This window comes from Toxorhynchites rutilus, chromosome 2 (assembly GCF_029784135.1).
Source record: "Toxorhynchites rutilus septentrionalis strain SRP chromosome 2, ASM2978413v1, whole genome shotgun sequence".
Taxonomy (NCBI): Eukaryota; Metazoa; Arthropoda; class Insecta; order Diptera; family Culicidae; genus Toxorhynchites; species Toxorhynchites rutilus.
Window position 1 is genome coordinate 291,089,085 of NC_073745.1, and position 72,089 is coordinate 291,161,173.

Below are 72,089 nucleotides of genomic sequence, written 5' to 3' on the forward strand. Positions count from 1 at the left end.
TTGAGATTTGATATATATTACATGTAGTTTAACTATTCCTAACCTACAAATATGAGAATACGCGTTCGTAGTCTGCTTTTTAGTTTGTCGAACTTCATAAAGATTGAACACGAAAAAACGGACGCATGAAAAACGCTAACATTCAGGCATTGATATGAGTTTATATATGAAATAATTTTTTTTTTCAAAATTTCGCTGAATCAAACTAGGAATATATAGACTCATGAAGCGAAAGTAGAGGGTCGCCGAGGGAAGCAGAAAAAAAGCCAAATGTTTTGCAATCATGCGTCAAAAACCGAAAATAGCAGAATTTCGAGGCGAAGTACCGTAATGCTTTTGAAACCGGACACTTTTTCATTATATTCAATATCTTACCGAAACCATGACAGTTTTGACGTAGGACTACGTCTTTCATTTCTATAGTGGGGTGTAATTTCAAAGTCTCGAAAACGAAATTAGTTTTCGTTAGGCGTTAATAGCTCCTAATCAACTGAACAAAATGGTATGATAAACACTTCATTCGAAAAATAAAATGTCTACGCGTTATATGCTTGTTACTTTTTGATCTAAGAACTTGTTTCAATACCCCTAAAATTGCTTTCAAAACAGGCTATTGAAATCACACCAATCGGTATATAAGCGAGCGCCGCTCGGAAATCCGGAATGTGTTTTCCCAATACAGATTCCAAAACCAAGAAGTTGGGAAAATCGGCATTGCAGATACATTCAAGTCGGTAATACTTTTATACCCCCAAGCATTTGTACAGTCCGGAATTCGTTTTGCTATCACGGTCTACGCACGGTGTAACGCTTTGGCTCGATTATTCAAGACTGCATTGGAAGATATCGCTTCATGTTGTCAACTCACTGAACTTCTACGCATACCGTTTGATGATTAGGCGAAATGTTGATAACTATTTGCTGCGATAACCATAATGCATGAATTGACTTAAATTGGGATTTGTTTGAAATTGAATTCGTAAATAGTTTCATTCATTCACTAGTTTAATCAATCATTTATTCAATACACATAAAAGATAGCTCTGCGCAGCGGCGATATCGCACCCAATAAGGAACATCCGAGGTGCGATTATTGCTAATTGAAGAAATACAATTGTTTACTAAGCCAATGGCAGTCCTACGTCAACCTTGCGGTTATATCATAGGTATTACCCCCTCATAGTTTTTGCTTGTTGGATTGATATAACTGATAGTTATGATTGTATCAATTTGATGTAGTGTCAAGCATTGTACCTAAATGTTGACAAAAAAAATGTAAAAAATTAAAACGAATATTTACGGGCAAACATAATAAATATTTATTAGCGGCATTTGAAAGAGCATATTTGATTCTACATAATGTGTGATTTTCAAAACTATGTTATTTTTTTTGTATTTCAGTAAACTTAAATTAGAATCATGAGTTTTTGAATGAAAATTGTCAAGTCATGGAAAATGATGCTATCCAGTTGACGGTTGTGAAAGAACGCATACTTTCGATTCTGCATAAATTGATTGACAAGGACAATACCGTGCACGACGAGGACGTGGAGTTTGAGGCTCTGAACGACGATGACATAGTCAACATTATTTTTATCAAAACACATATTTCTGAAATGATGAAAATTCGATTTCAAGTGTCGAGGGTGTGAATGCGTCATCAGTTTTGGAACTACATCAGGTTGACGAAGATGAAGAATCCGAAAATTGGGTTTCAAATGAAACAGCCTTATGTGGAATCGAAAAAGTTATTACTTGGACTAAGGAAAACTGATTGCCATTGGAAAGACAATTCCTGCTGCGGAAATTACCAAAAAATATTTTTGAGATAACTGTTGATATTTTCTTTGTTGCATATTAGGCACATTAGAGTGCCAATGAATGTATGTGACCTTCAAATTTTCGAAAGAGACTTCCTGCAAAATGTTTTTTGTCGGCCTTTTTTCGTCAATTCAGTGCCAATCACCGACATCCACCTGTTCCTACCTATCATACTCAACAACTCATAAGCCGGGGCAACATTATTTTACTTCCCTTCCGAAGAAAAACGTAACAAGAGATTATTTGCCTCAGAAAATCCCAAAGGCGCCAGCTGGGATTGAACCCACGCCGGTCGGGTTGTGAGGCTGTTACGCTAACCACAGAAACAACTGGCGCCATCCCTGAAAAATCCTGATTCCCGCGAAAAAGTACTCTATGCAAAAGGTTTATAACTTATTTTGTATTCTTTGCAACAATCTGAACACTCCTACTCCAACTTTTTCTTTTCCTTACTACATCCATCATTATTCGAATGATCATATTATATATGATACACTGTTGATAACCGGATTTAAACATACTTAACGGACACTGCTCATCTTAGCTAAATCCATGTTTCATTAAATTATGATATTAAGTATGTTCAAATATTAAATCAATGTATTAATTTTAATTTGGAATTTCTAACGTATATAAATCTGCTGCGAATAATCGAAACTAGTTGTATGGAACAACCCCTATTCCAGCCCCCTCCTCTAACAAACAACGTTTAATACGTTAAATACGTTTTTGTTCAAATAATCATTTTTATAAAGTATATTAACAAATTATTCAAAATTTCTGATCAAAAAACTTTAAAAAATGTATAACTAAAATACTCCGGATAATCGAATTCCGGATAATCGAGTCCGACCTGTATTATTAAATATTATATTTATTACCAGCTGACCCGGCAAACTTCGTCCCGCCCAAAATTTGTTTTTTGTTCATTGACGTTTTCTTACTATAAGCAAGTTCATGGGTCCAATCGCAGAACTGTTCATTGATTGATCTTCTATTCGACCCCGTTGAGTTTACCTTTGACTATAAAATTACTAGTATTTCTAACAAAACTCATTATTATAATATCAGATTATTTTCAGACAGAATTCTCGTTCAAGATTTTTCAACCACTTGCAAATAACATGTTTCTCCGTTATATAGAATAAATGTTTCATACAGAAAATATGATAAAATAAAGACAGCCCTAAATCGGACAATTCCTTCCTCGTGTTCTGCTCTTATCAACACATCCGGCGATCCTTGTTTTTGGTATAGTTAGAAGAAGATATAGGAGTGCGTTTCAGCACATTAAAATCCATTTCCAGTTTTGAACAAAGATCAATTTCGCTAGCGCAAACATCAAATAGACTAACAGCACTTGTCACTATGTAATTGTAGAACATATGGGAATTAAATTTTTGAATTTTCCCTTCTTCTTTTATAGCTTTCCGAAAATTTTCAATTTTCCTGTTTGGTTGGAATATTTTTGGTTGAAATATGTGTAATATTTTTATGGGACCCCCTCTCCATTCCATAGGAGGGAGGGATGTCATACCATCATAGAAACATTTCTCATACCCAAAAACCCTCACATTCCAAATTGCGCTTGATTAGTTCTCGAGTTATGCAGAAGTTTGTGTTTCGTTTGTATGGCAGCCCCCCTTAGAGAGGGGGGAGGAGTGTATTCCCCATAGAAACGTTTTCGAGTTATGCATAAATTTGTGTTTTATTTGTATGACAGCCCACCTTTAGAGAGCGGGAGGAGTGTCTAACCACCATAGAAATATTTCTTGCATCCTAAAACCTCCACATGCCGAAATTGGTTTCGTTTGCTTGATTAATTCTTGATTAATTCAGAAATTTGTGTTTCATTTTTATTGCAGCCCCCTTTATAGAAGAGGGAGGAGTATCGAACCACCATAAAAACATTTATTAAACCTTAAAACCTCCACATGCCAAATTTGGTTTCATTTACTTGATTAAATCTCGAGTAATGCAGAAATTTGTGTTTCATTTTTATGGCAGTCCCACCTAAGAGAGGGGGAGGAGTATCTAACCACCATAGAATCATTTATTGCACCCTAAAACGTACACATGCTAAATTTGGTTCCATTTGCTTGATTAATTCTCTAGTAATGGAGAAATTTGAGTTTCATTCATATGGCAACACCCCCCCCCCCTTAGAGAGGGGGATGGAGAGTTTAACCACTATAGAAATATTTATTGCACCCTAAAACCTCCATATACCTAATTTGGTTTCATTTGCTTGAATAATTCTCGAGTAATGCAGAAATTTGTGTTTAATTTGTTTGGCAGCCCCCTCTAAGAGAGGGGGAGAGGAGTATCTAACCACCGTAAAAACATTTATTGCATCCTAAAACCTCCACATGCCAAATTTGGTTTCATTTGCTTGATTAATTCTCGATTTATGCAGAAATTTGTGTTTCATTTTTATGGCAGCCCCACCTAAGAGCGAGGGAAGAGTATCTAACCACCAAAGAATCATTAATTGCACAAAATTTGGTTCCATTTGCTTGATTAATTCTCGAGTAATACAGAAATTTGAGTATCATTAATATGGCAGCCCCCCTTAGAGAGGGGGGGGGGTGAGTCTAACCACCATAGAAGCATTTATTGCACCCTAAAACCTCAATATGCCTAATTTGGTTTCATTTGCTTGATTAATTTCCGAGTAATGTAGAAATTTGTGTTTAATTTGTATGGCAGCCCCCTTAGAGAGGGGGGAGGGATCTCAAACTATCACGAAAACCTTCCCCGGCCCCTACCCCTACATACCAATTTTCATGTTGATCGGTTCAGTAGTTTCCGAGTCCACAAGAATCAGACAGACAGACAGATAGAAATCCATTTTTATATATATAGATAATATTATAAATATATAAAGTTAGAGCAAAAAAAGCCGTTTTTTCATAGTCATCCTAATATAAAAAAAAAGTGGTAAATCGATTATATTAGTAAAAGATAGAAAAAATGGTTCTACAAAGTATAATAAAATAACATGATTTCACCTAAAATTTTGGTCACCCTATTTTTGGCAACATTGAAATGATCGCTCCATCATATGTAATAACTTTGTCAAAGACAGTTTTTGTCTAGAGAATAAATATTTTCCGCAAAATTGTTTTTAGCGCTTTCTATCTAAGTTGAATTAAGGTAGCCTTAACAATATCCTAATCCTACTCGAAGTTATTGATGTTTTTATTCAAAAACTCTTGATTTCAAAATTAGTTTACTCAAATACAAAAAATAACATAGTTTTGAAAATTTCACGTTATATAGAATCAAATATTCCCTTTCAAATGCCGCCAGTAAACATTTATTATGTTTGCTCTAGAAAGAATGACGAACCAATTGAGAGAGCGTATTTTTGCAGATGAAATATCAATAACTTGAGTAGAGTTGAGATATTGACAAGCTTGCATCGCAATTTCTTTTCTTGTAAGCTTTAGTGAGTAAGCCTTATTAAGACAGATTGCATGTAGAATTTAAAATATAAAAAAAACATGGATGGGTTATACTTATGATATAATCGCAAAGTTGACGTAGCACTGCCGTTGGCTTAGTAATCAATTGTATTTCTTCAATTAGCAATAATCCCACCTCGGATGTTCCTCATTGGTTACGATATCGCCGCTGCGTAGAACTATCTTTTGTGTGTATTGATTCAATTATTCATTAAACTAGTGAATGAATGAAAATATTAACGAATTCAATTGCAAACAAATCCCAATTTAAGTCAATTCATGAATTATGGTAGTAGTTACGACAGCAAACAGTTATCAACATTTTGCCTAATCATCAAATGGTATACGTAGAAGTTCAGTGAGCTGACTTTATGAAGAAATATCTTCATTTTTGAAAAAGACCTATTTACATTGATCGATTCAGGGGGGTCTTCGTAGCCACTTGGTTACGCGTTCGCTTACTAAGCGATCGATCGTGAGTTCAAACTCAGGGCTCTCAATTGACCATCTTTGTGTTGGTATAGAATAACTACGTCCACGCAACCATTATCAGCTATGGGGATCGATCCACGGTGGAACAAAGATCGATTCATCCATACAACTGCTCTGCTCTGCAAGAAACATCGGGCTGCTGTTCTATAAATAACCCAACAATGATCAATATCAACTGTCTCCGCTGTCCGGTCTGCTGAACAATGGAAGAACAGATAGAATACCCTTACTTATACCCTAAATGGCTACTACAGTGTAATTTACCATAAAGTAATGGAACATAAAACCTAACGCCTAAATGGCTACTTCTACTGCAATGTAGTTTACAATTTATAGAAACATAAACATATGTACATGTACACGATAAAAAAAACGGCTCTGTTACAGATAAAATGCTAATGAGCCTGATAAATAAATAAATGGGATGAAAAAAATATAGGAGGTTGTGTCCAAGATACGACCGCATTGTTGACGTAGAACTACGCTGTTATTTTATATAAGTCGCTTGTTTATACCTTCGGATTTTAGAAACAACTGCTTAGTAGAATAATCTATGAAATGATTTTTTCATTGTAGAATTAGTTGACGATAATTGATTGATGATTCATTCTTGCCTTCGCAAAACAATCGTATGTCGCAATTTATTTCATGTCAATGCAATGAAAATTTACCTGGAAGGCTATTCCGGTGGCCTTTTTCGAAATTGACATAGACTCGGCTACAGTCGATTATATACATGTTGCACCAGCACCATTATTCCATATCTCATAACTACATCAATATATCTTTGGCACCGCATGTAAACAACAACAATGACAACACTTGCAAGTATAAAATATCATGCTACATGTTATTTAGTATTGTCTCAAAGGAATCGCAGCTCTAGATATCGTTCGTACAAACTAAGCGTAAACCAAGCGCCAAACAAGCGTTCACCATAGCATGCATACAGAGCCACATATTGGTGGCTTGAAACTACTAGCAATATAAACATTTCTCATCATTTTGCGCTATTCTCAAAAGAAACGCTTCTGTTAATATTACTGGCCTCGAAAAGAGTTGCATTACTTTCTCATGCTCGAGAGAAGCGCATTCAAGATGCTTGGTATTCCCAAATAATTTTTTGGTGCACAACCTTAACGTCTGCTTCGCCATAACGTCAGTTTAATGCATAGATGCATTCTCAAAGGCACCAATGAAGCCTTTATGAAGACGGAAAATAAACAATGTTAACTGCTTGGAAAAAGACTGAATTATGCCACACAGCTTGTACTCTGCTGTAACACCCATCGATGCGAATTCGCTGATGAGTTTGTCAAAAGTTTGCCTCAGCGAGATCCACTGTTTATACTCGCGGCAAGTATTCCCCTTCATTCTTCTTCTTTTCCTTCGTTCACGGAGACTTTAAATCCTACGATTTCCCCTGCATTGCTCGTCGATAAGTTGCTCGTTATTGATAGCTCTGTTCGGCACTCAAATGGACAGAACAAATGTATGGGAATATAGAAACACTTAAAGTTTTCATGAATTTTAATCATTTACTAACCAGGGGATTCTATTGTATGGCATATTAAACAAATCTTACGGAATTTCCGATTCGTTTAGTATGTAAATCGCCAAAATCCGTTCGCGGCAAAAATAGTTATTAACGTTAACTTTATTTCATAAAAACGTGACCTGTTTTCTGATTTGAATGACGTAGTTCTACGTCAAAAATTGATCGATTCTCTTCATTGACTTTCTCTTTCGATAACCGCGGCCTTCAGACAGATTTGGCGCCGGTTTTGCCACATAGTTTGATAAACGAGATTTTCTCCTACACTCATGATCTTCGAACACATCAGGAAATGTTTTTATCAATGTGTCATTAACGAAAGAGAATGTCGCCGAAGAGAATGGATCAATGTAGATAAGTCCTTTTCTAAAGTTACGCGAGAAATACTTTTTCGGAAGACTAACGCCAATGATGTTTTAGTTTTGTGGTGATATTGAATATAATGAATGATTATGTGTTCGTAACCTGAGGCATTACGATATTTTTTTAAATGAAATCGCAGGGAAAATAAAAAAAGATATTCTACCAGTACGCTGGTTCGATATTGAATAATTTGAACGCCCAAATTTTACAATCAGCTTAACCCAACCAAAGTTTGTAGAATCAAACATTTTCTTCAAGATTGTAATACAAGAAGAGAAACCTCTTGCGCTCGCTAGACATCAATTGTCTGGCTTGTATCACTATTCATCCTTCGAAGCGATATTCTCAAGGCGCCACAAGCAGCAACCGCACAAATAGTGATATAAACAGTGTTTACTGTTATACATTTCCCGCAGATCAGAAAAGTCCATTAATCACATAAAGTGTGGTTTGATTAAATCGCTCTCAAATAATCACTAATGCATCTTCCAAATCAACCGAACAACAGTTGCGTGACGTAACTGTCCGCACCGGTAATAACGTGTGCACACCGAACAGAGGCGATGTGTGCTCATCCAGCATAAAATCCTGTCCTGGCAATAAAGTTTAGATTATTCCTGACTTTATCGTGATTCAGCCAATTGAGATTGGGAAGAGCAATCGTTGTCTTCTTTTTCTGCTGCTGTTGCTTTCAAGAACGGTCGGCGTTTGCCGTAAAGGACGAAGATAGCGTCGCTCCATCCAGTGGCGTTGATGATGCTGGTTGGATCCTTTCAGAATGAACTTTTCTCCCACTCTAGGTATGATGGAGAGGGGAAGAAGTTGGGGGAACTGGTTGGTTGGCGGGGGGAAAGGATACGTGAACGGTGACGAGCCAGAAAATCCGAAAGGTATAAAAGGCCGGAAAATTCTGCCGAGGTTCAACAGTTGATTTCCACTTGTTGTGCGTGTCGGATTCGAGAATTGTTTGTGAGAACTTAGACCACCGGGTTGGTGTCTTGCTTTCTGACGGTGACTGTTACTCTGGAAGTGTGTCGATTGAAAGCAGTTGTGTTTTGAAGTGTTTTGAACGATGAGTGGATCTGGAAAAGGATTTCTTGGATTATGGCTGTATCATAGCGGTGATCAGGAATGGGCCGTCAAGGAAGGCAGCCCACTGCACAAACGAAAGGAATTTACTGTAAATATTACAAAGGATGTAGGTTTAGACAACACAAAACTGAATGATGATAAACATTCGTACGTGATACTAGACTCAATGGTTGTAAAACGAAGACAATCCTAATACATTGGTTTATGGATACTTTAGGAAATCGATTTTTTCGATAGTGAAAATTTAAGAAAAATCAGTGAAACCGGTTTAATTTCAAATCAAATACAATATAAAAAAATGACACCAGATAAAGTGTCAAATTAATCTTGGTGATTAACAAAATACAGAACGAAAAGAATAAAGTGTACCGTCAACATTGCTCCCAAAATATTCGTATATCGAAAAAAAAAATCGCTCGGATGCAACTATTATTAAAATAGGCGTCAGTATACTGGAAGATTCATCTCAAAATTCGGTCGAAAAATTCTTCAAAAAGTTAACATTAAAGACGAGGTGAACCGACAGTACACCACAATAAATCAAACTACTGGTCGCAGTGGTTCAATGCTCCTACAGAAGAAGAAGGATCCATAAGTGTCTATTGAACTTTTCTAATCCGCTTATGAACTTCGACACATCAGCATATTCGATTCGAAATTATTTTCGATTTCGGAACAGTATCGTGGTAGTGGAATTTCGACGACTTGTCCAGAAAAAACCGCTATTCCCAACTTTAGTTTATGACAACCTGTAGTGGAGCACGATATTTGTGATACACAATTGACAAAGATATAGAGGAATGAAGCGTGACACTAAATTTTTAAGGCAAATTTTTAAACGGTATAACATCGTTATAAATTATTTATATATTTGGATACATTAGACTATTAGTAAATTGAATTATTGATAATGTAATGAAAATTAGTTTCCCTGCTAACACGAGTACTTGTTGAAATATTTTCAACATTTTCTAAAAAAACTACCAAAATTGATGCAAAAAATGTTTTTTATTTTGCCAAAGCAAAAAAAAATTAACTCAAAATATATAAGAATTTTTCAAAAAATAAATACCCTAAAAAATTATTTCAAAAATTTTAACGCATTTTTATCAAAATGTATTTTCTCAAAATTTATAAAAAGTTGATGAGTCTGGGCCTAGGGGCACGGACGGGAACTTGACATAGGACTGTGATTGTGTTCAAATGCAATTCGAATTGAGTTTTTTTGTTGTTGAAAATCTGTATTTTTTTCTTTTTTGATACATGGAAGCCCTAAAAATATGAATGATACCGGCTGCTGATATAGAAGTTCGAAAGGGTATGAACTTATAAATCAGCAGCCAGTTAAATTTATTAATTGCATTTTTTACATAACCAAACAACATGCTCAATATAAATACATTCTGGACCATAATTCCATAAATTCATAGTAGCAAGACCTACACGAGTACGAATTGATTGGACAACAACCTGAACTTCAATCTAATAAAATCTCTATCAACGTTCAACCTTTTGAGTCAGGCTCTCGTCAAATCTTTGGGGAGTATAGAGTGAAATCATCCAATATCATTTTCAAGATCATCCCTGGATCATCCAACCATTGATTCTAACAACTGATAATTGCCTATTATCGACAAATTGACAATAATTCATAAAACGCATCTTTTTGTGAGTTAACGCCGAATTGTAGGCAAAAAGATTGCTCGTTGAGTTGTGGGGGAAAACGAGGCTAGAAAAATCGAAAAAAAAAACACCCATTTTAATTGTCAAATTGTTAACTTTTTTACCATATTCGCTGTTCATGCATTAAGCAAAAAAAAAAATCTGGATAAATTTCTTTTCTAATGGTATACAATACAACAAATGTCGCGATAACTATTTTAGGTATCCATACATCGAAATGGGTACTTCAACAGGGAAAAAGTTTTTCTAACAACACCTTTCTCATGTTTTCAACGGTTTTTTTTTCATTACAACTAATCCAAATTTTGTTTAAAGTCAAGATAGCAATATACTGTACTCGGCAAAGTTTTAGATAATTTCTAAATATGCAATTTTGTCAGAGACGCCAATTTTCTATCAGACTCTAGGAGACTCTCACTCACATGTTTCAGTGTATAACATTTTTGTGTGTAAATTCTAGCGATTAACGTGTTCTTGTGATGTTTTCAGGTATAAAAATGTTAGCAGAACATATCTGTTCGTGCCGAAATAATTCTGAGCATCTCGAGGGAACGTGTCTGTGTCACGTTGAGCAATAACTCACAATTTTACATTTCTCTGGAGAACACTTTTTTTTCATTATTGCTATCATCGAGTATTCGCTATCACAGCTCAGGAACAGCGGATTGTCAGCAGATTAGATGAACAGGTGACAGAAGTCGGAAATATACCGACAGTATTTGTACGATAACTCTTTATAAGGCCGTGGCAACTATACTGCACCCCAAAAAATGTTTTTCTCGCTGCACCAAAGACTTTTAAAGGTATTTGGCAATACTCCAACGTTTTTAGGGCTGTCAAAAATGTACGATATTAATTTGGCAATAATTTTTATGTTTTGTTTTATGTATTTTTATGTAGAAAACCCGCGATTTTAGAGCGCCGATGGGAAATTCTGTTTAAATTCGTTGAAAATGCAGTCGATAAGTTTTTCGTTGTAATAGTTCTATTTTGGTTCTACTGTGTTAGATTATGCAGCTTTTTCAGTAAAATCAATGGTGTGTTTGATGAAAAATTCAAATTTTCTTTTTTCTTTGTTTTTTCCCGTATTGGGTGTGAACCACTGCGTTTGAACTATTGTGGTATACCACTTTATTAAGCTACACTTCAAGCTTATCTACTGCTTATTGATGAAGGAGTAGACTGAAAGTTAAAGCGAGATAGGTGCCAGTCAGAAATACTCCTTTGTTGGTCTATTCGAAAAAACTTTTTTTTAGATGCACTACAAATATCGTTTTGATTTGTGCATAACCAAAGGCGCAATAAAGTGATTTTACAAGGCAGCGGCAAACAGTGTTTTTGGGGTTAACCTTTTCAAGACCGTGGCAGCTATATTGCCACTCACGAAAAATATTTTAACGTAGGATTACGTCTTTCGGAAACATATTGGGGTACAAATTGAAAATCGAAAATCGAGCACATCGTGAAAATTGTCCAATTTCAAATGCTTATTGCTCAGTCATTTCATGATGGATTGATGAAATTTTTGCGATTTCGGCACTTCATAACATAATTTTTTATATTGAAGAAAATAATATATGTCATGAAAATAACTATCGAACAACTGAAAAATTTCAACCCCTATCCTAACGGAAGTACCCACTTCTGATTGGTCGAAATTAACGACACATGCGGCGGATCCCTAACAGATATATCAAAACCAAGCTGCCTGGGGGAAATCGGCATTGCAAATACATGAAAGTAGGGGGAACTTTTACTCCCACCGGAATGTGTTCTCTAAAAGAGACATCGAAATCAAACTGTCTGGGGGAAATCGGTATTGTAATTACATAAAAGTAGGAGTAGTGATCCCCGATTTTTCAAATTAATCGTTCATCAGCTCATCGAATAGTATTCAGCAGTTTGTTATTCGATACGATTAATCGCCCCAAATAATCGATTAATCGATTAATCGTCACACTGAGAGAAATAATTAGTTAGACTAATATTTCTCATTTGCTAGGAAGCCATATGGAACCAAAAGAGTGTTCATTCCGCCTGAAAATCAATTATTATCTTTTACGCTCCCCTAAAGTCGTAAACGAAGCTTAATTCGCGTTGACGCCATTGAGCATCGTTTACGAACTTAGGGGAGCATCAAAGATAATGATTGATTTTCAGGATAAAACTGCAGCGGCCGTACGTTTTTTTTCTCTCCGGGTTTGGATCGATTAATCGACGTAAATTATTCGTTCGCTTCGATTATTGGTTGCGCAGTATTTGTTCGATTAATAGTCTAGGAAGTATTCGATTAATCGAATGATCGAACGATTATCGGGGATCACTAAGTAGGAGGAACTTTTGCTCCCACCGAAATGTGTTTCCTAACAGAGACATTAAAACCAAAACATTATCAAAGAGTTTAACGATGTAATTCTTCAAACATATTCTAAATCAACAGATAGCCTAACGGAATCCTACGTCAACTATGCGGTCGTGTCTCGGACATAACCCTCCTGTGACTTTTTTTTTTGCTGTACTTGAAATATTATTTTAATATTTTACATAATCAAAAACTTCTTAGGGTATCTGGCAATACCACAATTTTTTTTTGGCTTCTTAAAATGTACGATATTAATTTGGGAGTCATTTTTATGTAAAAAAGGCACGATTTTAGAGCGCCGTCAGACAATTCTTTTTAAATTCGTTGAAAATACAACAAGTTTCAATTTTTTCACTGTAAAAGAACTATTTAGGATGTAATGATCATGCAGTTTTTTCAATAAAATAAGTGGTATATTTGATGAAAAATTCAAATTCTATTTTTTTTTCTTTGTAACTCTGTATAAAAAACTTTTTTTTTTGCTGCACTAAAAATATTGTCTTGTTCTTGCATAACTGAAGGCGCAATAAAGTGAATTTACAAGGAAGCGGCAAACAGTGTTTTTGGGGTTAACGGGCAGCCGCAGTTATATTGCCACCAATTTTTTTCAACTATTTCAACCCTTTAACGGGTACTGGCAACTATATTGCAACCAACAAAAAATATTCTTTTCGCTGCACTCGGAATATTATTTTAATATTTTATTTAGCCAAAATCTTTCGGGAACATATTGGGGTACAAATTGAAAATCGAAGCATATCGTGAAAATTGTCCAATTTCAAACGCTTATCGCTCAGTCAGTTCATGATGGATTGATCAAATTTTTGCATCAATCGATTTCGACACTCCATAACAATTTTTTATATTGAATATAATAATATATATCATGAAACTTACTATCGAACAATTGAAAAAATTCAACTTCTATCCTAACACATGTGGTTCCCTAACAGAGACATCAAAACCAAGCTGCCTGGGGGAAATCGACATTGCAAATACATGAAAGTAGGGGGAGCTTTTGTTCCTACCGAAATGTGCTCCCTAACAGAGACATCAAAACCAAGGTGCCCGGGGGAAATCGGCATTGCAAATATATTCAAGTCGGGGGCATTTTCATATTGCGAGTGAGGTGAGTGATACAATTAATTGTAGCAAATAAAATTTAAACTTCAAAGGTTGGTTGCTTCCTGATATTTCATATCGATGGCCGACCGTGTATTGTGAAAAATTTTGCAGGAGTGTAAGTGTAAAATTGTATATGGTTGCAGTTGTGTTGAAATGACTTGATATGACACGATTTATTTCAATTTTCATAAATAAAAACCAAGGTGTGTTCCCGCTCGAGAACGGATCGTTCAGTTTAAACTGTCTGTTTTGTTGTGTTCATTTTCACCCAAAGAAAAGTTCATACGACGAGAAAGATTGGAAAAGTAAAGAAATATTCGAAAAAAGTGATTTCCCATATGATGTACATATGGTATTAGGTGTTGTTAGTTCAATTAAAATTCGCATTGAGTTTAATGATCACTCAGAAAGCAAAAACTATAAAATATAATTACCTTTTCCATTTCCAAAATGTTTTCTCCATATTGAAGTAACATGTTGAAATAACATGATGAGAAAATCAATAATCGTGTTCGGTATTGAGATCGGTTTTCATCATATCTCATTCCACTTCGGCATCTTCTATCTGATACGCACCATCCAATGACTAACTACTATTCTTCTGTCATCATCACTCGGTTGCAAACCTACGTCAACGTCAACTATGCGGTCGTGTCTCAGACACAACCCTTCCTGTGACTTTTTTTGGGCTGCTAAAAATGTACGATATTAATTTGGGATACAAAAAATGTCAAAACAACGATTTTAGAGCGCCGACAGAAAATTCTGTTTAAATTCGTTGGAAATGCAACAAGTTGAAAAGTTTTTCACTGTAAACGTACTATTTAGGACCATGTAGTTTTTTCAATAAAAAAAATGGTGTATTTGATGAAAAATTCAAATTTTTATTTTTTCCTTTGAAACTCTATATAAAAACAAAACAGGTTTTTTCGCTGCACTACAAATATTGTAAATCGGTATTTGATAGGTATCACTGCACTAGAAATATTGTTTTGATTTTTGCATAACTAAATGTGCAATGAAGTGAAGTGTTTTTGGGGTTAACTACAAAGTGGGCCATTTAAAGTGGAAGGATTTGTTTTTGCAATAGCAAAGTAAAGAAGTGGAATTTTAAATTTTTGACGTAGGACTACGTCTTTCATTTCTATACCGGGGTGTAAAATCAAAGTTTCGAAAACGAAAGCGTTACGCCGGAGACCGAGATTTTGAGCGTTAATAGCTCCTAAACAACTGAACGAAATGGTATGATAAACACTTCATTCGAAAGATAAAATGTATACTTGTTACTTTTTGATCCAAAAACTTGTTTCAATAGTCTTAAAATTGCTTTCAAAACAGGCTATTGAAATCACCAATCGGTATATAAGCGAGCGGCGCTCGGAAATCTACTCAGTTCTAATTGAACAGCGATTGGAGCATGTTGTCGCTATTGCGGTGAAGCTCTTTATTTATCATGAAAGCGCGGATGAACGGTATCACCAAGAGCCTGTTTGTGCACCCTAGGCCAGAAGGGAATCTATCAGGAGGAGAGTGATGCCACAAACGGTTCCCTGGGAAGACATCGCTACACACACATACACGCGCGGCTATTAACAGGTGGTTATCGAGTTGGCATAAACCAGTGGTGGGCTTCCAGTATCGAGGAAAATGTGGAAATATCTAATCGTTACTGAAAATAATCTGCCAGTTCCTTTGGGAATTTTCAAAATATATTCATGTGAAAGAGTTTAATTGAATGTTTTCTATCCATGTTACACTGTGACCAAATATGTTTCAATCAAGTGCTATTAACAGGTGGTTATCGAGTTGGCATTAACCACTGGTGGGCTTCCAGTATCGAGGAAAATGTGGAAATAACTAATCGTTACTGAAAATAATCTGCCAGTTCCTCTGGGAATTTTCAAAATATATTCATGTGAAAGAGTTTAATTGAATGTTTTCTATCCATGTAACACTGTGACCAAATACATTTGGTTTTGTGGTTTTTCAATCAATCGCAATTAACAGGATAGCTTCAGAAGATTATTCTTCCCCATCAGTAGGATATTTACGTATCCAATATTGTATGCGCCCGCAATCGATTATTGCTCAGTCGCCGAAAGTTCCGAGCTCAGAGAGTTCATTCCCCTCTAGTTTGCCTTCCAAATTGCCATCGTAAACCACACCTTCTCTCGATTCAATCACACACAAAAAGCATACTTAAGCGATATTCTGGTGGTGAGACACATTCATTTTTCGTGAGGACATCGACAAGACAACATCGTTGCCTAACGTGCTGGAGGAGGTGGACGGCGAAGGATCGACACATACACGCGCAGAACTCTTTCCGTTAGGATGCCATTCAGCATCGAGAAAGTTCCGGAAAGATCTAATCATTGCTGGAAAATAATCTGCCAGTTCCTTTGGGAATTTTCAAAATATATTCATGTGAAAGAGTTTAATTGAATGTTTTCTATCCATGTAACACTGTGACCAAATACATTTGGTTTTGTGGTTTTTCAATCAATCGCAATCAACAGGATAGCTTCTGAAGATTATTCTTCCCCATCAGTAGGATATTTCCGTATCCAATATTGGATGCATAAAACCTTGTGCCTCCAACGTAACGCTCTCGTTTTCGAAGTTCTCCAAATATTCATTCATTCAGAATGAATTCAGATTCAACTTCATACAAATGATCTCTAAATCAACGATAGTCCTACGTCACCCTTGCGGTTATACCATAGATATAACCCACTTCCTGTTTTTTTTTTGAAATTCATTTATTTTGGTCCAAGGAGATTTGTTCTAACTACTTTTTGATTATGATATCTCGTAAATGACCGCCTCTGGCCTTGACCGCAAAATGTGCCCTTTTTTCGGCATTTTCCATCACTTTGCCCAATGTTTCGGCCGATATGGCAGCAATTTCTTGTCGGACATTGTCTTTCAGCGCAGCCAGGGTCCTTGGTTTACCAGTGTATACCTTGGATTTTAAATATCCCCATAAAAAAGTCAGGAGGCGTCAAATCAGGTGATCTCGGTGGCTAGTCATAATCGCCACGCCAAAAGCCACGTTCATTTTTGGCCATTTCGATGGTCCATTTCGCAAAATCAAGTCGACGTGGTAAGTCAGATGGGTTAAGTTGTTGAGCCATTTGAATTTTATACGGAAACATTTTCAAATCAACACGAATTATGCGTCGGAAAGTGGTTCGAGCGATGCCTCACTCTTGCGAACGATGGCGACCTGATGTCGATGGAGTCTCTGCAACACTGGCTCGAACGGCATCAATATTCTCGTCGAAACGTCTTGATCGTTGTCTGGACAGATGACTGGCATTACCAACACTACCAGACGATATAAATTTGGCATATAATCGACGTATAGTGTTGTTTTCCAGGCGATGTTTTAATTTTATTTTTATTTTTCCACGCACGTTTAGTTAACACAATTGAGAAGTTATTTTGAATGTACAGCTGAACAATTTCAGCGCGTTGTTTAGGTGTGTATTGTTCCATGGTTAAAATTGTACTGAAATGACGCTTCCAACGCGGTATGACATTTGTTAATCTGACATCTCTGTCAAAAGTTATGGGGTTGCCAGATGCTTCCACTTTAAATGGCCCACCCTGTATATTGTAACCAATTTTTTCAACTGTTTCAATAGTTATTATTTTATAAAAGGTAAATATGTTTTCTTCCTCATGTAAGGATTATGTTCTCCGAAGCTTAAGTCGATTTTTTACCTAGTTTCCACGGTTAAGAAAATAAGAATTAATAAAATAAATGTAACTCTCGTTATGTTTATATGCAGTGAACGTACTTCGAATTCTAATCTATTTTACTGTTAAGTCCAAAATTTCTGTCGCGAGAATTTACACCTAACAATGTTGAAAGGTAAACAATACTAGTAATTTTTCAAAGAAAACATGAAAAAATATTGTTAGAAAAACCTTTTTCTTATACACTGCGTTCCATAACTATAGAACCACACCATTTTTCTGAGTTTCCAGAGATATGTAGGCAGTCGTTTGAGTTGAAGTATATATTGTAGAATACAATAATTATCTTCAATTATAAGACTGGCCATTTGAACTTTATTGTCGTGTTCAGGCGCGAAACATTCGAAAAATAAAATTCCAGTGTTTCATAACTATAGAACCAGATGGAAAAACTCTCACTTCTTTACAAAATTAACGTCAATTTCACATGAATTACAATAAGTTTATAATTTGTAGGTCATCTTTAGTTCTCAATCAGTTCGGGGTGGTTTTGACCAAGCTGCCCCATGTTGTAGTGTGTATCTCTTTCTACGCAAACGATACTACTCGTTTCAGCTCTCACTCGTACTGCTTGTAAGCTGCTTCTACTATTCGTACGATCACTCCTCATAAGTTCTTGATAGAGTTTTGACCTGTTTAACAAGCTGACCAGTCTAGAATTTGAAGCCCCTATTCAATAAACCATTCCATGACTTTCCGGTTTTTTTTTTAATTGATGCCAAATTTCCCAATTTTCACGATATGTTTTATGGAAAAACAGAAGTAAATGATTCTGAAGTACTTCATTGCACTTCTGACTGTGCATTTGTGATGAAAAGCTACCTGAACCAGGCCTTTTTGAATTTTGAAATTACATGACACATTCCGTAAGCCCTTCCAGTATGAAGAAATTCTATCGAAGTTGAATTTCTTTTTACCATAGAAGTTCTCCTGAAATAGTGAAACCGATGGGATTAGCTTCCACGTTAGCTTTTAGACCCGCAGCTTTGGAGATGGGATTTTTATGGTTTGGGGAGAATTTTATCAAAAAGGCCTGGTTCAGATAGCCAAAACACTGGAATTGAAGTTTTTTGAACGTTTCGTGCCTGAACACACCAAAAAAGTTAAAATGGCCAGACTTATAATTTTTTTTATCTGTATTATACTATAGTGATTTTCAACTCATTTGGCTGGTTCGTCACTTTTTACTTCCATTTTTGGAAGAATGTCGGGAGTGAGAATTGAACTCGTGACCTTTAGCGTGAGAGGCATGGATGTTACCACTACGCCAGATCGCCTCCACAGACTTATAAATGATTTCAATTCAACCGACTTCTTACTTACCTCTGGAAACTCAGAAAAATGGAGTGGTATAGTTATGAAACGCAGTGTAGAAGCTTACTTCTTCTGATGTATGGATGACTTGTTGGTTATTGTATTCACATTTTTTTTTCAGATTGTAGATAACACATTTTTGAGGGAACTGACTTTTTTTTGTCAGTGTAATTTCATTACACTTCATTCCCACACAAAAATGTTTTACATAGTGTCATACCGGGAATTTGTGTTTTTAAAGGAAATGCTTTATTTATCATCTATATTCATATTAATGCCTTAAAAATAGACCCCTTCTAAAGCAACACACTTTTTGTAGCTGTATTCTAGAATTGCCTTCATTCCACGCAACGAATTTGTTCTTATGTGTTCAATGCGTTCGAAACAGGTTCCACGAAATGGTAATTTGAGTTTCGTAAATAAGAAGAAGTCACACTCATGTCTCGTTGCCAGTAATTATGAGTTGGTTGAACGTGGGATCAGAATTTGATCATTCCAGCATGTCTTCAGGCACTTTGAAGAAAGTAGAGCTCCTTTGGCACTAGTCGTGCTGCGGCTTTTCTCATGCACGAAACATCAACCGAAATATGATGAACTGTCTCGTGGAAGATATTTAATTCTCAGGCCAGTTCTTTCAAACATATATGACGATTCTCGAGCACTATTCCTTTTAATTTGTCGATGCTTTCATCAGTTGAAGAGGTGGATGGTCTCCCTTGACGTGGCAAATCGTTCATCTCTTCTCGGTCGTCTTTGAATGCCTCATACCACTCATGCACCCGTGTTATCAACATAGTTGAGTCACCAAATGTATTCTGCAACATTTCGGATGTTTCGACATAAGAAGTTTTGTTTGCATCTAAAAATTTTACACAATATCTTTGACCAATAGAATTCTCCATATCAAAAATCGCCGAGCAAAAAAAAAAGGTAAATAGTTCTTAATGACTCTGTAAACAAGCTAAATGACAGATCATGTGTAAAATTGACATTAGGGCCAGTGACAGTTAAAATTTCAAATTTTCGGTGTATAGTTAAAATGGCTAAAAACACACGGCGCTAAAAAAATTAGAGGAACAGAGTGTGAAGTCGACAATTTTAAGTGCTGTAACTTCGTGAAATTTCAACGCAAGTTGATGTGGTATACATTCCATTAGAATATTTTACGTAGGAGATGGTGGTAAAGACGGACGCTTTAAGTAAACGTTGATTTTTTCGTGAATTTCTCAAAAATATAGAGCTATCTCACCACAAATTGATAGTCTAGGTCTCTTTTCATAATAAAATTTGTGTTTGAGGCAGAATTTTTTCCAAATGAATGTGTCCGGCATCTTTGAAAAAATAATATTGAGTCGGGAAAGACGGACATTTGGCGGGAAAGGTACTGACTCTGTACTAATTGAAATTTCAAGTTTATGTACTCAATAAGTTTTGGAGGGTTTCAAATAGACCTTAAAATGATCGAACAAAAAGGCTATACTAAAATCACCTAGAAGGGCTGGTAATTTTTCTCATTTTTTTATATAATATCTTCCGGCATAATTTTTATATATCTTCCGGCATTCGCAATGACAAATTCGGACTACGTTTTAAAACCGCTCTGCTGATTCGTCCATGATATCTGGTTGCCCTTGCAAACGTAGTTAATTGGCATCTGTTAAAAACAAAAAAGAAAGAGATAACCAAAGTGTCAGAGCGTGCATCTTACCCGACTTTTTACATTAACATTTCTGAAGTAAAAATGAGAAAACTCCTCCGCTGATTCGATAAACTGTAAGAGAAGTAATGGTAAAACACTTACATAACACAAAATACCCTAAAAATTACTCGAATACAATGAGAACCTTATTTTCTGCAGACGGAAATTTACATCAAGATTTGATGGTGAATAATTCAACAAGTAATGATCGAAAAGCAGTTTTGAAAACCCCAATAAATTATGTACAAAGTTAATTTATTGTTGTACGGATAAAAAATTCTTTAAATTTTTCGAATCGATTTCAAAAGAGTGTCTAAACCAGGTTTGTTTGTAGTGTTTGAGAAAATTATCAGTAATTTTGCAAATACTGTAGTAAGTTCAAATGTTCAAATGAATACGTTCAGCCGTATTTAAGCCGATTTTTTAAAGTTTGGAAAAAATAGAGATTCATGTTCATGAGAAATAATGGATTTTTTCGGATGCTGGAATTGTTGGGTGTTGGGACACTTTGGTGATTGTTTAAGGCTTAGAGATGAACCAGCCTTCGGCTGAAAATCTATTTAAAAAAGAAAGAAAAAAAAATTGTTTAAGGTATATTTACAGCCATTCCATGCCAAACCGATATAGCGGTTCTCAGATTTTTGTCAAAAGTTGTAGATTTGTTCTTTATCGCAAACTATTAGACCCGTATTTTCTAATTTTTCATTAGGGTACCATGGAAAAGTCCAATTTTTGTAGATTTTGTCAAAAATGACTTTTTTTTTAAATTCATAACTTTCTATCCACTAGACCGATTCAGATGATCGTTATATTTAATTAAAGCCAATAAGCTGGTCTACATACTACAGTTGAAGAACAGAAAACTTGAATCCTATTTTAGTTATTATTGATTGTATTTGTTTTTTATAGTTTTCATGGTCTCGGGACCAAGGCTATATATTTTTTTATTTTTTCTAGCAAGCTGAGGTTTTTTCACATAACATATCTCGAAACCGGAGAGGTGTTTTTTTTTCGTTTTTGAGTTATGATTTTTCAAAGTTAACCGATGGTCCAAAAATCATTTTTCCCTTTTTCCCAAAAATGACTTTTACAAAAATTAATTACTTTTGAACTACTGGACCGATTTAGCGGGTCTTCGTAGCCACTTGGTTACGCGTTCGCTTACTAAGCGATCGATCGTGAGTTCAAACTCAGGGCCCTCAATTGACCATCTTTGTGTTGTTATAGAATAACTACGTCCACGCAACCATGATCAGCTATGGAGATCGATCCACGGTGGAACAAAGATCGATTCATCCATACAACTGCTTTGCTCTGCAAGAAACATCGGGCTGCTGTTCTATAAATAACCCAACAATGATCAATATCAACTGTCTCCGCTGTCCGGCCTGCTGAACAATGGAAGAACAGATAGAATACCCTTACGCCTAAATGGCTACTACAGTGTAATTTACCATAATGTAATGGAACAGAAAAACCTAACGCCTAAATGGCTACTACTACTACTGCGTAATTTACAATTTATAGAAACATAAACATATGTACATGTACACGATAAAAACCCGGCTCTGTTGCAGATAAAATTCTAATGAGCCTGATAAATAAAAAAAATGGAATAAAAAAAAATACTGGACCGATTCAGATGATCGACATATAAAATTAAAGACTATTAGCTAGGCTTTTTTTGAAAAAATAACACGCTTGCCAATTAATTGGATTATAGTCGCATACATCCAGTCTAGTCGCATAAAAATATTGAACGAAGACTGAAAATATGTTAACTTTGAAAAATCATAACTTATAGACGAAAAATAACACCTCTCTGGTATTCGGATATGGTCTGTGAAAAAATCTCAGCTTTCAGGATAAAATATAAAAAAATATGACGTCCTTGGTCCCGAAAAGAAGTAAGTTATAAAAAACAAATATAATCAATAATTATGAAAACAAATCCATTTTTTGTTCAGAATGAAATATATTTTCAAACCCTTTAATTTGATATGTTGATCATCTGAATCGGTCGAGTAGATCAAAAGTTGTGATTTTTTGTAGTGGAAAAAATGGGAAAAAAAAGATTTTTCGGATCAGCTTTCTAGAAAAAATATAAAAAATATGGCGCTTTTGGTCCCGAGACCATCTTCTTTTTGAATGGCGTTAACGTTCCCTGTGGAACTTTTACCGTCTCAACGTATGTATTTACAAGCGTCATTTATTAATACTTAATTGAAATTTCTTAAGCCAATTAACACGCCTTGAATGTATTCCGAGGGGCAAGCTCTAGAATACGCGTTACCACAGTGCAAGTCGAATGAAATTTCTCTGACGAAAAATCCCCCGGCCAGAACGGGAATCGAACCCGAACACCCGGCATGATAATGTGGGACGCTAACCACTCGGCCACGGGTGCACTTGAAAACCCGAGACCATGAAAACTATAAAAACGAAATACAATCAATAATAACGAAAACAGGAATCAAATTTTCTGCAACTAAAGAATTTTTCCAAAGAAGACCTGCTAATTGGCTTTAATTTAATATGTTCACCATCTGAATCGGTTGAGTGGTTCGAAAGTTATGAGTTTTTTAACAAAGGCATTTTTAGCTAAACTGCGAAAAAATTCGGACCACCCTAAAATGGAAATGGGCACCCTAATTAAAAATTTAAAAAATACGGGTTTAATATTTTGCTATAAAAACAAGTCTACCACTTTTCACGAAAATCTGAGAACTACTATATCGATTTGGCATGGAATGGCTGTTTAAGAATGCTTTTTTTTTCATTTTTTGGATACCAATAGGGGAGAAGGAGGCAAATTGGCGACGTTAAGTTTTGGCGAGCCCTGGATCTTGGAATTATTATTTTTTTAATGTTGATGCTGATTCATATAGCCTGAAGTGTTTTCTATCATATTATCTATTGGATGGGCAAAAGCTTTGCGCAAAAAGCGTCGAATTCGTCATCTTGCCTCCACGTAGGACGTCTTTCATTTCTGTACCGGGGTGTAAGTTCAAAGTTTCGAAAACGAGAGAGTGAGCTGGAGTGCAAGGTTTTGAACGTTAATACCACCTTACCGGTTGAATGAAGCGATATAATAATCACTTCATCCGAAAGATAAAATATCAACGAGTTATGTGATTGTTACTTATTGGTCCAAAAACTCGTTTCAATAGCTTGAAAATTGCTTTCAAAGCAAGCTATTGAAATCATCATTGCCCATTGATGATGATTGGTGATCGCAATGTGTTCCCGAACACGGACGCAAAATCTAGGCACCTGGAGAAACCGTCATAGCGAATACATGCAAGCTGCGACTTATTTTGCTCGCTTGCATTAGTGTTTGGGAAACCATAGCGGACACATGCAAGGCGCGAGTACTTTTACTCGCATCAGTTTTTGTTCTGCTTTCACATGGAACAGTCATGAAAAACTGTTTGCGTGTGAATGCGTCCAAGCGAAGGAATATTCGCATTTACGCATTCGACTTGGTGTTCCCGTGATGCAATCCAATTGACGAATTTACGCAAAGCTGAATCAGCTCATGTGACACCTAGTTAGAGTTCAGAACCACAAAAGTGATGGTGTTTGTTTATTCTACGCACTGAAAAACAAGATTCGGTCGTGATTATTAATTTTATTTCAATTTAGATTCATTTCAACCATCAAATGTCTTCAGTATATGGTAAGAAAGTTAGGGCGTTGTATATTTACGATGATTTCAACACGCGATTGGACCAAAATCTTTGATGATCTTTGAGGTTATGAATACTGTGGATAATGGTGATGAAATCGATATCATATTAAGTTGGATTATATCATTGATATTGTAAGGGCCGATACAAGAAGGATTTGCAGTATTTTCAGCGCAACACATGCTACTCATCGTTTACCCAGTTGAAAAAAAAAAATTAAGTTACAACACTTATACCAAGCCATTCTTCAAAATATACATACTACATTGTAAAATGGCGATTTTCTAATCTTTTTAGAGTAGAAATAATACGTGAAACAGGGAAAATTGAAGATAAATTCTGATTTTTCTAAAAAATTGAACGACCAAAAAACAAAACATCATCATTTTACTCGTGGTGTCATCTGGTTGTAAATCTAACGTAAATTCGTCAATAGCATCAGTTTCAGTTCTGCCTTCGCATGGAACAATCATGAAAAATTGCCTCATCACGATAAAAACGAAATGAATTGTATGCAAGGTTATATAGACTTTATTTCGTTTTCACCGTGAAGTGCGGCCCTCAGTTTCTATTCTGCGCATGGAGTGATCATGAAAAACCTCTTGTTACTCCCACGAAAACAAAAATTAATCATGTATCAAACATCTTCAGTTGCTTTTACAAGGCCACTCAAATTCCATCGGTTCTTTTCGGGAAAGCGCTAAAAAGCTTCCTAACCAGTTTTTCGACGATGAATCAAACAAGTTGTGAGAGAGTGAAAATTTCGAGGTGTGCTAAACTTTTGCGATCGTATGTCTGTTCTCAGCCACCACAACAAGAAATCACACTAATCTTATATCTTTATTCAACCACTAGCTGACCCGGCAAACTTCGTCCCGCCCAAAATTTGATTTTTGTTATCAATACCTTTAAACATTCACGTTTTTTACTAGGCGCAAGTTCATGGGTCCAATCGTAGAACTGTTCAATGATTGATTTTCTAATCGACCCCGTTGAATTTACCTTTTACTATAAAATTCCTAGTACATCTATTGTCCGATTTAGGGCTGTCTTCATTATAATATCAGATTATTTTCTGACACAATTCCCGTTCAAGATTCTTCAACCACTTAACAACCACTTGTTATGTTAAGTGTTAATGTTTCTCCGTTACATGAAATAAATGTTTGATACAGAAAATATGATAGAAAAAAGACAGCCCTAAATCGGACAATTCCTTCCTCAAGTTTTGCTCTTATCAACATATTCGGCAATCCATTTTTATTGGAATAGATTGAAGAAGATAAAGATATTTCGTTGGACTAACAACGCTTGTCACTATGTAATTGTAGAACATATGGGAATTTAATTTTCCAAATTTTCCTTTTTTCCTTAAGACTTTTCCGAAAATTTTCAATTGTCATGTTTGATTGGAATATTTTTGGTTGAAATATGTGTAACATTTTTATGGGACCCCCTCTCCATTCCAGAGGAGGGAGGGGTGTCATACCATCATAGAAACATTTCTTATACCAAAAAACCCTCACATCCCAAATTGTAATTGATTAGTTCTCGAGTTATGCAGAAGTTTGTATTTCATTGTTATGACAGCCCCCCTTAGAGAGTGGGGGAGTGTATTCATCATAGAAACGTTTCGTGCCGTTTGCTTGATTAGTTCTTGAATTATGCAGAAATGTATGCTTCATTTGTATGGCAGTCCCTCACCTCCCCTAAGAGAGAGGGGAGGAGTGTCTATTCACTATAGAACCGTTTCGTGTCCCCTAAAACCTTCGCATGCCAAATTTGGCTCCATCTACTTGATTAGTCTTCGAGTTATACAGAAATTAGTCTTTCATTTGTATGACAGTTCCCCCTTAGAGAGGGGGGTGGAGTGTCTAACTACTGTAAAAACATTTATTGCACCCTTAAACTCACACATGCCAAATTTGGGTTTATTTTCTTGATTAATTCTCGAGTAATGTATAAATTTGTGTTTCATTTGTATGGTAGCCCTCCCTTAGAGAGGGGGAGGAGTGTCTAACCACCATAGAAACATTTATTGCCTAAAACCTCCATATGCCTTATTTGGTTTCATTTGCTTGATTAATTCTCGAGTAATGCAGAAATTTTTGTGTTTCATTTGTATGGCAGCCGCAGAGATCATAGAAGGAAATTATAAAAAAAATAAAATAAAAAGAAGAAGGGTCTGAGCTTAGGGTCACGGACGGAAGTTTGATGTAGGACTGTAATTGTTCAGAACAGTTGCTTTTTCAAATGTAATTCTTTTCATTCTTCAGAAATCTGTTAGTTTAATTCTATTGAAACTCTAAACAGTAGCCCTGAAAAGGGCCGTTTGTTATATGTACTAATAACCGTCAAACGGTTTGTAACGGTTTGTACTTATTATCGAGGACAGTAGCTTTTTTTGTGGAATCGTTCGTTTGCAGACTATCACAATCAAGTCGTAATGTTTCTACATTAATATTTCATTTCGTTTCATTATTGTGATTCGATGTAATGCCGATCTCAATAGGTTCTCGCATGATAATCGCTGCCATCCTCCTAGTATTGATATCATTTTTCGCTGTACAACCCGCAGCCCGGAAGACACTCGCTTATGATGTTCGTCACCCCGACATATACAGAATTCATTCGCTAACTGGACTATCTTCAACTGGACTTATCTATAACAGGGCGTACGTTAACTGGGATGCAAAGCAGTTATGTATCAATAATAGATGTTATCTTGAATTCGATTTATTGCTTTTGCTGTTTTGCGGTCCAGTTAGCAAGTAAAATTAAAGTCTGCTTCATTTAATATTGGAACAAATTCTTTTGCTCATTGTGGCGCTCCTAGTGGACGGATTTGGAAACTTTTTTCACCCACGTGTCGGGAAATTCATTACCTTTCACCATGTATTTATGTCATAACACCAAACGATAGCATTTTGTAAACAACCGCCATGGAAGCCGAACGGAGAGATAAAATTGTGCACAGTTTTCTTGAAAATCCATTGTTGTCGGCATCTAAGCTAGCTAAACAGCTTAAAATGCCCAGAAGTACCGTATGGCGTGTTATCAAGCAGTACAAGGAAACATTGACGACGGCTCGGAAGCCGCATTCGAAGCGTCAGAGTGGAACTGTCGACCGGAAACTGCGTGGGAAAGTCATCAAGGCCGTCAAGAGGAATCCCAATCGTTCAGACCGCGATTTGGCTAATAAGTTCCAGGCCGCTCACAGTACGGTGCGACGAATTCGTCTCCGGGAAGGAATAAGGTCATTCCGAGCCAGCAAACAGCCAAATCGGACGCTGAAGCAGAACAATGTGGCCAGAATCCGTGCTCGAAAGCTGTACGACCAAGTGCTGACCAAGTTCGACGGATGTATTCTGATGGACGATGAGACCTACGTGAAGGCGGACTTTGGGCAAATCCCAGGTCAAAAATTTTATTTGGCGACGGCTCGGGGGGATGTACCTGCAAAATTTAAGTTCGTGTTTGCGGATAAATTCGCCCGCAAGTACATGATTTGGCAGGGGATATGCAGTTGTGGACAGAAAACCAAAGTCTTTCTCACTGACAAGACAATGACATCAGAAGTCTACAAAAAAGAGTGCCTACAGAAACGGATTCTGCCGTTTATTCGTGCCCACGACCGTCCAGTAATGTTTTGGCCGGACCTCGCAAGCTGCCATTACAGCAAAACGGTTATGGAATGGTACGAAACGAACGGGGTCAGCGTAATACCGAAGGACCTCAACCCCCCAAACTGCCCCCAGTTCCGGCCGATAGAGAAATACTGGGAGATCACGAAGCGGAGGCTTAAGGCAAAGGGAAAACTTGTTAGGAACATGACTCAAATGAAGAACTGGTGGAATCAAATCGCCAAAACGGTGGACGAAAAGGGTGTGCGCCGCCTAATGTGCCGTATTACGGGAAAAGTACGAGAATTTCTTCGAAACAGCAATGAATAATTTTTTAATTTTTTTATGAAAGAGTAAAGAAAATGCTACATTTGTATGAAAAACAAATTATGAATTCGTTAATAAATGACTGAACTACACGCAATTGTTTGTGTTCCAATATTAAATGAAGCAGACTTTAGATAAGTGTATTGGTTTTTCGGCCCAATTAACGAACCTCTTATATTTGTTCAATTGTACACTTGTTTTATTATTTCCACTGTTGACGTCTCAGGCAAAAAAAATGCTGGATAAATTTGCTGTCTAATGGTATATCTTATAACATATATCGTACGAACGATTCTGCGTAATATGCATTTGAAAACTCTGAATAAACATTACATTTTTCGTCAAATACACCGTTTTGTTGGAAAATTTGTTGCCATTCTAAAGGTAGGTTCATAATGTCCCTATCATAGAGGTCTTGGTCCTTATAGCGAAAAAAACATAGCAATAGATATTTATAATCTTCTCTTGATCCCAATTTTCCATTGCGAGAAAAAGGTGATAATCGTTTGGTGCCAGGTCCGAGCTATATGGCGGATACATGAAAACATCCCAGTCAGGCTCTCGGAATTGTGTGGTCTTTTTTTGCTCAAAACCACAATACTTTCAACACGTTTCGGCTGGTTCGTCACTATTAAAGGGTGTGTCACATCAAATTGCATCACGGAAAAAACGCTGTAGAAATTCGCCCAGTAGACCGATCCTTTTGAAAATTTTAGACAGTAAAATAAAAACTATTAAACAACTTCTGGCATTTTCTTTTTATTCATACTTCGAGCCCAATGCTCGCACCTTCCTCTTTACCCCGTCCATAAGGTTCTGTAGAACGTCAGGTTGTAGTTTTTTTTTAAAAGAAATCCATTTTCTCTTGAAGTCCGCCTCCGATTTGACAACTTTTGGGTTCTTCCGGAGGGCCTGCTTCATAATCGCCCAATATTTCTCTATTGGGCGAAGCTCCAGCGCGTTGGGCGGGTTCATTTCCTTTGGCACGAAGGTGACCCCGTTGGCTTCGTACCACTCCAACGCGTCCTTTGAATAGTGGCACGAAGCGAGATCCGGCCAGAAGATGGTCGGGCTCTCGTGCTGCTTCAATAGTGGTAGTAAGCGCTTCTGTAGGCACTCCTTAAGGTATACCTGCCCGTTTACCGTGCCGGTCATCACGAAGGGGGCGCTCCGCTTTCCGCAAGAGCAGATCGCTTGCCACACCATGTACTTTTTGGCAAACTTGAATAGTTTCTGCTTGCGAATCTCCTCCGGAACGCTAAATTTGTCCTCTGCGGAGAAGAACAACAGGCCCGGCAGCTGACGAAAGTCCGCTTTGACGTAGGTTTCGTCGTCCATTACCAGGCAATGCGGCTTCGTCAGCATTTCGGTGTACAGCTTCCGGGCTCGCGTCTTCCCCACCATGTTTTGCCTTTCGTCGCGGTTAGGAGCCTTCTGAACCTTGTATGTACGCAGGCCCTCCCGCTGCTTGGTCCGCTGGACGAATGAACTTGACAAATTCAGCTTATTGGCGACATCCGGACTGAACTTCTCGGATCACGTCTAAACTGCTAAACTACGCGCTTGTGATCTTTTTCACTGACGGAGCATCCATTTTTGCCGTTCTTCACCTTCCGGCCGATGGTTAGGTTCTCGAAGTATCGTTTTAGTACTCTGCTGACCGTGGATTGGACGATTCCCAGCATCTTACCGATGTCCCGATGTGACAACTCCGGATTCTCGAAATGAGTGCACAGGATTAATTCACGACGCTTTTTTTCGTTCGACGACATTTTTCCAAATTTACGAAAAATTGACAGTGAAGCATGGCCAACGTTATCTATACACTCTTATCTGATTATAAGCGAAAGCTGAAGATATAATTCCTAAAAATTAAATTTCTACAGCGTTTTTTCTGGGATGCAATTTGATGTGACACACCCTTTGCTTCCATTTTTGAAAGAATGTCGGGAGTTAGAATTGAACTCGTGATCTCTACGTGAGAGGTTTGGATGTTACCACTTACGTCAGATCGTCTCCACATTGTGTGGCCTTACGTTGTCCTGATGGAACACAACACATCTTCTGTTGGATAATTCTGAACGTTTCTGGTCAATCGCTGGTTTCAAACGGTCCATTTGTTGACACTAGAGATCATAATTTAATGTATTGCACAGAAAAAAAAATTTAAAAAAAATTTAAAAATATTAACAAAAATTTCCAAAACAAATTTTTTTTTTGAAATAAAATAAATTGCACGTATTTTACTGTAGCAATATTGACACCATAAACATCAAACACAATTTCATCGGCCTGGCTTGCATTTTCGCATTTATGAAATAAAAAGTGTAAAATGAACCGAATTTTTCTCTTTGTTGACCTCCATTGTTAACACCGTGTAACTCACAACTGAATTGAACAAACAAAAAACAACATTTTTTTAGTGTGAAATGCCACCTTTACCTTTACCTTTACCTTTACGGGCCTGAACTTGAAAGTGTATGATCGATAATACGCGAGATATTGATCACTAAAGCAAGCCAACGAGAAAATAATGGATAACTTTTTCCCCAACCTAATATAAATATATCCAATTAAAATCATGCATTGGGTGCACGAAAAAAGCTGATGGGACGTTGTTGAACAGAAACCACGCTAAAAGAGTACCGCGTTATAGGAGAGCTGTCGCAATTTCATCTTCGCGTTATATGGAAACCGCGTTCTGAGAGTGTCGCGTTGTAGGAGGGTTGACTATAATACATTAGTCTTCGCTCAAAATTTGAATTATTGTATTTACAGAACAAAATATATTCGAATACATTACAATCAAAGTCAATTTTTAGAAATGTTGTAGCTAGTACTGCCTTTAAATACATAATGTTATTTTTAAAACATCTTGTAGCCAGGCAAAACTTTGGACGGCAGCAATGGCAACGATCAGCGCGGCGACAAGACGTCCATCATTTTCACCCTGAAAAATCAAGTTGGGGGCTTGGCTCGGGCATTGCAAGTCTTCCAGGAGCTGGGTATCAACGTTCTGCACGTGGAACTGAACAAGACAGGCGAACTTTGCGAAGAGGCCGATGTTCTGGTGGACGTCGAATGTGACGCTCACAAGCTGGAACAGGTGCTGCGTTTGTTGAAACGAGAGGTGCACTCCGTGAGCTACGCCGCACCGGTGGCCAGTGATGGACCACCTCCGACACCGCTTTCCGCTTGTGGAAGTTTTGGTGAGTGTGCCAATTCTAATCAGTTATACGAAGTTGATCTCAGTCGATGAATCGCTGCTCATTAAAATACACTCTAGATTTTGGTGAGATGCATTGGTTCCCGAGAAAAATTTCCGATCTGGACCGCGCACAAAATGTGCTCATGTATGGAAGTGAACTGGATGCCGATCACCCCGGTTTTAAAGATCCAGTTTATCGCAAAAGGAGGGAGCAATTTGCGGCGATTGCTAACTCATACAAGCAGTAAGATTACAATCAATATCAATGCACGAACATTTAATTAAACTTTCTAATTTTAACCTTCAGTGGCAGCCCAATACCAAGAGTTCAGTACACACCGGAAGAAATAAAGACATGGTAAATTGAGTTTAAGGCGTTCATCTTGCGTCGAACGAATATCGGTCACCCACCCATCAAGATGGGATTGAGTTGAATGGAAGAAAATTTATCCTTTGCTAACGAGAATATTCAGAACAGCCTAATTCAATTTGCTGGTTTCCTTATAATATTGAATGATATCTTTTCTCATCTTCCCCGCACCATTTTCAGGGGCACCGTTTTTCGTGAACTACACAAGCTTTATATCAAACATGCAGTTCCCGAGTATTTGGAAAATTGGCCGGATCTGGTTAAGTACTGTGGCTATCGGGAGGACAACTTACCCCAGCTGCAGGATATCAACTTGTTTCTCAAGCGGAAAACCGGCTTCCAGATCCGTCCGGTGGCGGGCTATCTCTCGCCCAGGGATTTCCTATCGGGGCTCGCCTTCCGGGTGTTCCACTGCACGCAGTACATTCGGCATTCGTCGGATCCCTTCTACACGCCGGAACCGTAAATTAAAATTTCGAATTATACTTCAATAGTGGTTACAATTTGAAATTTTGTATTTCCAGCGACTGTTGCCACGAACTGCTCGGGCACATGCCGCTGCTAGCCAACCCGAGCTTTGCCCAGTTCTCACAGGAGATTGGTTTGGCTTCGCTGGGAGCCACCGATGAGGATATCAACAAGCTAGCTACGGTACGGGGATGGGGTTGAAACATTTTAAGCAACCGTTAGTGACGGTATTCATTTTTCATTTTAGTTATATTTCTTCACGGTTGAGTTCGGACTATGCCGCCAACGAGACGGAAGCTTCAAGGTGTTCGGGGCAGGACTGCTCTCGTCTGTGGCCGAGTTGAATCATGCCATCACCTCGGTTGATAAAATCAAACGGTTTGATCCGGAGGTCACTTGTGAGGAAGAGTGCATAATTACGGCATACCAAAATGCTTACTACTATACGGACTCATTCGAGGAAGCAAAGGAAAAAATGAGGTGAATTCTCCTTTATTAGTTTTTCCAGGATAATTGAACAATTGATTGAAATGAATGAACATTTTTAGGGCATTTGCCGAGAACATCCAGCGGCCGTTCGGTGTTCGATACAACCCGTACACCCAAACGGTGGATGTGCTGAGTAACGCTAAAAAAATAACGGCTCTGGTTAGTGAGCTCCGAGGTGACCTGAGTATCGTTTCGGCAGCACTGAAGAAGGTCTCAGCTCTAGACGAGAATTTGGACGTCGAGTCTATTGGGAAATTACTCTCCAGCAGTCTACAAGTTGTGGCATTGAAGTGAACCTGATCAACAACACTACTACTTATTGTCTATTTCAGATGGCCGACAAAAGTCCCAACTCAGAAAGTTCCGACTCATCCGAAAAAGCCATTTCTCCGAACCAATAAGCAGCCATACAGATTGATCCAGATGAAAGTGTTGTTTCATTTCAAATTTATTGACCGTGTGGAAATAAAACAATATTGATGTAGCAATTAATGCTTTGGTTTTTATTGATTAGAAATTACGGTTGGATTGTTGGTTCAATTAGCAGTTCGCCGAGGCTACGCTACCTGACACGTTATATTTCTTCATTGTTGTCTCCATTCTCAGGATGATAACATTTGGTACTGATTAAATTCATAAAACTTTCAAATTTGAGGAATAAAGTGACATTTTAAAAAGAAAAAAACTTAAAAGCTAGTGTTTTCCCAGGCGTTTTCATAAGTTTTCCCCAAAAACTGCATCATAAATTGTATTCCATGTCATTTTTTTAGCGTAGACCTACATCTTTGATTTCGATATAGGTCGAAAATAAGGCATATTATACCTATATACCTACATCTTTGATTTCGATATAGGTCGAACATAAGGCATATTACGCAAAATCGTTATTGCGATATATGTTATGTTGTATACTATTAGACAGGAAATTGATCCAGCAATTTTTTTTGCTTAAAACATAAGCAGTGAATACAGTAAAAAAAAGTTAACAATTTGGTGATTAAAATGGGTATGTTGTTCCGATTTTACTAGCCACTAGTTTTCCCCCACAACGTAACGAGCAATCATTTTGCTCACAATTCGGCGTTTGCTCACAGTGTTAGTTGATGCGTATTATGAATTATCCTCCGTTTACCGATAAAAGACATTTATTAGTTGGCAGAATCAATGAAAGAGTGATCTTGGAAATGATATGGAGTGGTTTTGCTCTATTCTCTCCAAAAATTTGACGAGAGCCTGGCTCAAAAGGTTATAAGATTGATGTTCGGGTTGATGTCCAATCAATTCGTGCTCAATTCAAGTTTTTATCGTGTAGGTATTGCTACTAACAGTTTCTGAAGTTGTGGTTCAGGATATCATGATATCGAGCATGCTGTTTGGTAAAGTAGAAAATGCAATTAGAGAATTTATCTGGCTGCTGATTCAGAGTTTCGAAAGTGTAAACTCACACTTGTCACATCATTATAGCTTAAGTAGCCGCGATCTCAATATTATGATACCCATATATTACTTCTACCCATAGAAGTAGTAATGTTATTATTTTGCTTGCTTCTCTGGATTCACTTTAATGGTATTTTGTGCACATTTTTGAATACGTTCGTTGCCCAACGCGACATTTCAAAGTTTCTCGTGGGGTCCTAATTATGTATAAATTATTAAATGAAGATCAATCTTAGTTAGCAGACAACTCCCACATGTTCTAGCAATATTTTTTTATTTTAAGAGGAATTGACAACAATAACACATGTCAAAGTCAAATTATAAAATATGTACAGACCATCCGTACTATAAATTCATAAAAATTATAGTAGAAATATTATATAATATGGTTATGATTTTATGATTTTTCTACATATCCTATAGTTACATTTTGGCACCTTTTAAAAATCCTATTCAATTTAAACGAGGAAAGTGTCACCCATATCTGGGTGACAGAGCGCCGAAAGTGTTGAAGGATGTAAGTTAATATAAGAAACAGTTTTTCCAGGACCTCCATTAGATGTATCAAAAGAGTAAAAATAACAGATCTCTGAACAATGAAAAAACTCAATTCAAATGCAATTACTTGAAACAATCACAGTCCTACACCAAGCTCCAGTTTGTGCCCCTAGGCCGACCCATCTGACGAATTTCATGCCAACTCGTCTTAAGAGTTGGCAGTACCATCTCAGATAGTAGTGAAACGTTGTGGGTGTGGAGACAGGGGTCATTTAAGCAGCTTTGCATACTTGAAACATTCGAAAAAGAATCAGACTACTTTTTGGAAAAAGCCAAATTTTTTTTCTTATTTTTTACAAAAAGTTATAACTTAAAAACTATAATACCTACAAAATTCTTGTCAAAGGATTAAATGTAGGATATTGTTTAAATTTTCACAAAAAAATACAAAAAAAAACTATTTTAAAAATTAAAATTCATTTTTCTCAAAAACGTCGTCCATACATCGGAAGATGGGCACTTTTTTTTTAAATTCTGAAAAAATTGATATAAATAGCCCTTAAAATTTTCAATAAGTCATCCATACATCGGCAGATGGGCACATTTATATGGAAACAGTTTTTCAAACAACAACTTTTAAATGTTTTTCTTTAAAAAACTGCTATTAATGTTCAATTTGTTACATTTTTATGTATAAATAATCGCATTTTACATGCTCTGCTTATTTTTCTCCATTTAGAAACAGAATATGTGAAACGAGAGAATTTACACACAAAAATGTTACGAGCAAAACATTTTTTTTTCAGGAGTCTTCATACAAAAATGATTTATATTCCAAAAACTATAAAAGATAGAAAGTTGATGTCTCCGACAAAAGTTCATATTTAAATAAGATCTGAAACGAATGTCGAATATACTATATCGCTATCCTGACTTTAAACAAAATTAGGATTAGTTTTATTTTTTTTTCAAAGAAAACATGGAAAAGTTGTTGTTCGAAAAACTTTTTCCCTGTTGTTGAGAATCGAGGAAGTAATCGTGAGACTGATTTCTGACAGCTTTATTTTTGATGAGCTTCAAAACTATAATTTAACATTGTATGATACTAATGTTGTTTAAAGTTAAGTACTTACTGCTAATAACTTACAATTCAGTGGATATAGTAGATATGCTCCGAATTACTCCTCTCTTATTAGCATCTATCGAATGCCGGTTATGGTTCTAACAATTAACAAAAGTGTTTCGCAAGTCTTTTCTCAGCATACCGTTTGAAAGATTGCTCTCGGAGTTGACGTGCTTTTGCGAAATTTGTGTCGGCCTCCTCTGATCGAAAAGGATCTTTCGTCAAGGTTATTGTTTTCTCGGCTGCTGTGGCAACATTCTCCCCCCGGTGGAACACGGATTTGTATTCGGTTCCATCTACATCTGTCACATCTAGGAGCGCTAGCTTGGAGACAGGAGCATCTAATACATCGTTGGTGGTTTGAACAATCGCTTGGTCGATCGATCCTTTTGATCATTGGCTGTCAACAATTCTAATACGCGTCCATCCGTTACGTCTTGAGTCTTCAACAATTAGAACAAGATCTCCATTTTCCAGGTTTTTTTACTGAACTAAACCACTTGGTTGTCTTCGTTATAGTGAGTAAGTATTGTCAAACCCATCGTTTTCAAAATGCGGTAAGACGAGCCTGTATTCCTGATTCTGAGCCTGATACTCTTTAATTTTTCGTTAGATGTTCTCTCTCAATGTTAGGTCCTTCGCCAGACGTCTCTCCAAACATTGCAGCCGTTTATATCGGGTAACTTTCAGGAAACTTGAATTTGTCAAACTTCCACAATAGGCCCGATTCGTACCAATCCTTCACGCGTGCAGTTGTCTGTTTCATGATGCACAAAACCCGTTTATACACTTCTGACGCTAGGCTGGTAACTGGTTTGACGCCAGTTTCTTTGTATGAAAAATATTTCTTGATTGCCTTGGTGAACTCCGACTCTCTTCCTTATTCGCAAACGTGGGAATTTCGTGGTTAATATTCTGTGCTTCCTTGACCGTCCTATATACACCAGCCTAGCCGTGTTTTTGTCGCAGTCGGACTTCCTTCTGCTCCTTCCTAAACCTTGAGTAGAACGATCAGCCACAAGTTGTCTACTCCTATTAAAAGCTACCGAATAGCGTTCCGATAACTTCTAATCATCAGGCCCTTTAGATGCTTGTGACACTTGATCAGTTTTCTATCGATGCTTCCTGCATTGGCAAAATCAACGATTCAATGATACCAACTTTTCTCATCTTGAACAGTTTACTCTTTTCTGCGTCAAAGATTTCGAATTTAACACATTCGGAGCTCGGTTCTTCAGGGGTGACATTACTAATCTACTTCAGACACAGGGGTTAATCACATCCTGTAATTCCCGATTCAGCCGTCAAACTTTTCGAAGCCATCGTCTAATAAAAACTCAAAACTTCAACAGGCTTCCACAATGTAGGGTTACAGGAAAATGCGGAAAAATAGGAAAAGTTTAATGGATTTGGGGATGTGGTGTTGCACGTTGTTAGGCTTTCCAAGCATTGTTGTCTCTCTAGTTCGTAAATGAATGGAGAAGACGATGATGGCGTGCTTGACACCCATCAACTTCGCACCATTGAATATTACGGCATGCTCGACGGCCATGTCGGGAAAGACATATTCGGCACAATTTTAGATCTTGAAGCTTTTTCCAACGTTCGGCAACTGAAAGTGTTAGAAAAACTTTGCAATCTCTTACACGGTGACCTTCCCTTTGGCATATAGCACATTTGGTTGGTTTCGTCGTTTCGTCTTCTGAAGTAGCAGGACTGCACTCGTTTACCGGGTCATTTCCTGCAATCTCGGAATGCACTAGGTGCCTATCATGCATTTTCGAACGGTCTAACTTAGTGGCTGGCTCGTGAATTTGCACTGATGAGACACTACAAGCATCGTGTACAATCTCCTCCATGAAATCGCCAAACGTTCTCAAGTTCACAACATCCTGATGTCTGCGGTAACTCGCCCACTGCATTTTGTAATCAGTCGGAAGCTTAGTGACTAAGTCTTTTAACAATGTTGGATTCGCCAAATGTTCCGGAAGTTCTGCAGCTATGATATGATCGCAGAGATCTTGGACCATCATTCCAAATTCGATAAGCGTTTCCAGCCGGTCAGATCGTGGCGATGGTGCTGACTTGGTTTTATCGATAAGAGATTCGATTAGCAATTCCGCACGGCCATAACGCATTCTCAGCGCTTCGATTACTTGTGGAACTGACGCTGGTAAAATCAATCTGCTCCGCACTGACTCCCATGCAGCACCCTTTAGGCAACGCTGAAGGCGAATCATGTTTTCGCCGTCACTGTAACCACATGCTTCGGTAGTGTACTTGTAGTTACTGATGAATACTGGCCAATCCGCTGGATTCCCGGAAAATGTAGGCAATTCACGTGGAAGAGCTTGTCTAGCTGCCAATTGTTGTGGTGTTGGTTCTCGAATCAATATACCTCCTGAAGCTGGCGGTTGTACTGGACTCGGAATTCTTCGAATTTTTTCGCCATCAGATTCATGGTGATGGACTTCGAGTGGTTGACGAGATGTCTTTCCATGCGTACCTTGCGAGGCTTCGATTGGAACTTCCACAGAGGGTGGAAATATTCGTTGAATTTCTCTTGCGTGACACTTCTGCGGAAATTGATGATCACGTTCACATACTGTAGTCAGAACGTTTAGTGGCTGAAGGGATACAATTTCCGGCGGGAGGTTCTGCTTCTGCCGAGCGGCGTAGTTTTCCAGCTGCTTAAATGCGCGATTGTTTCGTCGATTAAGTGTGGTATTTTTCTGCGGCCTCGGTGCGCTGTATTTCGCGTCAGTTCTGCATTGTTGTTGCAATAATGGATTGATGGAAAAGTTCCTCTCTAAGTTCAAAGGAATGTTCTTTAGAGACGGTGGGTTTCCTGTCTCATTCCGTATTGTTTCGGTTTTAGAATTAGCACCCTTGGAATGGTATGGATTACTTTCCGACTTAACACCTGGTGATGGTGGCCCTAACTGCGTAGCGATTTGTAATCTGCATAATTCCACCAGATTTTGTAATTTAGATATTTGCTTGAAAATGGTCCGTGATCCCAGCTGGTTTTCTCGGAGCTGATTTAGAAGTTCCTCCATGTTCACCGATTCACAGAAACAATCCTTTTTCATATACTTCCTCGGATGAGTTTTGGGTGGCGAGTATACTCCTTGCACTCTTTTCCCCCATACTGCACCTCCATCACCTTGATCACTGACAACATCGGAAACAGCTTTGATTTCTGTTGTCGTCCCTTGCGGAGCTACCTCTTCCAATTGTGTATCGATTTGGGACCTATATGCTCCTTTCTGCACTCGTTCCACCGACTCGTTGCTGCTAGCGTTCGGATACTGCGAAGTTCATTTTCCTCTTCAAGAAAAGATTGCTCCAGTAACTGGTATTTGGCTGCCAAATATTGCTTTTCCAATTCCAGAGCCTTTCTATCTAGCTCGTGCTGCTCCGTAAGTCACTGTAATTGGAGCTCGACTCTAGCCTTGCGGGTGGATGAAGTGGTTGACACTGAGACCGATTCCGTGGGATTGTGGAGGCATTTCGCGCACGCCCAATCGCGGTTCTCTATTAAACTGCTTACACCTGCACATGAGATGTGCCATATCCTGTTACACTTAGAGCAGCATACAAAAAAATTGGTCGAAACCTGACGATCACAGCACACGCAGGAATGGGAGATTTTGTAGTTCATTCCTTTGGAGGACTGCGAACGCTTATCCATGTTGAATTTTTTGAAGAATGTTGAGAATCGAGGAAGTAATCGTGAGCAGGACACTGATTTCTGACAGCTTTATTTTTGATGAGCTTCAAAACTATAATTTAACATTGTATGATACTAATGTTGTTTAAAGTTAAGTACTGCTAATAACTTACAATTCAGTGGATATAGTAGATATGCTCCGAATTACTCCTCTCTTATTAGCATCTATCGAATGCCGGTTATGGTTTTAACAATTAACAAAAGTGTTTCGCAAGTCTTTTCTCAGCATACCGTTTGAAAGATTGTTCTCGGAGTTGTGTCCGCCTCCTCTGATCGAAAAGGATCTTTCGTCAAGGTTATTGTTTTCTCGGCTGCTGTGGCAACACCTGTAAAAGTGGCCATCTTCCGATGTTGGACGACTTGTTAGAAATTGTAAGGGCTATTCAAATGAATTTTAATTTTTAAAATAACTTTTTTTCTGCGAAATTTGTTTCCAAAAATTTTTTGGTGTTTTTTTGTGAAAATTTAAACAATTTTCTACATTCTATCCTTTGACAAGAATTTTGTAGGTATCATAGTTTTTATGTTATAACTTTTTGTAAAAAATTAAGAAAAAAAATTGGCTTTTTCCAAAAAGTAGTCTGTTTTTTTTTGAATTTTACAAATGTGCAAAGTTGCTTAAATGGCTCTTGTCTTAACACCCACAACGTTCACTAATATCTGAGATGGTGCTCGAGTCGAGTTGGCATGAAATTCGTCATCTACTATTTTCTAAATAATTGTTCTAAGTAGCGTACTTTTTGACTTACGGCCATTTCAGAGCGAACAGAAAAATGTTATCCGTTTTATGGTCGATGGCACCTAAAAAGATCCAACGGCGTCGAATTACAGTCTATCTAGGCTGACCAAACGCACCGTTTTTTCAACCATTTTTTTTATTGTCCCGTCTTTTTATCAATTTGTACCGTATTTTGAGTAAAGAGAAAAAATATTAATTCATTTGTTATTATTCTCTAGAAATTGTTTTTGAATGAACATCCATAACATCCAATCAAGTATTTGGCAATCAATATTTAAAGCATCGCTGTGCGTATGTATGTTTGATTTCTATATAGGGGGGTATATAGTCTATATAGGGGGGTAACTCTACGAAAAATGTAACGAAAAATTAAGAGATTTTAAATTAATATTACGTAAAATCGTTATTGCGATATATTTTATACTACGCGGGTCGTTCAAAAAATAAGTTTCAGTGCCTCAGAAATTGCAGAAAAATAAAGTTAGGACAAAAAACAAGGTTATATTCGTAATCTACGTTTTACTTTCTATTTTTCTACATAATCGCCGTAACGTTCGGGTATTTTTCATAGCGTGGCACGAGTTTTTCTATTTCGAGCGCGAAGTGCGTAGCGTCCAACATTTTGAAGTATGATGTGACTGCGTCACGAATTTCTTCAGTGTTATCGAATCGTTGACCGCCGAACGCCTGTTTCATCACCGTACTATTGTGAAGTTTTGGACCGATTAATAACCGCGATTAAGAACAAAAGGCCAGGTTCATTGACGAAAGGATTGTTCCTCATCCACGATAATGCCCATTCTGCTCGCGTAACTCAAGAGCAATTGAAAAAATTCAAATGGACTGTGTTCAAGCATCCTCCTTACTCCCTAGACCTCGCCCCTAGCGACTATCACTTATTCCTGGCGATGAAACACGCGTTCGGCGGTCAACGATTCGATAACACTGAAGAAATTCGTGACGCAGTTACATTGTACTTAAAAAATTGGACACTACGCACTTCGCGCTCGGAATAGAAAAGCTAGGGCCACGCTATGAAAAATTCCTCGCACGTTACGGCGATTATGTAGAAAAATAGAGAATAAAACGTAGATTACGAATATCACCTTGTTTTTGTCCTAGTTTTGTTTTTCCGCGATTTCTGAGGCACTGATACTTATTTCTTGAACGACATTCGTATATACCAATAGATAGGAATTTTAATCAGCTTTTTGACATAGGATTACGTCTTTCGGGAACATATTGGGGTACAAATTGAAAATAGAAAATCGAGCACATCGCGGAAATTGTCCAATTTCAAACACTGATTGCTCAGTCATTTCGTGATGGATTGATGAAATTTTAACGTTTATCGATTTCGGCACTGCATAACAATTTTTTATATGGAAGGAAAACATATATGTCATGAAATTAACTATCAAACAGTTGAAAAATCATTCAATTGAAAAAGACATTAAAACCAAATCATTATCAAAGAGTTTAACGATGTAGTTCGTCAAACATATCCAAAATCAACAGATAGCCTAACGGAATCCTACGTCAACTATGCGGTCGTGTCTCGGACACAGAGGACTTTTTTTGTTTGAACACAAAAAAGTAAACAATTTAGCGAATAAGGTGGGTCTGTTTTATTTAGATTTTATTAACTGCTTGTGTTGCAACAAACAACATGTTTGAATACAACTAGGGCGTTAGGCTAAGGTTACATTGGCTCGAAGTACGCACGAAAATTTGATTGTACGAAGAGAAACAAACAATTTTGTTCGATAGTAGCTGACGAATTCGAACGAAGCAAGGGGGGGGGAGCAATGTAACCACACCAATACAACTCATTGTGGTTGTTTAACTTCACTATTGCATACAATTCGTACGACCACTTTTCTGCATCCAGTGTCGCCTTACGCTCCATGGAAGGTGGGCAAATCATTCATAAATGGTACGAAAGAACTAGTTCGCAAAAAAGAGTGAACGAGAGGGGTCATTCGTCATACGAACTGATTGCGAGTGAATCGTTTGGGAACAAATGCAGTGTAGCTGAACTGAATACATGTGGATAGCAGATTGCGCGGTGAACGATACGGATGAACATAACGAGAACGCTTGGAAATTGTCATATTGTCATTCACAAGAAAAATGCATGAAACGCGTAGTTAATTTTGTTAATGTATGCTTAATTTTGAATATGAAATTAGGATTGTCATAATCAGGATTTTCATTATTGCAGTTTTCGGCAAAGCCACAAGTTTTCAATTTAATGCATTTTTCCCAATTCATGTGTACTATTCATATACTTTCTGTTCATCAGAAAAAAAATTACGGAGGAAGCTGAGACAATTCATAAATTGGGTAAACAAATAATTATTAAGTGGGAAAGCAAAACGAAAAAAAATTTTGTTCGTTGCCTTCAATCCATTGCTTGACCTATTGCATGTACTATTTATCATGATAACCATCACCGGATTGTTGTAAAAATTAGAAAAATGGCGTTACGGGATATTTCCTCTGATTGAACTATTTTTAAAAATTGTTGTTTAATGGAACATAGGTTGATTCCCTGCAGAAAATATGCAAAATTGCGCGTATCCTATTAATACATACAGCATTGTCTAGCGAGAAATATATTTTGGCATACAATTTGCGACTTTTAAGGAAGATGCACCTATTCTTTCCCAGTAGTGAAAAATATTCTAAAAATGTGCTATCTAACCAAACGATACCATTGTCAGAACATGAATAGCTGTGAAGTTTCCTATATTCCAGTTTCCTAGATTCCACTTGGGTGTACTATGATAAAGATAATAATGTTTAAGAATGCACTGAAAAAGTATCGCTCTTTATCCGTTTCAGCGAAACTAAACTAACAAAAGAAAACAGACGAACGATCGATTGATATTTCTGTAGGGACGGTTTCACCGATTTTGATTTCCATGTCATTTATGAACACAGGTATAAGAGAATGTCGAGTTTTTCATACTGATGTTGGAATATCTATCTGATTTTTATAACAGTTTGCTTTTGAATATAGACAGGATTAATAATTACACAACTCTTATTAACGGGTTTGAAGTTCAGTTCAGTTCATATAACAAAAGTTGTTTCTTCTTTTGCTTCTTTTTCCCAACACAAATGTTCCGTTGTGCAATATTATTATTTAAAAATCCATGCTTCAAACTATGGTCGCTTCTTACCAGACAATTCAAGATTATGCTACTGGAGTTGTTAGTAATTATTTGATTTTCTCATAATTTTTCAACATAAACTAGTGAGGCAAACTATTCTTAGAAGTTTGAATAATTAAAGTGAATACTAGGGGGATGAACATCGTAGGACTATGGAGATTTTTTACGATACAGCGTTGGGGTACATTGAAAAATGAAAGGTTAGTCTAAAGCTCATTTAGAATCTGGAATCAAAAAATCAGCTCTATCTCGAGATTGGTTAAAGGTACAAAAAAATTTCAACTGTATTATAGTGACTTTCAGCACTTTTGTTTGGTTCGTCACTTTACTTCTATTTTTGGAAGAATGCCGGGAGCGAGAAATGAACTCGTGACCTTTAGCGTGAGAGGTATGGATGTAACCACTACGCCAGATCGCCTCCCAGGTACAAAAATGTTTTCATATCATAGTGCAAATATTAAAAAAATATTCTAATACAGTTTGGATGAATTTTCGTACTTTCCTTCGGATACCCTTCATAAAAGTTTGAACTCTCTGTTGGTCAACCTCAACGGCTATTTTATTTCACGATCTCTTCATGTCTTCAGCATCCCGAGTAACTTTGGCACTTCTATTTCCGTTTGACAATTTCCCAATATTTTTCAATTGAGCGGAATCGGGGCCAATTGGGAAGATTGGGGTTATTTTAAATGTAATCGACCCCATTGGCACTGTACCACTGATCTCGACTGTAGTGGCAGCTTGCCAAATCTGGCCAAAACATCAAGCCTTAATAAACGGAAGAAGTCGTTTTTGGAGGCAATCTTTGCTATACATTTTCGAGTCCATTGCCGGATTTTTAATGTAGATGCTCCAAACAATTTGCTTTCTTTTTTGTTTTAAGTGGATAATTCATGAGATAAAAAGGTTGGACAAAAATTCGTGCCAGTTACAAGTCGTAACAAATATTTTCAGAAATAGACAACAAATATCAAATTTTTAAGCAATTTGTGAATCATATAATCACATTTTGCGCCTGCCCGGTAGTGCCGCGCCGGTTGAAGGGTGTTCTTCTACGATGAACAATGTGTGAACAACGGCAAAGTGGATAGATAATTGTTAAACAGAACATTGATTGATTTGACAAATTTCATGATAAAGTTTGTAAAAGTCATAATCTACTTTGCAAAGTCTCTTCATCATATAAATATTCTTTTGTTGTAGAGAACAAAGCAGGTACACCTAAGAATGTTTGATTATATGCTAGGTTTTATTCACTAGTTAAAAATCTTCAAAAAATATTTTGTCTTTTTTTTTGGCTTGCGTGTCCTGTTTTTAAACCTGAACTATTTGGTCAGCCTGAGCCTCTCCCACTGTGCAACACAAGATAACAAGTGATCGTTCCCTAGAAGAAGCGTAGCGACGCCGCTCGACACTGCAGTTAGCAGCATTTTGCTATTGCATACAAAGGAATGGAACAAATACAACGATAACCGCACGACGCAACGACGGCACCACGACGAGCGAAACACGCTAAACATTAGTAAACATCACAAGCGGCCTGTGCGGGGCGACGACAATCATTTGACGTTTCTTCGAGTGTTTCAAGTGTATGTTTTGCGCGACTGATGACAACAGGTGTTTTGGCGTCGGTTTGTAATTTCGCCGGATTTTGCGTACAATTATTTGTCGTTTTCTAATTGCAAGTGCTCGTTTTAGCGTGTTTAGTTAGTGGCGTGATAAAATCAAGTGTGTATGTGTTTGCATAGTTTGAAAAACACTAAATTTGGCCTGTAAGTAAATTGCAAAGCTTTCGTTTTAGACACTTACCGGGTTTGGAATGTTCGTCAACAGCTGCGATGCTTTTGTGCTCCAAGCTAATGTATTAATTCATGGTGATGCCAAAAAGTATCATTAGACGAACCCAAAGCTATGATGAATGAATTTAGCGAATTATTTTTTTTCGATTCTACTCAATGTTTTGCAACATTCCTACCTGTGTCGTGCGACATTTTCTCTTGCATGCAATGTAACATTCTATTCAATGTTGCATATCATTTGAGATGCAATATTGTGTGTAATTTGTCACAGACATCGCACAGATGAAACCGCGTCCGGGAAAATCGTAAATGAAATACCACGTGGACAGCAAGAGAGCGAATTTAGAATTCCCATTCCCCATCGTGGAAATTGACTTCCCCGTGTTGACCACGTGAACATTCTCAAAATTTTGATTAATGAATTATTTTCTTGGTAATTGCACCTTTACTACATTTTAGTTTGTATGAGTTCATACCCTGTTTTCTCATTAACCCATTAGCGACTAAGCTGATTTTTTTTTTGACGAAAGCCATTGATGTAATTTTTGTTATTGGCATAACATGAACCCCAATGTTCAAGAATTATTATTTTTGTAATCTTCCATTTCCGGGAAATGGCTGTTAGAAGAATCCAATATTGACCAAGACTTTTTTTCCTGTGGGAGGTTTCTATTGAAGGTTTTGTTCTACAATGACTGTTCTTTTAAAACCTGTTTTTATGCGATTTTTTTATGTGGTATATGAAAAAGACACATTTTGACGAATTTATCGGTATTTTTTTTTTTTTAAATTAAACAGGAGGCTACACGATTATATTATCAGCTGAAGAATATAGAGCCATCTAGTTCATCTTCTCAAATGAGAAACCGATTTTCAACGGCGACACGCACTTTACAGTCTAAAATATCAGGTGAAGCTGAACCTGCTGATAAAACAGCTGCTGCAAAATATGCGAAAGCGTTAGCAAAAGTTATTGAAGATGGTGGTTATTGCCTGGTTCAAGTGTTTAATGTTGACGAAACTAGCCTGTTCTGGAAAAAGATGCCTAGCCAAACGCTCATCGCCAAATCAAAAAGAACTGCAAATGGGTTCAAAGCTGCTAAAGACAGAGTAACATGATTACATTGTAGTAATGCTTCTGGAGCGAAAATGTTAAAATCGCTTATGGTAAATAAATCATTGCTGCCACGTGCACTAAAGGGCAAAAATGTAGCTGATCTTCCAGTCCATTTCGTTGCCAATAAAAAAGCATGAGTCACAACAGATGTGTTTTGGTACATGGTTCAACGATTGCTTGGTTCCAGAATTTCAACAATATATGTCTTATATGGGACTTCCTTTTAATGTGTTGATAATTGTTGACAATGCACCTGGTCATTCTTGTACAGAACACCCGAATGTGAAAGTGTTATTTTTACCACCCGATACAACAAGCCTTATGCAACCATTAGATCAAGGCATAATAATCTTTTAAGAAATACTACGTTAAGTTATCCTTTGGAAACTTTTCGGAAAAACTTGAAGACGATACAATGACTTTGGCTGAAGTTTTTGGAGAAACAATCGATATTGGACAGCATAATTCACGCTGCTGCAGCAATTACTGAAATAAAACAGCACACATTAAATGCATGTTGGTAGGCAGTTTGACCGAAATGCGTCATTGAAAGAAACGCAACCGAAAACATATCAATGTTAACAACAGAAATCATTACGCTAGAACATGGCATCGGCGGAGATGGTTTTGATACATTCAGTGAAAATGATCTTGTTCAAGATGAAACAGTAAGGGATTATGACATTATAAATTTCGTAACAGATCCTACTTATCAGCAAGAAGAACCCGATAAAATGACAGCAAATAACATTTATGCAGGGCTCCAACTTTGTCATTTCTTGCAATAGATACAAATGCTGAATGGTTTTGAATTTCAAAGTTTCAAAATGAGCTTCAATGGTGTATATCTGGCTACCGATACATATACAAGAGTCAAGTGAAACAACAGTCGTCGCAAAAACTGATAACCGACTGCATGGTAACTAAAAAAAAGGTGGGTTATAACCGAAAGGTTGACGTGAGATTTGAGTTGTTTGTATTTATTAAATTATTGATTGAATGAAGCAGTTTTCGAATTCAATTGAATTCAACATATTTGCTTTGTAAGTAAAGAATTTGAACAAACGCCATGTAATGTAAGGCACCTTGGTTTTGATGGCTGTGTTAGGGAAACCATGTATCGGGCAAATAAAATTCAATTGCTTATCTCAGGAAAAATAAAATTTTATTAATTGTGATATTACATAGATATTTCCTAACAATTGATGCAAACATATTTTCGATCTATTAAGAAATGTAGTGTCAGACTCCGAAGGATAATGATTGTAAATAAAATATTTAAAAATGTTCGCATGTGTATTTTCTAAATAGAAATTTTCATGTTTTGAGTTATTTTCTATAAGGAACTTTTTTTATGCGGTCCCTATCTACACATTTTTTATATTTCATTAGGTTTTGTTATTCAAACACCTTCCGCACATATTTGCTTTAAACCGAATTTATTGCCCAATTAAGTTATACCAAATTTAATGAAATTAATGGTGAGTCGTAGTTGATAAATTGAGTTATCATTTGGCGCAAACACATTAACATATGGTTGCTTTCCAAAGACATCAAAAATTGTCAAAGTTGCTGTTTGATTTTTCAAACAGTTGTCCGTCAAGGGGTAATAAAAAGTAGAAACGTTTGTGCCTAGAGACCTTTTTTTTGTGCGGGGGATAGGGACCGCATAAAAAAGACGCATAAAAAATCGTGCAAAACTTCACCTGCACCTTTAAAACATCGGGTTCGGTAAACATTTTGAAAAAAAACTTTTTTTGTGCGGTAGATAGGGACCGCATAAAAAAAGTTTCCCCCAAGAAAATACCTCAAATCCACGATATTCACCGTTCAATTTCCTTTCGTTTTCCTGCATTGCGATAGGACACTTTGTAACCCGCGACGCCGGGGAAGCGCGCGAGTTCGTCGCTACCGGAGGGTTTACGCAGGTAAGCGGTTGGCTTAAGCGCCACTCCCGCGGGGGAGACCAACCGCCGTTTTTTCGCTTTGCCCGGCGATGAGACACCCAACACCTAAGGGCGGGTTTGTCCTTTCCTTCAAAACCCTGGTTTGTTCCGCGACTTTCACCTGCGCTACTGCGGACCCGCGACACCGTTTGTCCGCGTTCCGCAATTCCAACAACAAAGGGACACTTCGGCCGTTCCAATGAGTACCGATTTACGCTGAAAGGGTCTCCTCACTGGACCTACTGAACAATGTCCGTCCCACCCACCTTGAAACCTAGTTTCGTAGAACAGGAGCGGGGGTTGAAAAACTTCACAAGAAGAGGAGTCCCAACCCTGGACTCGTGACCAACTGAAAATTCAATCGATTTGTCGGGTTTTTAGGCTACACCGCCAGCCAGAAAAGGTAGAGTGTTCTACACTACTATACTATCTCCACAACATTTATTAAATCTATATAATTATCATCTCATTCACATTACTACTACTAATATTCTAAATCACAAAACTCATTCAATTACACACTCTACCAGAAACATTTAATGAACCATATAATAAACCTACACTTCAAACATAAACATTTTATTTACAGTATCGGTTTCGAACCCTCCACCCACAGCGTTCATATACTCAAGCACAACGCGTTTACTAACTGATCTATCCGCTCATATTGAATGTGTTGCGTTCTAAACCGATGGGCATTTGCCTACCATCGGCATCGTGCTTCGCTGTGTGGCATTGTTCTGTGGTTTTTCATTGTTAGAGATGTGGCTTTCTAATAATTTATCCTACATGCGCATGTGTTATTGGATAAAAATAGTTTTCGTACTCACACAACCTAGGAATTACGTGGAGCCGTTCTGCTTTATCGCCGTTCCTAGCGATGAATGGCGTTACTGCTGCGATGTCTGCACACGGTGTCATACGTGATCCGTGGGGTGATTCCTTCGTGCGCGAGTATAATTGGTCCGGCATTCAAGCATTCGCGGGCGATACCCTTTAACCTCCCGAGCACAGTTCAAGTCGAGGTGCTCGCCGGGTTTTGGAAGTTCAAGAATAAGAAAACCCCGCCGAAAGACCCTGCTATTTGGAGGAAATATCCAAAAGAAAAATACCAAAAAAGGAAAGCATGAGTCTTCTAGATGTGTATTGGTCAGTGGGTGTCTTGGCTAAATACAGCCGCCAAGTCACATTCAGCACCCTTTATGGTTAAACGCTCGAATCCAAAAGCAGAGGAGGCACTCGCGCTACCAAACGTCCCATACAGAGAAAGAAGAGAGGAGCTCAGATTAACACAACCGAGTTTGTGTTGACTCTGGGCTTCAAAGTTATCAAACGAGGGGCTTCCAAATACTCAAATCGGTACCATGCTACAAGTTTACCTTTTCGGATTTTTCCAGTACTCTTTCGGGTTTTCCCGAAAGTTTCGGTGATCACTTCATCGTCGGTCCTAAATGTCTTGTCAGCAAGCATTCTTGGACAGAAAATAGTCGCTGGGGGGCAGATCTGAAGAATACGGTGGATGCGGAAGCAATTCGAAGCCCGATTCATGCAATTTTGCCATCAATACACGAATTTCGGAATTTCCATTTTTTTTACAATAACAACAGTTGTTTCACTCTCAATGCTGTAACTCACGAACCAATCGTCCGATTGCTGTCACATTTTGTCACGCATCCATTGAAAGATGGTGCTTTGTGATAGTCAAGTAGATTTTTGCAAGAGGCGCCATCAAGACGTCAACCTTATGAACTTTTCAGCCGAACTGTTATTTTGCGTAAAATGCATTTGAAATCTTAATTTTTCGTTACATTTTTTTTGTAGAAAACAAAGACGTAGTCCTACGTCAAAAGTAAAAAAAAACTTCACTTGTACACCTTTTGTCTACCGAATGAAGTGATAGTCATACCACTTCGTTCAGTTGACAATGATATACCTCACTATCAAAATGTGTAGCTCTTGTTTTCGAACTTACTAATTTATCCTTTTTCATAAAATTGCTGCATAAAAATTCAAATGTATTGAAATTCGTTGCCGTTCGTGTTGAAGAGATGTTGTATGGATCCATATTTGCACGAATATAGTTGTTTATAAGGCAAAGACACGACTCATTTATGCAGGCATCTGAGCCTGGGAAGAGAAATGAATGAGTTTAGGCTCAGGTCGGAAACAAATGGTCGCCATGCTACTCTTCGTTGCATGCATTTCAAGCGTTTGTCTCCCAATTCACTATATATATTTTCATATGATAATGTACGATAGCATGTTATGTAATCCTAAAATGATCCTGAACATGCTTTCAATGTTGAAATAAGAAGCACATGCCGTATTTTCCAAATATTTTTTTTTTAGATTATCATTTCACTGACCAGAACTTCCGGTATTTTGATAATGTGAAAAAATGGAGAATTCGTGGACTTCCTTAGAGGTTGACAATTTTTACGCAGGATTCTTCGCTGCCCCAAATTGTTAATCATGATTTGCAAAGTATTGTACGGTAAATCATTTTGGAATGTGTGGTACTGAATCTACTATGGATCACAACACTGACAATTTGGTTGTATTATGACCATTTTACACGAATCCTGCTCCCGTCATTGTAGAGTCTAGAGCAGTGGTGGCCAACCTGCGGCCCTCCAGCCTTGTTCAGCCTGATTTGAAAAAAAAAACAGAAAGTGGGTTATATCTATGGTATAACCGCAATGGTGACGTAGGACTATCGTTGATTCAGTGATCCTTTGTTTGAAGTTGAATCTGAATCCATTCTGAATGAATGAATAAATGAATATTTGGGGGACTTCGAAAACGAGAGCGTTACGTTGGAGGTACAAGGTTTTATGCATCCAATATTGGATACGAAAATATGCTACTGATGGGAAAGAATAATCTTCAGAAGCTATCCTGTTAATTGCGATTGATTGAAAAATCACAAAACCAAATGTATTTGGTCACAGTGTTACATGGATAGAAAACATTAAAATAAACTCTTTAACATGAATATATTTTGAAAATTCCCAAAGGAACTGGCAGATTATTTTCAGTAACGATTAGATATTTCCACATTTTCCTCGATACTGGAAGCCCACCAGTGGTTAATGCCAACTCGATAACCACCTGTTAATAGCACTTGATTGAAATATATTTGGTCACAGTGTTACATGGATAGAAAACATTCAATTAAACTCTTTCACATGAATATATTTTGGAAATTCCCAAAGGAACTGGCAGATTATTTTCCAGCAATGATTAGATCTTTCCGGAACTTTCTCGATGCTGAATGGTATCCTAACGGAAAGAGTTCTGCGCGTGTATGTGTCGATCCTTCGCCGTCCACCTCCTCCAGCACGTTAGGCAACGATGTTGTCTTGTCGATGTCCTCACGAAAAATGAATGTGTCTCACCACCAGAATATCGCTTAAGTATGCTTTGTGTGTGTGATTGAATCGAGAGAAGGTGTGGTTTACGATGGCAATTTGGAAGGCAAACTAGAGGGGAATGAACTCTCTGAGCTCGGAACTTTCGGCGACTGAGCAATAATCGATTGCGGGCGCATACAATATTGGATACGGAAATATCCTACTGATGGGGAAGAATAATCTTCTGAAGCTATCCTGTTAATTGCGATTGATTGAAAAACCACAAAACCAAATGTATTTGGTCACAGTGTTACATGGATAGAAAACATTCAATTAAACTCTTTCACATGAATATATTTTGAAAATTTCCAAAGGAACTGGCAGATTATTTTCAGTAACGATTAGATATTTCCACATTTTCCTCGATACTGGAAGCCCACCATTGGTTAATGCCAACTCGATAACCACCTGTTAATAGCACTTGATTGAAACATATTTGGTCACAGTGTAACATGGATAGAAAACATTCAATTAAACTCTTTCACATGAATATATTTTGAAAATTCCCAAAGGAACTGGCAGATTATTTTCAGTAACGATTAGATATTTCCACATTTTCCTCGATACTGGAAGCCCACCAGTGGTTAATGCCAACTCGATAACCACCTGTTAATAGCACTTGATTGAAACATATTTGGTCACAGTGTAACATGGATAGAAAACATTCAATTAAACTCTTTCACATGAATATATTTTGAAAATTCCCAGAGGAACTGGCAGATTATTTTCAGTAACGATTAGATATTTCCACATTTTCCTCGATACTGGAAGCCCACCAGTGGTTAATGCCAACTCGATAACCACCTGTTAATAGCCGCGCGTGTATGTGTGTGTAGCGATGTCTTCCCAGGGAACCGTTTGTGGCATCACTCTCCTCCTGATAGATTCCCTTCTGGCCTAGGGTGCACAAACAGGCTCTTGGTGACACCGTTCATCCGCGCTTTCATGATAAATAAAGAGCTTCACCGCAACAGCGACAACATGCTCCAATCGCTGTTCAATTAGAACTGAGTGGATTTCCGAGCGCCGCTCGCTTATATACCGATTGGTGATTTCAATAGCCTGTTTTGAAAGCAATTTTAAGACTATTGAAACAAGTTTTGGGATCAAAAAGTAACAAGTATATAACGCGTAGACATTTTATCTTTCGAATGAAGTGTTTATCATACCATTTCGTTCAGTTGTTTAGGAGCTATTAACGCTCAAAATCTCGGTCTCCGGCGTAACGCTTTCGTTTTCGAAACTTTGATTTTACACCCCGGTATAGAAATGAAAGACGTAGTCCTACGTCAAAAATCATATGAGCGAAATTAAGAATATAGTTAATTATTCTTTAATACAATTGAATAACAATAACTTTGTGAGTAATACTTGTTAATCGGGTGCATCCAAGCTGGTTATTTTCTGTTTTCTTTTCAGTTTTTCCGAGCTAGTTTAACCTTCTGATAATTGTTCTCGTTAGTACCCAAAGGACTTTGTCAGGTTTTTGGTTCTGTTCTGCTCACACTCGCATAAATTCGTGCACATAACGGCAGTAGAACCGGGTTTTTATGTTGCTAGTTACTCGGTTGCGAGTAAACGTCAAACGATCCGAAGAATCACGAACGTACCCATACCATGAAATTTGACATTCGATTTGTATGTACGCGTTTCCAGAACTAATAAAACATGCTCATTTTATAACTTCTTTTTTTGAATCCACAAATAGTTGTTAGCAATTGTTTCAGTTATGATAGAAGTGAATTCAACATTAAGGAACAAAATCACTGACAGTTATTTTTAAAGCACGCTTTGCATCGCTATCTAAATGGCTCATGAAAAGTAGTTTGAATGAAATCGAAACGGTGTTGGAGCATGTTCGTATTCAAGGATTTTCTATATAGAAACAAACAAAAAATATTTTAGAGACTTTTTGATGATTGAAGGAACGTTCAATTTAATCATGATACCGTATTCTCATTATCAAGTATAGCCATAATTTTGTTAGTGAAATCACGACTGCTCTCAGCGAAGAAAAGTGGTAACAGTGCAGTCGTGTAGTGCGATGTTCCCCTTCACTCTCACCAAGTTTCGTGGTCCCATCAGTACTTGTTCGCTTTCCTAACAACGATAAAGTTCGGTCTGTACGAGAAGCGTTTGGAATTGTCACGTTGTTTAAGTGCGGGAAACCGTCAAAACATATTTACGAACTGCTCAAGCCGTTTTCTATTAATGAACGATTCGTGTTCCGTGAGCTACAACAGGTCGGTACGGCTGCACAAGGTAATCTATGTAGTTCATGAACGCGTTCAATGCAATCCTCTTCGGAAACAAAAGCGTTCATTAGTCGGAATGAATTGGAGAAATTAATTGGTGGGTTCATCGATGTGTGAGTCATTTATTGACACCCAAATTGAAGCGAATATATTTGGAACGATGCAGAAAACTCCTAGAACGGTGAAAAAACGAAACTATGATTGACCTTTTGCCAATCCATCGGATTATTTTCCTTGGGCCAAGTTGGAGGAGCTCGCCTGTGGACATTCTCATTGGAATTACCAATCGTCAAAGAATTTTATAGAGAAGCTGCAGCGATTAGCGATTAGCCTCAGCGTTTCGACTCTTTAGAAGAGATAGTCGAATAATTTTGCCAAAAATGTTAATTCTGGATCAACAAAGTTTTGAGTTTTAATCTCGTTTTGTTCTAGAGTTATGAATTTTACAGGTATAGCACTGAATGCTTTCTAATTTGTAATTTGAAATAAAAATTGAGTCAAAAAAAAAAATACTAGTTAAATACGTATATTTTACATTTCATTATGAACAGTAGTAAGACAAAAATTATTGCGGCCCGAGGCTATAATGAAAATCTAATGCGACCCGCACCATGTCTATACCTGGCCACCACTGGTCTAAAGCGTCATTTTGCGTTTTCCGTGCTTCAAAAAAATGGGTGGGTTATACATATGATATAATCGCAATGTTGACGTGGGTCTACCTAAGCTTAGCAATCATTTCAGTGAACAAAAGATATGAAGGCAATATCCTTCAATGCAATCTTGAATAACCGAGCCAAAGCGTAATGTTCGTACCTGTTCTTGTAATCCGTGTTAGGAAAACACTTTTCGGAGTGCAAAAAAACATGCGAGTGCAGAAGTACCTTCGGCTTGCATGAATCAACAACTTCAACTTCTACTTTTTATACTATAGGGGATTTAAACCGGAACGTTCATTCGCCTCTGGTGTCTGTACGATTTTCCCAGGTCCCTAAGTTTAGGAGACCGTGTTAAGGAAAAATATTCTAGTTTGCACAAAAGCAAGTGAGTACAAAAGTACTCGCAGTTTGCATTTATTTGCAAAGCCGATTTCCCCAGACATCTTGGTTGGAAGTCTGTGTTAGGCAAACACATTTCAGTCGAAACAAAAATACCCCCGACCTGCATGAATTCGCAATACCAATTTCCCTACGCTCCATGGATTTGAAGTCTGTGTTAGGGAAACACATTTCAGTCGGAACAAAAATACCCCCGACTTTCATGTATTTGCAATGCCGATTTCTCCAAGGCTGCTTGGTTTTGATGGCTGTGTTAGGGTAACCGTAAATCGGGCCAATTGGAACGCTTATAACTCGAGCTTTTATCAATAGATCGCAAAGGTTTTTGCATCAATTGATAGGAAATGCATCTACGCATCTATCATAACGAATAATATTTCATTTTTCTTGAAATAAATAAATGAATAATTGTGAAATATCAAGCATTGTCCAATTGCACTATGTGCCCATTTTTGATTGGTCCATTTTGTGCTCCTCAAATCGTACCGACCAAAACGAACAACCAGAGCAGCAGCGAAATAGAATGAAGCACGATTGGAAAGGGAAAAGAAAAAAAAATTAACGAAACATTGGTCGAAGTCTCACACATGCGTAATTCTCGAGCCAGCCAGTCAGCTTAAAAATCCCCGCTCCGCTGCCGTAACGATCATTCTCATTCAAACCGTACACCACATCGTTTCGCATCACTTCACATCAACAAACCAACACAAGCAGCCATGGTTGGATATGGCAAAGGAGGAAAAGTGAAGATAAAGGCAAAATCCCGCTCGAACCGTGTTGGTCTGGAGTTCCCCGCAAGGGTAGCTAGGCCGAGCGCGTTAGTACTAGTGCACCAGTCCACCTAGCCGGCGTTATATAGTTTCGGCCGCCGGAGTGATCGAGTTGGCTGGCAAAGCTGCTCGCGACGATAAGAAAACCCGCATTCAGAACAGAACACATTCGGTTTGGTGGACATAAAGACAACAACAGACAGTTGCAGCGAGTGGCAAGTGGCAAACGCAATCGCAAAACGGCAGCAGGTAACAGAAGAAAAAAGTTTGTTCTTTATACAAACTGCTTTGGTGGCAAATCCAGAACAAGGCGGCATCGAGGGCGTTCGAAATGGTTTTTTTCAAAACCACGATTACTAAGTTTTTTAAATTGGAACCATTCCATACAACAAGGCACTTTTCAGGGCCATTAATCCTTCCAAAAAAGAGTTTAGGAAATACAGTTCAATGCTTTCTAAAACAATATCCAAAATAATAATAAAACTCAAATTGATTTTTTCATAATTTGTTTGCCAGGATATGACGAGTATGTGAATTTGGCAGTTGTTCTGAGCTTATTGATGGTTGGGGACTTTCCCGATTATTCAATTCTCATCAATTCTTAAATTGCTTCTAGATTGAAAGTACAGTAATTTACATTTAGCTAAATTGACGGACCAATAATGCGACATATTTAGTTGGACATTTTTCTAAACATAGAGTGCGGGGTCCAAATTATGACCCCACATTGAAAGTCGACACCGTACCACTGTCATCGCAAATGTTCAATTACAGGTTAAAAAAGTCTCCAATGCGACACTGAGTGGTGCTTCGGCAGGTCGCGTTAAATGTAATTTACTGTACAACATGTCACAAGCAGAATGGGAAGAAATTTTCCAACTGTGAAACCTGTGGCGAGTGGCAAACGCAATCGCTAAACAGGAAGCTTTAGCCGAACAAGATGGGGATATCGAGTGATAACAAAACAATAAACTCTTTAGATTAAAGATAATTTTGTGATCCTGAAAAGGACCCTTTTTAGCTTGCATGTGAATCCAACGAGCGAACAAATCGTAATGAATGTATTTTTTTGCCATCGCTGCCTTTTAACGCTCTTTCGTTTGTCTCGTTGGACTCGCCCCTTTGGCTGAGTCTGCCGATTTGTCTCTATCCTGTGAGCGTGTGAGAGAACGAAACGCGCGGACCCCAAAAAAATATCTCATTTTCTTTCAAACCGTAAACCAGTGTGGTTGTATGGCATCGTTTCACATCACATCGCATCAACGGATTGGTGCCGGAGCACCAATAGCGGTTATAGAATTTCGGCCGCCGGAGTGCTCGAGTTGGCTTGCAAAGCTGCTCACGACAATAAGAAAACCCGCCTACAGAACAGAGCATATTCGGTTCAGAGGCAACAACTAGTTTCAGCGAGTGGCAAACGCAATCGCAAAACGGCAGCAGGTAGAAGAAGGAAAAAGTTTGTTCATACAGACTGCTTTGGTGGCAAAACCAGCCACCGTAAAACACGGCGCTTTTCAGGGCCATAAACCTTTCAAAGATGAGTTATTAAAAGTTTTTCACAATACCAATGCATTCTAAAGTGACATAATATGACATATAATATAAACTGATTTATTTTGTTTATGCTTGTTCTTGAACTTATTGGTGGTTGGGGTCTTTTAAATTGATCATTCAGTTTTCACAAACCCATGCATGGTTTCCGAATTAAAAGTGGCTTCAAATTACAACACATTGAATGCAGGATGGCATTAACGAAATTTCTCGGTAGCAAGAGCTGCTTTCTTTGGTTGAAATTGACTGGCGTTACATCTGCATTGTATAGAAAATTAAATGAGGAGCAACATGATGAGCTATGTATTTCCTGCTGCTATGTTCTTATTTTAAAGGACTTTAATCCGAAGGTCATCCATCCCTGTATTTACTGTTGGTTTTTCAGAACGCTTATAGCTCGTTTATTTCTCGACAGATCGTAGAGTTCGTCTCCAAAACCTCAGTTCTTTTTCATTTTTATTTATGCGGAGACTACAAATCTTTTCGTCGTCCGAAACCACAGTTTAAGGTACGGTAATGTGCTGTGAAATATATGATAGTGAATGAGCTGATGACCACCTATGCATAAATTTGATTACACTTTAGGTACTTTATAACCTTCACCATTTAAGGAGTTGATTCAGGACCAACACAATCACAATGCAAATTTAGTTCCATGTTTTGGGGTTTTGTTCTAATTCCTAAAAAAACAACAGTTATACTCTTCTGTTCACGTCTTGCAAACCAAAATTGCGACTACCTTCAATCAAATCTAGCACCTTTCACGGGAGCACTTCATAAAACCATTTCGCATGCGAAACGCATCAATCAAAACTCATTCAAAGGTTCAGACGAACAGGCTAATTACCATTAAAACAATGTCAGTCATTCGGTACGCAATCAAATAGTGAAACGATTTTCTGACACATTTTACGGCAATCTTGTCATAAGTGAAACGAATCAAAAAAACGCCTTTTTGGAATCGCTTATGGATGATGATGGACATGTACTTATGAATGGAGAAAGCATATTTTTTCGTCGTATGCACCGAACAATTCATTCCTTGCTCGGGGAAAGATGAGTGTCATTTCGTGCAATGGGGCAGTCGATCTGCTGTGCATCCGTAAACAGGACGAGCCATGTAAATTTCATTAACTGATTTGATGAAGATTCACATCGAATCTAGATGATTCAACAGTGAATTATAATTCACACAATAAATTTGAAATTTAACAAACTGTAGTACACCCCATTCTTCCAATCATAAAGCAGCAGCAACACTTAAGAGAGAGCCCGTTACCATCCGATTGCATGCTTTTGACGTGGCCCTGTTGTTTAGGACAACGCGCACGGTCCCTGACGAATTATCGCTTCCCGTGCAGAAGAACGCACGGGACGACGCTGATGGGGTTGGTGATGGCGACGATGATGATGATGGCGATGGCCGGAGCCAAGAACGATATGTTGACGGTAACATATGTGTCACCTTGCAGAAAAATTCTTTTCGTTCGCGTTCAGCATGTCGTTGTCCACACACGCATATCAAATAGTAGAACTTCAAATAAAAAACGGTCGACGACTATCGTCCGGGTGTGTCCGAAAGAGGCGAGATTATTCGAACATTTTCAGGAAGTGGGTGACGGGTACTTAGCAGCTATCCATCCATCTCCCCCAGACACAGATCTCAGCGTGGCACTGGCACCCGCGTGTCTACTGCAACGCGAACGTTCACGCAACGCAGTCACGCAGCTGGAATGGTATTCCAGTGGATGAATTATTTGTATGCGAGAGTACACAGCTGTGTAGAAGATTATTTTTTCGGGGCGAAAGAGATAGTTTAGATACTGTAAAGTAGTGGCAAAAATAAGTGTAGTGGATTGATACTAATATGTGCGTTAGACTGGCACACATCATTTTTATCTTTCTGCATCCTCCGGTTTTTTGCATATACTCATGAACTCATGATACAGGTCGGGCTCGATTATATACAGACTCGATTATATGTGATTCGATTATATACAATTTTGGACTCGATTATATACAGTTGGGAAATTTTTTTTTTATATATATTTCAAATATGGCTTATTTCAAGAAGAAATGTAACCTTTCAACGTTAAGGTGAAGTTTTAGTGGCTATTACATATACAGTGGGATAAAATCGTGATTTTTGAAGATTTTGCTTGAATTTTCACCAGGAATTGTTTATATCGGTATTGCAGCCAAAATAAGAAAGATAGAAGTTGGGTGTCAAAGAATAAATTGTAGAGCGGAACATCAATTCAATTGACAGAAACAATCTAGTTTAATATAATTTTTTAGGATAAAATTAATAATAACACATTAAAAATTATTAACTTTGAAGTTTTTCACTTCCAAAATGTTGATTAAATCCACTAATTTAGTTGTTCTACTACTATATCCTGTATAAAATTTTCTCATCTTTCAAATGAAAGCATCAGAATCGTCTTCCGTAGCGTACTTTTTAATGTAGAGCCAATTTGAGGCAACAGAGTCAGAAACAAAAAAAAAGTTCTATAGATCTGTCATTGTTTAAATTCGAACATATGCGTAGGAGGATTTTTTTCAACAAATATGATCGTCTATCACCTCCTGAGAGAATATGGATAAATTAATTTTTTTCATATGAGAAAGGTGTTTTCTGGCTTTAAGGGGATGAATCAAAAATCAAATTCCTCTTTTATTTTCAAAAAAACTAAAAATACATGCAAAAAAAAACAAATGGAAAAATTTTTTTTTTGACTCGATTATATACAGAATTTGATTATATACAGTGAAAAGTGAAAATTGTGAAATTGCAAATGGTGAACTGGCACATTTAATTTCAAACTATCATGCCCAGATAAAATTAGAACTTTATTGTTTTTTAGCAATCTAAAGTGTTTTTGATTGAGTAACGTTTTGCATGGAACATTAGTAGCTGAAAAGGAAAAGTTCAACTAGTGTAACTGTTCTGAAAAATTGAATTGCAAACGGTTTATGAATAACTTCTTTCCGTCAATTGAATAGGGAAGATTTTTCTAACTTCAACATCATTTTTTTAAACCAATAACTGATAATTTTTTTTCCAATGGTAGGGTAGGGCGAGGCTAGTTGGTCATAGGGGTAAGTCGGTCAGTAACGATATGTTGGAAGCTGAGCGTCCAAAAAAAAAAAAAAAAATAGCGATCTATGGATAAAAATTTCGAAATGCTGATGCAATAAAATAAGCAAATTGGAAAAACTTTCTATTAAGTACGAACATTATGCCGATTTTTCCAAAAATTATTAACTGTTTGCGCATTATAAAATTTGTTCGGAAAATTATTACTAATCATGAAAAACATCGGTTCTAACGTAAAACTAAAGTTTATTGTATGTATTAGTTTTAAAAAATGTCTTCAAATGTCTTCACCATACTATCGGAGGAAAGTTCTTCACACAAAAACGGAACTGTAATAACTCTATTTGTTTATTTCAGCTTTGAAGGTTTGATTGTAACTCAAACAATATTCATGAAACTAATTGTTGAAAAGGTATGTAACCGGAAAACCTTCGATTCGTGAAGTGGTTTTTAAAGATCCAGGTTAATCTATTGTATAGTATAGGCCCAAAATAATAGAAATGCAATGTCACAATCATTCGAATTTTCGAGCGCAAATGAACTAATGTTTTCTAGAGAACATATGTATGCAGACCGCTTCATTCGCTGAGACTAAAGTCCTACTTTTTTGACAATATTTTCGGCCATCGGTTAGAAGTTCATGGACATAATATCTCTTAAAAATCCGCACGCACGCTAACAACTGAAATGTCTCCACATATTTCATAATGTCTTCGAATTGTCTTCCCAAAACTGAATGTCTTCAATCCTGGCATCTCTGGTGCGCCGCAAAGTGGAAGAGAGACGAAATGGCTGGAAAAGATTGCCTAACTAATTTCCAACAATGATGAGAATTTGAAATTTTCATTAATTTGTTTTTTTGTTCACCTGACTACATGATATATGTTAACTGTTTTTGTTTTGATTTAATTGATTAATTTATAATGAAGGATACTTCTAATGGAAAAACACTTATTACCTGCTCAAAAAAAACATGCTTATTATTGACCAACTTACCCCGTTTGTGGGGTCAGTCGATCAATTTATTTTGAAATATGAAGACGTTAATTAAAAGAAAAAGTTGATGGGTCTGAGCCTAGGGGCACGGACGGGATCTTGACATAGATTGTGTGTAGTAATTGCATTTACATTCAGTTTTTTATTGTTCAAAATCTGTTTTTTCTCTTTTGATACATCAAATGGATGCCCTGGAAAAACCGTTTCTTGTATGTACTTGTATCCTTTAAAGGGTTAGATGACATAACGTCATAGAATTCGGTATCACATTCTGTTAAAAAATGTACACAAAAATACCACTGAAGCCTACTACCCTACTACCCTTTTCTTCTGTTTATTCAATCGTACAGATGAAGACAAAGAGTCATCATGTATCATTTTCAAACACAAATTTAAATAGTTAAGACCTACATAAATATAAGCCTGAGTCAAATCAATCTATGACTACAAAAATATATTATAGATAAAAATAGCATTATCTCCTTCGTTACCACGTTGTCCGGAACATTGTAATTACTTTATAGCCCGGTAAGATCGCGACGACTCAAGCTATCATAATCCGATATACGTGAGTATACCCTTTCGATCTTCTAAATCAGCAGCCAGTTAAATTCATTAATTGCATTTTTACATAACCAAACTCGCTATTATAACATCCTGCAACACAATCGCATAAATTGTTAGCAGCAAGACCTACACGATAAAAATGTGAATTGAGCACAAATTGATTGGGCAACATACAATACAATAACCCATAAATGTCTATTATCGGTAAATGGAGAATAACTCATTATACGCATCAACTCACATTGTGAGCTAACGCCCGAATCAAGACAAACATATTGCTCGTTGCGTTGGGGAGGAAGCGAGTGGTTAGTGCAATCGCAAGAAAACATACCCATTTAAACCATCAAATTGTTAACTTTTTCTACTATATTCACTGTTCATGTTTTAAGCAAAAACATACTGAATAAATTTGCTGTCTAATGATATATAACACAACATATATCGCAATAACCATTTTGAGTGATATGCGTTTGAAAATTCTTAATAAATCGTTACATTTTTTCGTAGACTCCCCTATATAGAAATCAAAGACATAGTCCTATGTCACAATGTTAAATAAATGATTTTCTGGTTATTTTTCATTGAAAGGGTAAGCTTCATTGTGGTACATAACATTCTAGCGCAAAACTTCGTACTACAAAGTTATCATTCACTCAAAGGTTGTGTTGTGGTTGTGCAGGTTGTGAAATGAGGATTTGAAAAGTGAGCGTTCAATGAAAAATGAATGATTTTGTACGCTCATAACTCGACAATTTCTCGATGGATCGTAGGGATATTAGCATCAATCGATTGGGAATATTTCCACGCACAAATTCTATATTTTCTACACCATTGAAAATGTCAAGCATTATCTAAACGAAAATTCCGCGTTTTCACCGGTCGAATTAGCACAAGCAATGTCTGCTCTATACTGCCCATGTTTGTATAGGAGACGTAAGCGACAAAATGAACAAAATCGACTTTGTCGCCGTTTTGCATGCTACACAATGTAATACGTTTGTTCAACTTGCAAACAAACATTTTTTGTTCGAAAACATTTGTTCGAAAGAATTTTTGAAAAAAAACGTTTCCGAAAAATCACTGCTTGTCCGCATAACAGACGTAGTTCCATACAGCTTTCATACATCGTTCGAAAATCAACAATTATCAGTATTATGTGCTATAAGCTTAATCTACAGGGATTTCCATTTCGGGCTTCCGAAAGTATACAGCTCTGCGCTGACAACCGTTTGACATAGCTGTCAACCAAAGCGTCATATCGTTAGTTGAATGTCTGCCATTTTACAATATGGATCGTTTTAGCATCGCACAACGTGTTAATTTTGTTAAATTATACTATAAAAATGATGAAAAACCGGCAAATGTTTTTCGAGCATTACGGACGGATTTTGGTCGTCATGGACGGCCTACAGAGCACACAATCGCTAATGTAGTGCGTAAATTCGATCAAACTGGATCCGTAGCGGATATTGTGAAACCTGTGCATCATCGTAATGTGCGTTCGGCCGAAAATATTGCTGCTGTTGCTGCCAGTGTGGAGGATGACCCGAATGTTTCGATTCCACGGCGTGCTCAGCAATTGGGCTTGTCAAACACATCATTGTGGCGAATTTTGCATTTGGACTTGCACCTACATCCATATAAAGTCCAACTGGTACAAAAATTAGAGCGTGGTGACCATGGAATGCGTCGGGCATACGTCGATTGGGTGAACGAACAACAGCAGCAAAATGCGGAATTTTCGCATCAAATTTTCTTCAGCGATGAGGCACATTTCGAGTTCGGTGGCTATGTGAACACCCAACATTTCCGTATATGGGTCTCAGGAAATCCACACGTGATTGTTGAGAGGCCATTGCATCGGCCAAAAGTCACTGTTTGGTGCGCATTATGGTCTGGTGGAGTCATCGGGCCGTATTTCTTTGAAAATGAGGACGGCGAGACGGTAACTGTGAATGGTGAGCGCTATGGCCGCATGTTAACCGATTTTTTTTGCCACAAATTGAAGATATGGAAACGGATGACATGTGGCAGGACGGCGCCACGTGCCACACAACACGACCGAACATGACCATATTGCGAACGAAATTTGAGGGACGCATAATTTCGCGTTTTGGTGATGCCAATTGGCCGTCCAGATCATGCGATTTGAACCCGCTAGACTTTTTTTTGTGGGGATATGCGAAAGACCGTGTCTATGCCAACTCTCCGAAAACTCTTGAACATTTGAAAGACAACATTCGTGAAGTTATGACCGAGATATATGTGCCGAAAAGTCATCGAAAATTACCTGTTCCGGATCAAGGTGTGCGAGGAAGCCCTAGGTGGACATTTGAATGATGTTGTATTTCACACATAATGGCATAAACCAAACTTTAATTTGAAATAATAGTTTCATCGAAATTCGAATTCTAAGTGTGTTTTATTTCAATTTACTTTCGGAATTTAAAGTTGGAAAACCCTGTATTAGCGTTATCTTGTACTGCTCGTATGTTTACAAAATATATTGTCTAATCAGTTCGATAATTTTCATTCAGTGTACATTGTGCTGAGGTAGAAAAGTCTTTGTATGGAATGCGCCCAGGCGCTTTTTACAGAAGTTTGAAAAACCTGAGAGTGAAGCGAATTTTTGTTTATCGAACCATTAGGAGGTACCGTTAGACTTCCTATTGGGATGACCGGAAAAAACCGCCATAAGAAATTAAGCATGGACTGAGCGAATGATTAAAATTTTCAAGGAGAAAATCACATAAAAAACCGCAATGCTCTATACGTAAAATGGCCGCTGAACACAATGTTTCGAAACCGGCAATGAAAAATTTGCTCAAAAATTACCTGGAATACGAAGCTTTCAAGAAATGTTGAGTTGATGGAGTTTTGGAAGCTTCGAAAAAGAGATGGTTTACCCATTCATCGACCAAACTGTAAAACATATTTTTTTTTTAACGGAAGTCATTGGTGGAATTTTGGTTATTGATGTTGCAGAAACTCCAATCTTCTAGAGTTATTTTTTCCGGAAAATGGCCCAAAATCGAAAAATCACAAAACAAAAACATCGGCCAAAATCTACATTTTTCATCCTGTAGGAGGTCCAATCCAATGATTTTTTCCTACATCACAATGCGTGTTCTTTTTTCAAAGTAGTACTTCAGAATAGATTACATACTTTTGCATTTTATTAGGGTTTGTTTTTTGCTAGGTTAAATACTTTACGCTCTTAGTTGCTCCAAACCGATTTTTTGCCCATAAAGTTATACTAAATTGAATGAAATTGATAATAACTTTTGCTGCCAAAACCTTACGATATGGTTGCTTTTCAAAGCCATGAAAAATTATCAAAGTTGCTGTTCGCATAAAATGGGTTAGAAGGTCTCCTTCTATCCAGCACGATGGACAAGACATCCTCTTCTCGGATGGAAAATTATTTGTCTTGAAACAGTCCCACAATGTCTAAAACAACAGATTATGGGACTACAGTTTGAAAAATATCCCAGATAGTGGCAGAAACATTCCACGGTTCCAAAGCGCTGCATCCGGGATGATTTGGGGATGTATTTGCAAATGCGGCAAACTACCACTTTTGTTTTCATCGAGAACGGTGTCTAAATTTAATTAAATATAAAACGGATGTTTTGCAGAATGTCGTTAAGCCAAGCATGGAAAAATTGTATGGGAAAGATCATTACGTGTTTCAGCAAGAGCCTTCAGCCTTTTCATACCTTCTCATTAATCTTGCTCAGAATTGGTGTCGGGAATTTTTTTTATCTATATTATAGTGACTTTCAACTCATTTGGCTGGTTCGTCACTTTTACTTCAATTTTTGGAAGAATGTCGGGAGTGAGAATTGAACTCGTGACCGTTAGCGTGAAAGGCATGGATGTTACCACTACACCAGATCTATGCTATGTTAGTAATATGTAACCGATTACTCGCGGTTGGCTCGAGGTTAGAATTACAAAGATTCTCATAATTGGGATGTTGCAGTCTCCAGTACTATGTATATGTGGCCGACACGGGATACTTCCTATAGGGGTGCAACTGACCATTGATCAGCGACGCCCCCCTAGTCTGTACATCATATCAATCGTGGTGGATCTCTCTTGACTCGAGGAATCCAGGGTAGAATGGTCACTGGGCATGACTTGATATATGAAACGATTTATTTCAATTTTAATAAATAAAAACCAACGTGTGTTCCCGCTTGAGAACCGGTCGTTTGGTTTAAGCTGTCTGTTTTGTTGTGTTCATTCTCAACCAAGGAAAGTTTATACGCCGAGAAAAATTGGAAAAGTGAAGAAATATTAAAAAAAAGTGATTTCCCGTATGCTCTACATATAGTATTAGGTGTTGTTAGTCCAATTCAAATTTTCAATGGGTTGAATAAACACTCAGAAAGTAAAAATTATAAAAATTTAGCTTTTACGTTTCAAATATGTAACATGTTTTACTGATGAAAAAAAATTATAATTGTGTTCGGTATTGGAAATTGTCTTATATTACATTGGTGAGTTTTTTTTTCTTTATTTCATCCATACATAACACAGGAGGCATCTCGTCTAGGATCACAGAGGGCGGTTTCCATCATATCTCGTTCCATTTCGGTATCTTTTATCTTATACGCACCATCCAACGACTGTTTACCACCCTTCTGTCATCATCACTCCGTAAACACTGGAGTAAAGTGGAGTGAACAAACAATATCCAACAACCGAACAAAACGGCCCTTTTCAGGGCCACCAAATCATTATCAAAGAGTTTATCGATGTAATTCTTCAAACATATCCAAAATCAACAGATAGCCTAACGGAATCCTACGTCAACTATGCGGTTGTGTCTCCGACACAACCCTCCTGTGACTTTTTTTTTCAAAAAATCATAACATGAAAACAAGATTTCTGATTAAAATATTATGTATAGCAAAGTTGTTGGAGAACTATTTAGGAAAAATAACATTTTAAATACTCCATTGTTTATCTATTCTATTAACTTCTATCTATCTTAATATTTTGTATATCGAAAAATCCTCCCTTTGATTTTTAAATAAATGTCTATTACAAAAGTCTTTTAATTCAACAAATTTTGAGATATAATGGTGTTGTGTATTCTTCAAAATGTGGGTACGAATTTTTAAAAAATATTAAATTTCAATACTTTGCGAAATTGTAACCATTTAAGACAAGTAATATGGAAAATGGAATATACATGTGAATCCACATGAAAAACTATATAGAACATTTTATTCTAGAACTAACCGTACTCGAGATATTACCAATTTCATATTGGGTTGGGGGAAAAATAATGCATTATTTTTACGTGAAATTCAAAACTCTTTTTTTTAATATACCTCTGATTATCCGATTTAGGTTAAATATGAACCATTTTGTTGTAAAATTTGTTGTCATCCTAAAGGTAGCTTCATAATGTGTCTCTCTCGTAGAAGTCCTTGGTCCATATTGGCGAAAAACTGTAGCAGTTTTTAAAACGAATAGTAGAAGCAGCTTACAAGCAGTTTGAGTGATTTGGAGAGCTTGAACGAGCAGTATCCTTTGCGTACAACGTGATATACACTACAACATGGTGCAGCATGGTCGAAACCATCCCGAAAGGATTATTTGAACTGATTGAGAACTTAAGACGACCTGCGAATTAGAAACTTACCACCTTTTTCTCGCATTGAAGAATTTTCCAAGTGATAAGAAATTGGGATCAAGAGAAGATTGTAAAAATTTATATTTTTACAATCTTCTCTTGATCCCAATTTCTTATCACTTGGAAAATTATTCAATGCGAGAAAAAGGTGGTAAGTTTCTAATTCGCAGGTCGTCTTAAGTTCTCAATCAGTTCAAATAATCCTAAGTAAGCTATCTAAATCGGGCCTTTTTGAGAAAATTCTCCCCAAACCATCAAATTGCTACCTGCAAAGTAACGAGTTGAAAAATTGAATGACACGTGCCGTAAATCCTTTCAGTATGAAAAAAAATATTTTCAAGTCGAATCCTTTTATCAGAGAAGTTCTCCTGAAATAGTAAAACTCATGGGATTAGCTTCCACATTAGTTTTTGGACTCGTAGCTTTGGCAATGGGATTTTCATGTTTTGGTGAGAATTTTCTCATAAAGGTCTGGGTTAGATAGCTTACCATCAACACGAACGAACAGTCAGACCATTTATATGACCATTTTAACATTAAATTCGATATTTGAGTAAGATTTTTCAACGGTGTATTTAAAATCTTATTTGTTCTAAACACTTCAATAGTTCCCCAACAACTTTGTTTTGAAAAAGACGTCTGGATTTGTAGTTACATTTTTTTTGAAGAATAATGATTCTACATACCCCCTTAAAAAAAATCAGTTGTAATTAAAAATTGGTCATATGATAATGAAAATTGTGGTTTTGGGTGGTTGCCACTATATAATCGAAGGGTTCGCATCAAAATCTGCCGTCTTTAGGCTGATTGTGCGTGGAATTGCTCAATGTTTTTTTTTATGTTATGTTATGTGTTGTTTTATGTTATGTTATACATTATGTCATACATTCATATTTTGTTCATTGGGCCCCCCAGGAAGTACCCTCGTCTCTCAGATATGGAAATTTATTGGATGACAATCCGCTGGTTCACAATCGACCGGAATTTAGATAAGTTACACAACCCAACATATCTGCATGATATTATTCTTACGCACTTGTTCCTGTTCATGTAATGGCACATGAATTGGCCGAGCAACACTTCACTAAATTTAAAACTGTTCGAACATATGTGAATTGTAGGTTGTCGCAAATGTTTCCAACAAAACCGCATGCAGGTTTCTAATTTTATTAATTTCCGTTTTTATTCACAGGATAATTATAAAATTCCTAAAATAATTTCATTATTGTTATTCATGAATATAAATATACGAGTTCATCCTTACATTTAATATTCTAAGTTAAATTCTTCTGCATACAGTTTAATATACAGACTGTTTTGTTACCTCAAGAGCCTACAAAATAGTGCAATGTGAATTCAAGGCTTTACAATTTTATAAAAATAAAGGTAATTCCAATTCTTACTCCGAAAATGAGATGATGATGGAATAATTTAAATGGTTAAAACTACGAATCCGCGTATTTGGTTCACTTGCTCACAATGGTTCTTAATATATGATGATATCAACAATGGTTCGAATCTCTTCTATTGTTTATCGTTGCCAAGGGGTTCTGATGATAGGTGCGACGAATTGCAATGCATTTCGGTAACACTCCCCCCCGGTACACCGAGATAAATCGGTTTACTGACAGACGCGCCTACATCCAGAACAGCGAGTTTGACTGCTGGTCTCTCGTATATGCCCGACGATGTTTGGACCGTAGCACGGCGAACTTGACCATCTTTGCTGCAACTAGTGGAGATTACACGACCCTTAGGCCAGCAGTTTCGGGGAAATCTTGGATCCACTATTATCACGATATCACCGATTCCGATTGGCTTAACATTTGAAAACCATTTAGTGCGTCTCGTGAGTGTGGGAAGATAGTCCTGAACCCATCGCTTCCAAAACAAATTCGCTACTACTTGAGATGTATGCCATGAGCGTTGTAGAACGATGCCAGTATCAGCGAATGGTACGACCGGTTTGGTTCCGTTTGACGAACCCAAAAGAAAATGATTCGGGGTTAATGCAGGGGCGGATTCATCATCGATCGGTACATCCGTGAGAGGTCGTGAATTTATGGTGTTCTCTATTCCCGTTAAAGTATTCTTTAAAATCTCATCGTTGATAGACCGTCCAGGTTGAATTTGGTTCAAATTCTTTTTCAGAGTCTGGATTAACCTTTCCCAGCTACCACCCATGTGTGGAGAGGCAGGGGGGATAAATTTCCATGTGGTGACCGTACTTGTGAACTCTTTCATTATTTTCTCTTGGTCAACATTTTTCCATGTTTGTGTAAGTTCTTTACTAGCACCCTGAAAGTTAGTACCGCAGTCACTATGAATTTCGATCGGTGTCCCTCTACGCGCAATAAAATTTTGTATTGCCATAATACATGATGCTGTACTCAGACTGTATGCGATTTCAATATGAATGGCACGTGTTGAAAGGCATGTAATTAGGACTCCCCAGCGTTTTTCTGAGCTTCTTCTGACAACTACCGTTATAGGGCCAAAATAGTCTATGCCCACATAAGAAAACGGGCGACAATACGCGTCTAATCGTGCCTCAGGTAAGCTACCCATTAGAGGGGGGACAGGACTAGCACGAGTTATCTTGCATAACTGACATTCTGTTTTTACCCTGGTTGTACATTCGTCGTATTCGGGGGATTATGAATTTCTGGCGTAATTCATTGAGCGTCGTTTCATGATTACGGTGGTAATATTTTTCGTGGTACATTTGTACTATTAGTTTAGTACCAGAATGCTTGCGTGGTAATATTATCGGGGCTTTCGTTTCGTACATAGCAAATTTACAAGCGTCGATGCGTCCCCGCATACGAATAATATCATCGTGGTCTACGAAGGGATTATATTTATATAGAACGCTGGTTTTTGGCAGTAAAACTTCTTTCTTATTAGCATGTGAACTTTTTAAAATCGCCAGTTCGTCGCTGAACGCTTCTCGCTGTATTTGACGGTAGATGTGTTTCTCCGCTCGAATCAGTTCCGGTGATGTAAGAGGCCCCAGGGTTTTGGGTCGTTTCTCTGAACTAGCTCGTATGTTGGATACAAAACGTAATATATATGCTTTCACTGAGATCAGTCGCTTCCACGATGAGAAGTCATCTATGTTGAGGACAGGTGCGGTGGAAGTCACGTGTAGCAGAATATGAGGGCGTAGCTCTTCTGTTGTTTGTCTGCATCCTAGTTGATGCCACGGCCAGTGATTTGTAGGAGTTCCTAGGAATTCTGGTCCACAGAACCATTTACCCTCACTTCGGAGATCCGGGGGTCGATGCCATTTTGTTCCATCGTCTGCGATATTTATTTTTGTAGAAATCCAACTCCATTCTGAAATGTTGGTTAGATCCAATATTTCGCTTACTCTATGAGCGACAAATTGGCTGTATTTCCTATGGTCGGAACGCAGCCAACAAATCACGTCTCGAGAATCACTCCAGAAATATCGCCTAGCTATTTTTGTAGAAAGCGATTTACCGAATGTGTCGGCCAGTCGAGCGCCTATTACAGCTGCTTGAAGCTCAAGGCGAGGTGTTGAAGTGTACTTAAGGGGTGCGACTCGTGTTTTGGCCGTTGAGAGCGTAGTTTCTATTTTATCATTTTGTTGAAACCGTAGATATATCACTGCTGCAATGCCCTTTTGGCTTGCGTCCACGAATGTATGAAGCTCGACTTCGTTGCAATTAGCTATGGATGTACATACTCGATAACACCTTGGGATTTGAATCTTCTCTACCAGCGGCAACCAGGAGAGCCATGTGGTCCAATTATTGAATTGCTCATCTGAGATCGGATCATCCCATCCGATCTGACTGCGCCACACGTCTTGGAGAATTACTTTCAAATACATTAGGAAGTGCGAAATTAATCCTAAAGGATCAAAAATCGTCATTAGTACCCGCAGCAATTCGCGCTTTGACGGGACCCGACTTCCGTTAAGTATACTCTTGTCAAAACGATTGTAATTTATTTTATACGTGAAACGGTCGGTTCTCGTACACCACCACATACCGAGAACTTTTTCAGTAGATAGTTCAGTGGACAAATCGAGACATTTTTCGGCAGTGCTAACTTCGCTAAGAGCTTCGAGTACTCGTGAGGAGTTTGAGATAAAGTTGCGAATTTCGAACCCTCCTTGTGCATGTATATATTTTACGTTCTCGGCTAATTCGATAGCCTCTTCTTCGCTTTCCACGCTGACTAACATGTCATCGACATAGTGTTTCCGTGTAATTAC

The 72,089-nt window shown here is 37.6% G+C and overlaps 2 protein-coding genes and 2 pseudogenes across 5 annotated transcripts in view; 3 read left to right on the forward strand and 1 right to left on the reverse strand.

Moving 5' to 3' along the window:
- Window positions 1-1,039: 1,039 nt before the first annotated feature.
- On the forward strand, window positions 1,040-1,116 carry LOC129772320 (U4 spliceosomal RNA; annotated as a pseudogene).
- A 4,221-nt stretch (window positions 1,117-5,337) lies between these two features.
- Window positions 5,338-5,469, reverse strand: LOC129772300 (U4 spliceosomal RNA; annotated as a pseudogene).
- A 3,167-nt stretch (window positions 5,470-8,636) lies between these two features.
- Window positions 8,637-33,404, forward strand: LOC129769830 (tryptophan 5-hydroxylase 1). 2 transcript variants are annotated; one of them, XM_055772313.1, is made up of 9 exons: window positions 8,637-8,896; window positions 31,259-31,586; window positions 31,664-31,829; window positions 31,893-31,943; window positions 32,136-32,417; window positions 32,480-32,606; window positions 32,671-32,903; window positions 32,972-33,188; window positions 33,245-33,404. In XM_055772313.1, exons 1-9 carry the CDS (start codon window positions 8,771-8,773, stop codon window positions 33,311-33,313), a joined length of 1,599 nt encoding a protein of 532 aa, XP_055628288.1. In that variant the 5' UTR covers window positions 8,637-8,770; the 3' UTR covers window positions 33,314-33,404. The 2 variants fall into 2 exon arrangements, with proteins under 2 accessions (XP_055628288.1, XP_055628289.1); XM_055772314.1 differs by having other exon boundaries at window positions 8,637-8,878.
- An 11,766-nt stretch (window positions 33,405-45,170) lies between these two features.
- Window positions 45,171-72,089, forward strand: part of LOC129769980 (uncharacterized) — a 200,881-nt gene continuing 173,962 nt past the window's right edge. For 2 of the 3 annotated variants that reach the window (XM_055772528.1, XM_055772527.1), the window contains exon 1: window positions 45,171-45,393. The gene's annotated coding sequence lies outside the window, so the exon portion shown is untranslated. Of the gene's footprint in view, window positions 45,394-60,987; window positions 61,043-72,089 lie in introns of all 3 variants that reach the window. The other variant, XM_055772529.1, reaches the window with a different exon arrangement.

What these genes read in the sequence shown, in the direction of transcription:
- LOC129769830 (XM_055772313.1), top strand. Translation starts at nt 8,771, where the DNA reads ATGAGTGGATCTGGAAAAGGATTTCTTGGATTATGGCTGTATCATAGC. An exon ending in TTCCGCTTGTGGAAGTTTTG is followed by an intron (nt 31,587 to 31,663) that starts GTGAGTGTGCCA and finishes AATACACTCTAG; the next exon opens with ATTTTGGTGAGATGCATTGG. An exon ending in ATTGCTAACTCATACAAGCA is followed by an intron (nt 31,830 to 31,892) that starts GTAAGATTACAA and finishes TTTAACCTTCAG; the next exon opens with TGGCAGCCCAATACCAAGAG.